Source organism: Zea mays, chromosome 2, assembly GCF_902167145.1.
Source record: "Zea mays cultivar B73 chromosome 2, Zm-B73-REFERENCE-NAM-5.0, whole genome shotgun sequence".
NCBI classification, from domain to species: Eukaryota; Viridiplantae; Streptophyta; class Magnoliopsida; order Poales; family Poaceae; genus Zea; species Zea mays.
In genome coordinates this window covers 66,001,105-66,073,193 of record NC_050097.1, presented here as the reverse complement: position 1 = coordinate 66,073,193, position 72,089 = coordinate 66,001,105, and the positions used below count along the sequence as shown (strand labels likewise).

General features: G+C 45.6%; 1 protein-coding gene across 1 annotated transcript; it reads right to left on the bottom strand.

Annotated features, from left to right (window-relative positions):
• Positions 1 to 40,251: 40,251 nt before the first annotated feature.
• LOC100502219 (uncharacterized) lies at positions 40,252 to 47,564 on the bottom strand. Its single transcript, NM_001363235.1, has 10 exons — positions 47,310 to 47,564; positions 46,184 to 46,789; positions 44,452 to 44,567; positions 44,248 to 44,370; positions 43,979 to 44,164; positions 43,379 to 43,594; positions 43,019 to 43,236; positions 42,552 to 42,627; positions 42,387 to 42,476; positions 40,252 to 41,786 (listed from the first exon to the last, which is right to left on the bottom strand). Exons 2-10 carry the CDS (start codon positions 46,743 to 46,745, stop codon positions 40,608 to 40,610), a joined length of 2,766 nt encoding a protein of 921 aa, NP_001350164.1. The 5' UTR covers positions 46,746 to 46,789; positions 47,310 to 47,564; the 3' UTR covers positions 40,252 to 40,607.
• Positions 47,565 to 72,089: the final 24,525 nt, after the last annotated feature.

Here is a 72,089-nt window from a genome sequence, read left to right as displayed (position 1 = left end):
CTTTCGTAATCCCACTCAAGTTCAATTAATTTGTGGAGATCCTATATATAAACAGATGTCTCCCGAGGAGGTAATTGGCAAGTTTGTGAGCTTTGAACTTATGATCAAAGACTCCAAACATATTGTCAACTTGGAGCAAGGCGCCACCTCCACACCCGAGGTGCAACCCATTGCATTCAAAGCAACGGAATAAAAGAAGGAAGAGCCTACACCAACAAGTAGACTCCCAATGGATGCCTCCAAGCTCGACAACGAGGAGATGGCTCTTATCATCAAGAGCTTTCGGTAAATCCTCAAACTAAGGAAGGGGAAGGACTACAAACCCCGCTCCAAGAGGGTTTTCTATAGGTGTGGTGAGTCCGGTCATTTTATCGCTAAACATCCATATACAAGTGATAGTGACAGGGACGACGACAAGAAAGGGAAGAAGAAGATGGAAACGAAAAGATATTACAACAAGAAGAAAGGTGGCAAGGCGCACATGGAGCAGGAATGGGACTCCGACGAGAGATCCACCGAGTTCTCCTCCAACGAGGACGCCGCCAACATCGCCGTCAACAAAGGCCTTCTCTTCTCCAACGTCGGTCACTGTAACGCCCTGAATTTGGGGGTAGATTTTTTTCTTCTTTTCTCTCACCAAATTCAGGCGTTACTCTTTCCTTTTTCCCTTTTCTTCTCGCTAAGCCTTGATCTTTTCTAAAAGTTATAGCGAGAATTAGCTCGACATCTTGTGTAACCAAAACCTAGAACTATTTTTGGTTGTTGCATCATGCCGGATTATGCACTCTTTTGTTTTTGGTTGAGTGAGTTGAAGAGTTAGGCATATAAGGAATTAGGGAAATTAGAAAAAGAAAAGCCTTTTCTTTTTCTTCCCCCCCTTTTTTCTCTCTTTTGGCCCAGCCGCCCCCTTCCCCTTCGCGCCGGCCCAGTTGGCGGCCCAGCCGCCTCCCCTTCCCCCTTCCCGTGTGGGCCCCGCGGCGGCCCAGCCGCCCCTCCCCCCCCCCCCCCCCGCCGTGGGCCGTTCCGGCCGGCCCACCCCGCACCCACCCCCTTTCCCCCCCTTTGGGCCCAGTCGGCCCAACCGCCCCCCCCTTTCTTTTTCTTTTTCCAAAATTCCCTCCCCGCGGGCCCCGCCCGTCATCCCCTCCCCCAACTCTCTCTCTCCCCTAACCCTAGCCGCCGCTGCCCCTTCCCCCGGCGCCGCCGCCGCCGCGCCGCCCCCTCCGGTGAGCCCCCCCTCTCCTCCCTCCCCCCCTCCCCCGCCCGCCGGCGCCGCTCCCCGGCGCGGCGTTCCCCGCCCGGCCGCGCCCGCCTCGCCCCTCCCCGCGCCGGCCTCGCCCGGCCGCTCCGGCGAGCCCCCGCCCCCGTCCCGCGCCCAGTCGCGCCCGACCGCGCTCCGGCCTCACCGCTTCGAGCTCGCCCGCCCATGGCGTCCGCCCTCCCCGCGCCGCCCTCCGGCGAGCCCGCCCGCGCCACGGCCGCCCCGCCTCAGCCGTCCCCGACCCCGGTGACCCGCCCCTTCCCCGCCCTCGCTCCGGCGAGCTCGCCCCGCCCCATCCAGCGCCCAGCCCCGCCGCTCGCCCCCGCCGCGCCCAGCCCCGCCGCTCGCCCCTGCCGCGCCCGGCCTCGTCCCGCGCCCGCCGGCCGCCCCAGCCTCGCCCCGGCCGCCCCCGGCTGCGCCCGGCAAGCCCGCCCCCTGCTCGGCCCCCCGCCGCGCCCGGTTCCGGCTCGGCCGTCCCCGGCGAGCCCCGCCCCGGCTCGGCCGCCCGCCCCATGCCCGACTCGGCCGCGCCGTCCCCGCCCCGGCATGGTGGTCGGCCGTGTCTTTGCCCTGACGTGCTTGCCCGCTCGCCCCGCCGTGCCTTGCCCGCGTCGTGACGGCCCCGGCGTGGCCTCGAGCTCGGCCCAGCGTGCCTATGGCGCGCGGCTTTGAGCTCGGCTAGCGCTCGGCCCCGACGTGCGCACGGCTAGTTCGTGGCATGTGCGTGCGGCCTCGCGCTCGTGCTCGCGTAGTGTGCAGTGCCTTGGCACGACCCGTCGTGTCCCCGTCTACCCCCCCCCTGTCCTATGCGCGCTAATCACGTGTTTATATTAATAAGATAGGAGTCTCAATTTGGAAATTGGTTACGTTAGTTAATTTGTATAACTAATCATCTATCTCATTCAATGTTAATCTACTAAAAGTGGTCACGTTTACATTAGTGCATGTAGCTAATTCTTTTGTTAGAACCAATTGGAACTAGAGCACGTAGCGTTTAGTTATTCGTTTACCCGTAGTGCGTCTCGGGCATAAGCTTTAACTCTCGCGAGACCTTTTCCCATTTCTTTCTAACCATGGTGAGTTCATTATCGTATGTGATATTCTATGCGTGTTCACTTTATTTGTTCCCTTGTATGGTGTACTGTTTGTTTCCTAATTTGAATGGATGAATGTATGTATACTTGCAATCGCATAGAGAACGATCCGGTTGAAGAGCCCGAGGAACTCGCAGGAGAAGCCCCTGAGCAGCAGTCGGTTGGTGGAGGCAAGTGTCCCTTGACCTATCTCTGTCCTATTCATTCTTTAATTCACCTCCCGCTTTACACATTTATGCCTAAGGATTGACTAGCTTTGTTATCCATGTCCTTGTTTACCTATTTGGGTTGGATTATTATTGTTTAGCTTTATGATATTGCTCAAACTCTAATCAATGAACATGATGAGATTATCTATGATACACTGTTTTCCCTTCTCTTATTATGATGTTGTACTTGTGGTCTTCAAGGGGGCTCGAGCGGTTTCTCGAGTGCCTCTCCGTAAGGACCTGTTCTATGGATGACCGCCCGGGAAAACAGTGCAACCATGAGGGTGGAATGGGATGCCCTTAGCTGAATAATTAGAGGATCCGGGGTGTAGATCACTTAGCCGTCGTGCCGTCAATGGGGCTCGGTGTATGCGGCTCGCTCTGCCAAGTTTGGGTTCGCCCCTTGGGGAGGAGTGCGGTGCATTTAGGAAACCTAACGGGTGGCTACAGCCTCGGGGAATCTTTGTAAAGGCTACGTAGTGATGCCCTGCTGGGTCACCTTGGTAGTGATCAATGGAGAGTCATGATCTCCGGGCAGAAAGGGAATCACGGCTTGTGGGTAAAGTGCACAACCTCTGCAGAGTGTTTGAAAACTGATATATCAGCCGTGCTCGCGGTTATGAGCGGCCAAGGGAGCTCCAGCGATTAGTGGTACTTGATCAGAGACATTATGGTACAGGTGGTTATGAGATCGATGGTTTTGGTTATGACTATGGTGCTGGTAAGTGGTATTCTTTCCGTTTGGAAAGGGTACATCGGGCTAATAACTTGGGTTAATGCTAAAACCTGGCTTTCTATTAGTAAATAATAATCTGACCAACTAAAAGCAATTGCTTGACTTATCCCCACATAAAGCTAGTCCACTACAGCCAAACAGGATACTTGCTGAGTATGTTGATGTGTACTCACCGTTGCTCTACACACCAAACCCCCCCATCCCCAGGTTGTCAGCATTGCAACCACTGCTTAGGAGAAGATGAAGCCGTGGAAGGAGACTTCCAGGAGTTCCAAGACTACGACGAGTTCTAGGCGTGGGTTAGCGGCAACCCCCAGTCGGCTGCCTATGAAGGCCGCGTTTATCTACGTTTCTTTTCCGCACTTTGATTTTTATTGTAAGGACTATGTGGACGTCTCAGACATATGATGTAATCGACTATTATTTCCCTTTTAATACTATTTTGAGCACTGTGTGATGATGTCCATGTTATGTAACTGCTGTGTACGTGAATAATTGATCCTGGCACGTACATGGTTCACATTCGGTTTACCTTCTAAAACCGGGTGTGACATAAGTGGTATCAAAGCCGTGCTGACTGTAGGACCGCTAACCTAGAGTAGAATGGTCGTTCTAAGGACTATTGTCACACCCGGGTTTCAGGGCACCAAGACCCGGGCGCGAACATAATCACCAGGTGTGCTGGGACCAAGTCTCACACATATGATGAATCATGGCACAGGATCGAATGTCACATCTTTACTATATAACAGGAGTTCTATACAAAATAAATAATTACATTATAGGAGACAACGGTTCAGCAACCCAAAGTTGATTGGGAGACGACGGCCTAGACCTCTCACGAACTCTTCACAGCATCCTCCATGCGCCTCATCTTGCGGTACCTGTTCTTGACCTGTGGGGGGTGTGAGACAGCAAGAGTGAGCTCACATACGTTCATAGCTCAACAAATTGTGGGGAATAATGTGCATGAACTCGCCAAAGGCGGGAGCTCACGTGAAGTGTAAGGCTTACCAAAGAGGATGGTTAGAGCTGAGCATTGCTTTTAAAGTTGGTCAAAATTTTATTAGCAGTTACTAAGTATAAGTAAATACCAACCCAATTAAATAGTAGAACAAAAGTAACAACATCACCTGTGATGCAATGCATATGACAAATTGAATTTAGTTCCATAAATTAATCATGTGAGGGTCCGAGCCGCTCATGACCGTGAGCACGGCTAGTATACCAGTTTTACACTCTGCAGAGGTTGCGCATCTTTACCCACAAGTCATGTTACCCATCTGCCAAGGGATCGCGACTTCCCATACACCTGTACCGAGGAGGCGAGGCAGGGTAACACTACGAGGCCTTTACAAAGTTCCACTAGCTTCAGAAAACCCGCTACAGTTTATAGGAAGCTCCAATGCAGGAATCCCTTGCAGGACCGCCATCGCAGCAAAATCCTCCCGAGGGCCTCCCTACACCGACCACTCCCCTACTGCCCTTGCCCCTTTCGGGTAAGGTAGTCCTCCACTAGCTTTCCTAATTAATCAGCCAAGGGCGTCCCATTAAACCCTTGTGGTAGCACTGTTTTCCCGGGTGGTCGCTCCATGTTCCAATTAACATAATGATCTTATCATGAACGATAAATAACAACGGATAACAAAAGTATAATCATGAGTAATGTATCTTCATACCCAAAACCACATAAAGCACTAGCAAGTACTACCCAAAAAGTTCAGTGGTAAACAAGGTATAAAGATAGACAAACTAGGGTAACCTATTGGGTCCCATCAAAATTAACCTATGCAGATCATTATGATTAATCAGAACATGAATAGGTAAAAAGAAGTGATCAAGGGCACAACTTGCCTGGGACTTGAGATTCTAGGTACCAGGATGATCTTCAGATGACACGTGTCCTCACTGCTAAACGTAGCAATACAGACATACATGGTATAGGCAAAATTAACATTACACCAAACATATATGCAAAATACATATTAATAATCTACATATTGAAATAAGATCACAGGAACAAAAATTATTAATTTTGGAGTTATAGATTTCAAGTTATGGGTTTCCAAAGATTCTATGTGCTTTGCACAAGATTAATTAAGATAACAATTTTAATGTGGCTTTTATGTCAAAACCGAGGCACAAAATTATAAACAATGATGTTACAAAGTTATAGGAGTTGGAATGGACTAATTTGGACTTAATATGAATTTTCTATGAATTATACAAGTTTCTAGTATTTTTTGTATTAAAAATCATTTTCCAAAATTTATTATCTAATTTCACTGCTCATTGGACTGGGCGCATTATTATTAGAAACTGTAAGGGCTAGCTCGCAAATCTCCCCAAGACTCAGGATTCTCCCCGCGTGGATGGCGGGTTTATTAGTTGATTTCCTAGGGGTTCTTACGCCAAATGCCCATAACGAAGGGGTATCCTTCGCTATCGACCGTCGGATTGAGAACATGCGACCCCAGATTAGATCCCAATATTAAAAGAATTGCCAAGCAACCAGAGCCATCCGATCTGATCAACGCACCAGATTTAATATGGTTAGATCGAATCTCACCCGTACGTTTCATATCGGACGACTGAGGACTAAATCTGAACCAGTACACCTTGCTTCTAATCTCATCCGTCCATCGCCGATCCGAAGGCCAGCCCTGCTTCTTCCTCCTACCGGTCAGACCCAGCAGCGCCAGAGCCCTCGGCTGGACGAGCGACCGCGTCGAAGCCTATGACCGTCGTCGTCGCTCCCATGCCCGAATTCCAGACGCCAGCACCATTGTCGAGTGACTACACATCCACCATGGCCGCCACCTGGGACTCCGCGGTGACCTTGTGCAGCTTCATGGCGTGGTCCAGGTGCCGTCGCGATCTCCGGAGCTCCCTCGGTGCGCATGAAATGGCAGGACTCCCCGTGGCTGCACTCACGTTCCCAAGCGCTGGAACAAGGTGGATGAGGAGAGATTGCATTATATAGCCATGAGGAGAGATCGATTCCTAACAGAAATCCCTAAATCACGCGAGCTTGTTATGGCGGCTGTTGAGGGTCCGACGCGCGCGGGATTTGCTCCGTTGACAGATCCTAACAAGTTTGCTTCGATCTGCGTCGATCTAGGAGCCTGGAGATGTCTGTGAAGGTTGGATGACCGGATGAACATGGGTGACATCCCAACGGCAAGAGCAATAAAGAAAGGGAAATAAAGAGAGGTTGTGCGGTTGGGCTAGTGGTTAGACGAATTGGCACAGGCAAACAACTAGGAGCCAGTCCGATGAGAGAAGATCAGGCCCACGAGCAGGTAAGGTCCTATCTTTTTTATATTTTTTTTATTCCAAACTAGATTCAAACCAAATTTCAGATTTAAATCTAGGTTCATGAATCAAATTTACATGTACAGTCATAACTCCAAGCATGAGTGCAAAGTTTTATTTACTTCTTACTTTAATTAATGGCTCTCAATATAATATTGATGAAGGGGTATTCACTCAAATAAATAGAAAATCCTCCAATTTATTTATTTTTTTGAGTTTAAAAAAATTAATTTTAAAAGTCCCGTCTAGATTTGAGTCATCTAAATTTAATACTATACTTATATATCAATACTACTTTAAATAAATGTTTATAGCGTATCATTTAATGAAATGACTAATCATTTAGTTGGATAGAAAACCTTTCTATTACTTCTTTTCTAAATCAATTCTTGGTTTCGAAATTAAATCCTCAAAATTCAAAGCTCAAGTATAATTTGAGATATCTAAATTTTTTAATTTATTTCTTTATTTCTTTATTCTAGTATTTTTCCCTTACACAAATTTTGGGCTTTACAAATCCTACCCCCTTAACAGAAATCTCGTCCTCGAGATTTGTAAGAAAAGAGATATAGAAAGCCAAATGTTTGGTTGCAGTTTAGCTTCGAGTTTTTTTTTCAAGTGGTTTTAAGCACAAATGTTTTCTATATATTTTTTTAAGTCATTAAATAAGGAAATGATTAGGAACACATGGGTATACTATGTTTAGTTATTAGGCAGAAGTAGAGAAGGTTGCGGTAATAAGGATTATGGTAAAGAAGATTCCCTTATCGATGGTGGATCTTGACTCATTTGGTGATCCAGCTCCTGCTCTTTGAAGACTTGAGTTGGTGCTTCTCCTTCCTTGACGAGGTTGGTCTTCTTTGGCCCTCATCCTTAGAGTTTCGATCTCTGCTAAGGTCTTATGGTTAAGATAGTTGTCGGTGCTTGTGATGGAAAGGCCCAACATGATTTACTTTGCTTTTGGGGCAGATGCATTTAGGTAACTTATCAGGTAGGTTAAGTAGTTTTGCATGACCGAGTTGATCTAAGTCACCAATTTAGGCTTAAGTGAGTTTGGAGTATGGCCTTATCCTTTGTACTAGCATTAAGTAACTTACTCTATATTAGATCATAATAGATTAGATAGAATCCAGATTAGGTTGGTATGACTAGATTAGACTAGATAAGATCTCATTAATTAGATTCTGGTTGTTACTTTAGGATGAGGTAAGTAGAGTGTTTGGGATAAGTATGCTTATTAGGACAAGGTGAGTCTCTAAGAATAAGATAGAATCTCTTGAGATTAATTAGATCTATTAGGATAGGATAAAATCTTTTCAAGATGAGATGAATCTATTAAGGTAAGAGAGTATCTTTTAAGACAAGATGGATCTATTAAGATAAGAGAGAGTCTTTTAAGATAAGAGGGATCTATATAAAATTGATACACTTTAATGGAAGATAATCTAAATTATTTAGTTATCTCATGAATTTTATTTATTTATATTTATGCATATACGTATATGTAGATGTAATTGTGGACGTTACTCCACAACCCATCACACTCAATCAAAGATCCAAATAAGAAAAGTATCATAAGAACAAGCATTCAAGTGTATAAATACCTAAAAAATAGTTTTTGTTTTTGTTCCTAAGATTAGGTCTCCTATTCCTAAAGGTCACTTTAGGCACAGGATTTCAAAGTGTGAAATCCACATTTGCCTTTAGAAGGAAAAGGTAAGAATAATCAGAGTAAAGCGGAATTAGATGAGAAAAGATTAAGAGAAGTTTTAGAAAAGAATCAGAGTAGCAAAGGTAAGTAAGTATGGGTTGTCCAATTCTATCTAGGTTTTGTCCTACAGTCAACATTCCTCTGATACCACTTCTATCACACCCGGGTTTCGGGGCACCAAGACCCGGGCGCAAACATAATCACCAGGTGTGCTGGGACCAAGTCTCACACATATGATGAATCATGGCACAGGATCGAATGTCACATCTTTACTATATAACAGGAGTTCTATACAAAATAAATAATTACATTATAAGGAGACAACGGTCCAGCAACCCAAAGTTGATTGAGAGACGACGGCCTAGACCTCTCACGAACTCTTCACAGCATCCTCCATGCGCCTCATCTTGCGGTACCTGTTCTTGACCTGTGGGGGGGTGTGAGACAGCAAGAATGAGCTCACATACGTTCATAGCTCAACAAGTTGTGGGGAATAATGTGCATGAACTCGCCAAAGGCGGGAGCTCACGTGAAGTGTAAGGCTTACCAAAGAGGATGGTTAGAGCTGAGCATTGCTTTTAAAGTTGGTCAAAATTTTATTAGCAGTTACTAAGTATAAGTAAATACCAACCCAATTAAATAGTAGAACAAAAGTAACAACATCACCTGCGATGCAATGCATATGACAAATTGAATTTAGTTCCATAAATTAATCATGTGAGGGTCCGAGCCGCTCATGACCGTGAGCACGGCTAGTATACCAGTTTTACACTCTGCAGAGGTTGCGCATCTTTACCCACAAGTCATGTTACCCATCTGCCAAGGGATCGCGACTTCCCATACACCTCTACCGAGGAGGCGAGGCAGGGTAACACTACGAGGCCTTTACAAAGTTCCACTAGCTTCAGAAAACCCGCTACAGTTTATAGGAAGCTCCAATGCAGGAATCCCTTGCAGGACCGCCATCGCAGCAAAATCCTCCCGAGGGCCTCCCTACACCGACCACTCCCCTACTGCCCTTGCCCCTTTCGGGTAAGGTAGTCCTCCACTAGCTTTCCTAATTAATCAGCCAAGGGCGTCCCATTAAACCCTTGTGGTAGCACTGTTTTCCCGGGTGGTCGCTCCATGTTCCAATTAACATAATGATCTTATCATGAACGATAAATAACAACGGATAACAAAAGTATAATCATGAGTAATGTATCTTCATACCCAAATCCACATAAAGCACTAGCAAGTACTACCCAAAAAGTTCAGTGGTAAACAAGGTATAAAGATAGACAAACTAGGGTAACCTATTGGGTCCCATCAAAATTAACCTATGCAGATCATTATGATTAATTAGAACATGAATAGGTAAAAAGAAGTGATCAAGGGCACAACTTGCCTGGGACTTGAGATTCCAGGTACCAGGATGATCTTCAGATGACACGTGTCCTCACTGCTAAACGTAGCAATACAGACATGCATGGTATAGGCAAAATTAACATTACACCAAACATATATGCAAAATACATATTAATAATCTACATATTGAAATAAGATCACAGGAACAAAAATTATTAATTTTGGAGTTATAGATTTCAAGTTATGGGTTTCCAAAGATTCTATGTGATTTGCACAAGATTAATTAAGATAACAATTTTAATGTGGCTTTTATGTCAAAACCGAGGCACAAAATTATAAACAATAATGTTACAAAGTTATAGGAGTTGGAATGGACTAATTTGGACTTAATATGAATTTTCTATGAATTATACAAGTTTCTAGTATTTTTTGTATTAAAAATCATTTTCCAAAATTTATTATCTAATTTCACTGCTCATTGGACTGGGTGCATTATTATTAGAAACTGCAAGGGCTAGCTCGCAAATCTCCCCAAGACTCAGGATTCTCCCCGCGTGGATGGCGGGTTTATTAGTTGATTTCCTAGGGGTTCTTACGCCAAATGCCCATAACGAAGGGGTATCCTTCGCTATCGACCGTCGGATTGAGAACATGCGACCCCAGATTAGATCCCAATATTAAAAGAATTGCCAAGCAACCAGAGCCATCCGATCTGATCAACGCACCAGATTTAATATGGTTAGATCGAATCTCACCCGTACGTTTCATATCGGACGACTGAGGACTAAATCCGAACCAGTACACCTTGCTTCTAATCTCATCCGTCCATCGCCGATCCGAAGGCCAGCCCTGCTTCTTCCTCCTACCGGTCAGACCCAGCAGCGCCAGAGCCCTCGGCTGGACGAGCGACCGCGTCGAAGCCTATGACCGCCGTCGTCGCTCCCATGCCCGAATTCCAGATGCCAGCACCATTGTCGAGTGACTACACATCCACCATGGCCGCCACCTGGGACTCCGCGGTGACCTTGTGCAGCTTCATGGCGTGGTCCAGGTGCCGTCGCGATCTCCGGAGCTCCCTCGGTGCGCATGAAATGGCAGGACTCCCCGTGGCTGCACTCACGTTCCCAAGCGCTGGAACAAGGTGGATGAGGAGAGATTGCATTATATAGCCATGAGGAGAGATCGATTCCTAACAGAAATCCCTAAATCACGCGAGCTTGTTATGGCGGCTGTTGAGGGTCCGACGCGTGCGGGATTTGCTCCGTTGACAGATCCTAACAAGTTTGCTTCGATCTGCGTCGATCTAGGAGCCTGGAGATGTCTGTGAAGGTTGGATGACCGGATGAACATGGGTGACATCCCAACGGCAAGAGCAATAAAGAAAGGGAAATAAAGAGAGGTTGTGCGGTTGGGCTAGTGGTTAGACGAATTGGCACAGGCGAACAACTAGGAGCCAGTCCGATGAGAGAAGATCAGGCCCACGAGCAGGTAAGGTCCTATCTTTTTTTATATTTTTTTTTATTCCAAACTAGATTCAAACCAAATTTCAGATTTAAATCTAGGTTCATGAATCAAATTTACATGTACAGTCATAACTCCAAGCATGAGTGCAAAGTTTTATTTACTTCTTACTTTAATTAATGGCTCTCAATATAATATTGATGAAGGGGTATTCACTCAAATAAATAGAAAATCCTCCAATTTATTTATTTTTTTGAGTTTAAAAAAAATTAATTTTAAAAGTCCCGTCTAGATTTGAGTCATCTAAATTTAATACTATACTTATATATCAATACTACTTTAAATAAATGTTTATAGCGTATCATTTAATGAAATGACTAATCATTTAGTTGGATAGAAAACCTTTCTATTACTTCTTTTCTAAATCAATTCTTGGTTTCGAAATTAAATCCTCAAAATTCAAAGCTCAAGTATAATTTGAGATATCTAAATTTTTTAATTTATTTCTTTATTTCTTTATTCTAGTATTTTTCCCTTACACAAATTTTGGGCTTTACAACTATAGACCTTTGTCTCTGCCTTGACTTTGATATCCCTTCAAAAGTTGGTCATACCGACCAAACCTATGTTCTACTATATATTATACCTTGCTGAAAATTGTGTTTTATTCTAATCCTTCATTTATTTATGGTTCATTATTTGCTGGTCATATTAATTATGTTCTCACCCTTTTGCTTGCGATGTCTTTTGTAGATGGCTCGACTTAGACACACTGCACGAAAGTCCGTCATCCCCTTCTTACCCTCCCGCCTTGCTGAGCGTCTGCTTCGCCGTCCCGTGGCCGGACAGTCCAGTCACTTAGAGAGACTGCACCACCGCCTGCATGAGGAGCAGGAACGTCGACGACAGGAGCAGCAGGGCTCTTCCTTCTCGCTCCAACAGGAGATAGAGTCCGTGAGGAGCTGCTCTCCTGTGCTTCCCCTGGAGGCGCCCCCTGCACCACCACTGGGCGCCCCAGCCTCTGGAGTAGCTGCTGGAGGAGACCCAGACGACGGAGGTGGCGACGACAGCTCGAGCCACGACATCGACTTCTCTGCTGACCAGGAGCCGGAAGGATGGGTTGCTCGACCCATCACTCGCGACGCTGCTCGCGGGTGTCACTTCCATGATGCGCTCGACACCCTGCTACGTCGGGCACTTAACCGGCGTACTTGGTCCATCGAGTATCGCTGTGTGGTCTACCAGCATAGTCGCGGGGTCTACCCAGACCGCTGGGAGGCGACCTGTTTGGTGCACCGTCCGGAGAACAGTCTCCAGGGTGCGGAGGCCTGCTCAGAGCACTATTCTATCTCTGAGCAGGACTCAGCTGAGGCAGCCATGCAAGATGCTGCACGGCGTGCGCTTTCGCACTACTGCTCGGTTCTCGGTGGGGTAGCTGACGGTCTCGACCTGAAGTATTACCCCCGCCGTCCATCTGGCAGCACAGGAGGCGTGATTGTCTCACCCGTCGGTGAGGGCAATCCTAGGTTGAGCAGCACAGTCAACCTAGCCATCGTACTAAACACGGAGCTAGACCATGCATTAGACGAGCTGAGTAGGGCTCGTGCTGAGATCGCCCTGCTGCGGGCTGAGCGCGCGGAACGTCGTCACCTGGACGATGGTTCCCCCGCTCCCGTCGGGACTCAACACCCGTACCGCTCACCTCGGCGTGGACACCAGCCTTATGGCAATCCTGACTGCAAGACCAAGATAAATCTAGAACCATAGATCGTTAGAGTTGGATCTTGTAATTAATACGAAATATATACGTATAAGCTACAGTCTTAGCGTTAGTCTTGCTTTTAGTTAGTCTTAGTTAGACAGGGTAGTTTGCTATATCCTGTGCATTTATGTTTGTCATGATGAACTATGTTTGGTTTGGATCTTTGTAATGACTGTCACCAGAATGTGGGTATCCCCTGCATTTTGGTTTACCTATTATGTTAATGGAGTTAGTTATCTAGTTGGGAAACCTTTTATTCCACTTTCCTCTTTATCTGAGAAGCTGTGTGGTCTGTGTTGGAGATCAGTGAAGATGCTCATCTGTTCAGTGCTGTTGAAGAATTCTATACTCTTTTCTTATGCTGCAAGATTTGCCAGATCAGTTCTGATGTGTGGTTGCATTCTACAGATGTTAGAGAACAGGCGTAGAGGAGGAAGGCGTGCTCAGCAGGAGCGAGCCGCTCAACAGGAGGAGGTGCCCCAGCAACAGCACCTGTCGCCCCCGCCCCCGATGTCCATCGAGCAGATGTTTCTGATGCAGACCCAGGCAGTTCAAGCCATTGGTCAGACTCTGGCCGCCATTCAGCAGCAGCAGCAGCAGGCCCCACCTCAGCCTCAGATGCCTCAGATGCCCAGAGACAAGCGTGTTGAGTTCATGAGAGGTCATCCACCAACGTTTGCTCACTCTTCTGACCCCATGGATGCTGAAGACTAGCTGCGCACTGTGGAGCGGGAGTTACATACCACTCAGTGCGATGATAGGGAGAAAGTCCTGTATGGTCCCCGTCTGTTGAGAGGAGCAGCTCAGTCATGGTGGGAGTCTTACCTCTCCACCCATGCCCACCCCGACACCATCACCTGGTAAGAGTTCAGAGGAAGCTTTCGTTAGTACCATGTTCCTGCAGGTCTGATGACAGTGAAGAAGGAGGAGTTCCTGGCCCTCAAGCAGGGGCCATTGTCTGTCAGTGAGTACCGGGACAGGTTTCTGCAGTTGTCTCGCTATGCTCCTGAAGATGTCAACACCGACGCCAAGCGGCAGTACCGTTTCCTGAGAGGCTTGGTTGACCCTCTACAGTACCAACTGATGAATCACACCTTCCCGACATTCCAGCACCTGGTTGACAGAGCAATCATGACGGAGAGGAAGCGTAAGGAGATGGAAGATCGTAAGCGCAAGATCAGTGGACCCCAGCCTGGAAGCAGCAATCGTCCTCGTTTCTCAGGCAATCAACCTCAGCAGTTCAGGCAGAACCAGCGTCCACCTCAGCAGCATCAGCAGTTCCAAAGGCAGTATCCTCAGCATCAGTACCAGAACCGTCAGAGCAATCAGTCAGGAGGTCAGTTTCAGAGGCAGAATCAGCAGGCACCTCGTCTTCCTGCCCCAGCAGCCCAGCAGAACAGTCAGGCAGCACCAGCTCAGGTTGGAAACAGAGCATGTTTTCACTGTGCAGAGCAAGGCCACTGGGTGATGCAATGTCCGAAGAAGGCAGCCCAACAGCAGTCAGGCCCCAATGCCCCAGCAAAGCAAAACGTGTCTCAGCCTGGAGCAGGCAACCGCTCTCAACCGTGTTATAATCATGGGAGACTGAACCACTTGGAGGCTGAAGCAGTTCAGGAGACCCCCGGCATGATAGTAGGTATGTTGCTAGTCGACTCCCATATTGTAGAAGTGTTATTTGATACTGGAGCAACACATTCTTTCATTACTGCATCATGGGTAGAAGCACATAATCTTCCAATTACTACCATGTCAACCCCCATTCAAATTGACTCAGCCGGTGGTAGAATTCGAGCCGATAGCATTTGTTTGAATGTATGTGTGGAAATAAGGGGGATAGCGTTTCCCGCCAACCTCATAGTAATGGGTACTCAGGGAATAGATGTCATCCTGGGGATGAATTGGCTAGATAAGTATCAGGCAGTTATCAGTTGTGATAAGAGGACAATCAAGTTGGTGTCTCCACTAGGAGAGGAAGTGGTGACCGAGTTAGTCCCGCCTGAGCCAAAGAAAGTAAGTTGTTATCAAATGGCCGTTGATAGCAGTGAAGCAGATCCAATTGAGAGGATCAAGGTTGTGTCTGAGTTCCCGGATGTGTTTCCAAAGGACTTACCAGGTATGCCACCAGAGCGAAAAGTTGAGTTTGCTATAGAGCTTCTTCCTGGAACCGCCCCTATCTTTAAGAGAGCTTACAGAATATCTGGGCCAGAGTTGGTTGAACTTAAGGAGCAGATTGATGAGCTGTCAGAGAAAGGTTACATCCGGCCAAGCACCTCGCCTTGGGCCGCCCCTGTCCTATTTGTGGAAAATAAAGATGGCACCAAAAGGATGTGTATCGTTATCGAGCTTTGAATGAGGTCACAATCAAGAACAAGTACCCTTTGCCCAGAATAGAAGATCTATTCGACCAGTTGAGAGGAGCCAGTGTGTTCTCCAAGATTGATCTGAGGTCAGGTTATCATCAGCTCAGGATCCGACCTTCGGACATTCCGAAGACGGCATTCATTTCCAAGTATGGGTTGTATGAGTTCACAGTGATGTCTTTTGGTTTGACCAATGCACCAGCCTTCTTCATGAATCTGATGAACAGTGTATTCATGGATTATCTTGACAAGTTTGTGGTGGTATTCATTGATGACATTCTGATTTATTCTCATAGCGAAGAAGAGCATGCAGATCATTTGAAGATGGTATTGCAGAGATTGCGAGAGCACCAGTTGTATGCAAAGTTGAGCAAGTGTGAATTCTGGATCAATGAAGTCCTGTTCTTGGGTCACATAATCAACAAAGAAGGATTGGTTGTGGATCCGAAGAAAGTGGCAGACATTCTGAACTGGAAAGCGCCAACAGATACTCGAGGAATCAAGAGTTTCATTGGAATGGCCGGATATTATCGGCGATTCATTGAAGGGTTTTCGAAGATTGCAAAACCAATGACAGCTTTGCTAGGCAACAAGGTTGAGTTCAAGTGGACCCAGAAATGCCAAGAGGCCTTTGAAGCGCTGAAAGAGAAGTTGACTACAGCACTTGTCCTAGTCTTGCCTGATGTGCATAAGCCCTTCTCGATGTATTGTGATGCTTGTTACACAGGTTTGGGATGTGTGTTGATGCAAGAGGGAAGAGTTGTGGCTTACTCGTCTCGACAGCTGAAGGTTCATGAGAAGAACTACCCAATCCATGATCTAGAGCTGGCAGCGGTGGTTCACGCACTGAAGACATGGAGGCACTATCTGTATGGACAGAAATGCGATGTTTACACAGACCACAAGAGTCTGAAGTACATATTCACTCAGTCAGAGTTGAATATGAGGCAACGAAGATGGTTAGAGTTGATCAAAGACTATGAGTTGGAGATTCATTACCATCCAGGCAAAGCAAACGTAGTGGCAGATGCTTTGAGCAGGAAGAGTCAAGTCAATCTGATGGTCGCTCGTCCGATGCCTTACGAGTTGGCCAAGGAGTTTGACAGGTTGAGTCTCGGATTTCTGAACAATTCACGAGGAGTCACAGTTGAGTTGGAACCTACCTTGGAGCGAGAAATCAAAGAAGCGCAGAAGAATGATGAGAAGATCAGTGAGATCCGGCGACTGATTCTAGATGGCAGAGGCAAAGATTTTCGAGAAGATGCAGAAGGTGTGATATGGTTTAAAGACCGCTTGTGTGTTCCCAATGTCCAATCCATTCGGGAGTTGATCCTCAAGGAAGCTCACGAGACAGCTTATTCGATTCACCCTGGTAGTGAGAAGATGTATCAGGATCTGAAGAAGAAATTCTGGTGGTACGGAATGAAGAGGGAAATCGCCGAGCATGTGGCTATGTGCGATAGTTGTCGAAGAATTAAGGCAGAGCACCAGAGACCAGCTGGATTGTTGCAACTGTTGCAGATACCTCAGTGGAAATGGGACGAAATCGATATGGATTTCATAGTCGGATTGCCTCGCACTCGAGCCGGCTACGATTCCATTTGGGTAGTAGTGGACCGCTTGACCAAGTCAGCCCACTTCATACCTGTCAAGACCAACTACAGCAGTGCAGTATTGGCATAATTGTATATGTCTCGGATCGTTTGTCTTCATGGTGTGCCAAAGAAGATAGTGTCAGACAGAGGAACGCAGTTCACCTCTCGTTTCTGGCAGCAGTTGCATGAAGCCTTGGGCACACATCTGAATTTCAGTTCAGCGTATCATCCGCAGACAGATGGCCAGACCGAAAGGACCAATCAAATTCTTGAAGACATGTTGAGAGCCTGTGTGTTGCAAGATCAGTCCGGATGGGACAAGAGATTGCCTTATGCAGAGTTTTCCTATAACAACAGCTACCAGGCCAGTTTGAAGATGTCACCATTTCAGGCGCTCTATGGAAGGAGTTGTAGAACTCCGTTGCAATGGGATCAGCCTGGAGAAAAGCAAGTGTTTGGGCCAGACATTTTGCTTGAGGCCGAAGAGAACATCAGGATGGTTCGAGAGAATCTGAAGATAGCGCAATCGAGGCAGCGAAGCTATGCAGACACAAGAAGAAGAGAGCTGAGTTTCGAAGTCGGAGATTTTGTCTATGTGAAAGTGTCACCGATCAGAGGAGTCAGAAGGTTCGGAGTCAAAGGCAAGCTAGCACCCCGCTACATTGGTCCGTACCAAATTCTCTCAAGGCATGGAGAAGTGGCCTATCAGCTCAGTCTGCCAGAGAATTTGTCCGCTGAGCATGATGTCTTTCATGTGTCTCAGTTGAAAATGTGCTTGCGTGTGCCAGAAGAGCAGTTGCTAGTGGAAGGTCTCGAAGTCCAGGAGGACTTGACCTACGTTGAGAAGCCAGTGCAGATCCTTGAGGTTGCAGACAGAGTCACCCGAAGGAACGCCATCCGAATGTGCAAAGTTAGATGGAATCACCATTCAGAGGAAGAAGCAACCTGGGAGCGTGAAGATGATCTGTTGGCTAAATACCCTGAGCTCTTTGCTAGCCAACCCTGAATCTCGAGGGCGAGATTCTTTTAAGGGGGATAGGTTTGTAATGCCCTGAATTTGGGGGTAGATTTTTTTCTTCTTTTCTCTCACCAAATTCAGGTGTTACTCTTTCCTTTTTCCCTTTTCTTCTCGCTAAGCCTTGATCTTTTCTAAAAGTTATAGCGAGAATTAGCTCGACATCTTGTGTAACCAAAACCTAGAACTATTTTTGGTTGTTGCATCATGCCGGATTATGCACTCTTTTGTTTTTGGTTGAGTGAATTGAAGAGTTAGGCATATAAGGAATTAGGGAAATTAGAAAAAGAAAAGCCTTTTCTTTTTCTTCCCCCCTTTTTTCTCTCTTTTGGCCCAGCCGCCCCCTTCCCCTTCGCGCCGGCCCAGTTGGCGGCCCAGCCGCCCCCCCTTCCCCCTTCCCGCGTGGGCCCCGCGGCGGCCCAGTCGCCCCTCCCCCCCCCCCCCCCCCCGCTGTGGGCTGTTCCGGCCGGCCCACCCCCTTTCCCCCCCTTTGGGCCCAGTCGGCCCAACCGCCCGCCCCCCCCCCCCCCCTTTCTTTTTCTTTTTCCAAAATTCCCTCCCCGCGGGCCCCGCTCGTCATCCCCTCCCCCAACTCTCTCTCTCCCCTAACCCTAGCCGCCGTCGCCCCTTCCCCCGGCGCCGCCGCCGCCGCGCCGCCCCCTCCGGTGAGCCCCCCCTCTCCTCCCTTCCCCCCCCCCCCCTCCCCCGCTCCCCGGCGCGGCGTTCCCCGTCCGGCCCCGGCGCGCCGCCCTCGCCCCGCCGTGCCCGGCCGCGCCCGCCTCGCCCCTCCCCGCGCCGGCCTCGCCCGGCCGCTCCGGCGAGCCCCCGCCCCCGTCCCGCGCCCGGCCGCGCTCCGGCCTCGCCGCCTCGAGCTCGCCCGCCCATGGCGTCCGCCCTCCGGCGAGCCCGCCCGCGCCCCGGCCGCCCCGCCTCGGTCGTCCCCGACCCCGGCGACCCGCCCCTTCCCCGCCCTCGCTCCGGCGAGCTCGCCCTGCCCCATCCCGCGCCCGGCCCCGCCGCGGTCGCGCCGGCCGCGCCCAGCCCCGCCGCTCGCCCCCGCCGCGCCCGGCCTCGTCCCGCGCCCGCCGGCCGCCCCGGCCACCCCCGGCTGCGCCCGGCAAGCCCGCCCCCCGCTCGGCCCCCCGCGGCGCCCGGTTCCGGCTCGGCCGTCCCCGGCGAGCCCCGCCCCGGCTCGGCCGCCCGCCCCGTGCCCGACTCGGCCGCGCCGTCCCCGCCCCGGCGTGGTGGTCGGTCGTGTCTTCGCCCTGACGTGCTTGCCCGCTCGCCCCGCCGTGCCTTGCCCGCGTCGTGACGGCCCCGGCGTGGCCTCGAGCTCGGCCTAGCGTGCCTATGGCGCGCGGCTTTGAGCTCGGCTAGCGCTCGGCCCCGACGTGCGCACGGCTAGTTCGTGGCATGTGCGTGCGGCCTCGCGCGCGTGCTCGCGTAGTGCGCAGTGCCTTGGCACGACCCGTCGTGTCCCCGTCTACCCCCCCTGTGTCCTATGCGCGCTAATCACGTGTTTATATTAATAAGATAGGAGTCTCAATTTGGAAATTGGTTACGTTAGTTAATTTGTATAACTAATCATCTATCTCATTCAATGTTAATCTACTAAAAGTGGTCACGTTTACATTAGTGCATGTAGCTAATTCTTTTGTTAGAACCAATTGGAACTAGAGCACGTAGCGTTTAGTTATTCGTTTACCCGTAGTGCGTCTCGGGCATAAGCTTTAACTCTCGCGAGACCTTTTCCCATTTCTTTCTAACCATGGTGAGTTCATTATCGTATGTGATATTCTATGTGTATTCACTTTATTTGTTCCCTTGTATGGTGTACTGTTTGTTTCCTAATTTGAATGGATGAATGTATGTATGCTTGCAATCGCATAGAGAACGATCCGGTTGAAGAGCCCGAGGAACTCGCAGGAGAAGCCCCTGAGCAGCAGTCGGTTGGTGGAGGCAAGTGTCCCTTGACCTATCTCTGTCCTATTCATTCTTTAATTCACCTCCCGCTTTACACATTTATGCCTAAGGAGTGACTAGCTTTGTTATCCATGTCCTTGTTTACCTATTTGGGTTGGATTATTATTGTTTAGCTTTATGCTATTCCTCAAACTCTAATCAATGAACATGATGAGATTATCTATGATACGCTGTTTTCCCTTCTCTTATTATGATGTCGTACTTGTGGTCTTCAAGGGGGCTCGAGCGGTTTCTCGAGTGCCTCTCCGTAAGGACCTGTTCTATGGATGACCGCCTGGGAAAACAGTGCAACCATGAGGGTGGAATGGGATGCCCTTAGCTGAATAATTAGAGGATCCGGGGTGTAGATCACTTAGCCGTCGTGCCGTCAATGGGGCTCGGTGTATGCGGCTCGCTCTGCCAAGTTTGGGTTCGCCCCTTGGGGAGGAGTGTGGTGCATTTAGGAAACCTAACGGGTGGCTACAGCCCCGGGGAATCTTTGTAAAGGCTACGTAGTGATGCCCTGCTGGGTCACCTTGGTAGTGATCAATGGAGAATCATGATCTCTGGGCAGAAAGGGAATCACGGCTTGTGGGTAAAGTGCACAACCTCTGCAGAGTGTTTGAAAACTGATATATCATCCGTGCTCGCGGTTATGAGTGGCCAAGGGAGCTCCAGTGATTAGTGGTACTTGATCAGAGACATTATGGTACAGGTGGTTATGAGATCGATGGTTTTGGTTATGACTATGGTGCTGGTAAGTGGTATTCTTTCCGTTTGGAAAGGGTACATCGGGCTAATAACTTGGGTTAATGCTAAAACCTGGCTTTCTATTAGTAAATAATAATCTGACCAACTAAAAGCAACTGCTTGACTTATCCCCACATAAAGCTAGTCCACTACAGCCAAACAGGATACTTGCTGAGTATGTTGATGTGTACTCACCCTTGCTCTACACACCAAACCCCCCCATCCCCAGGTTGTCAGCATTGCAACCACTGCTCAGGAGAAGATGAAGCCGTGGAAGGAGACTTCCAGGAGTTCCAAGACTACGACGAGTTCTAGGCGTGGGTTAGCGGCAACCCCCAGTCGGCTGCCTGTGAAGGCCGCGTTTATCTACGTTTCTTTTCCGCACTTTGATTTTTATTGTAAGGACTATGTGGACGTCTCAGACGTATGATGTAATCGACTATTATTTCCCTTTTAATACTATTTTGAGCACTGTGTGATGATGTCCATGTTATGTAACTGCTGTGTACATGAATAACTGATCCTGGCACGTACATGGTTCGCATTCGGTTTACCTTCTAAAACCGGGTGTGACAGTCACAAATGCCTCATGGCTAAGGATAGCAAAAAGAAGAAGGTATATTCTAGAGATACCCCAAAATACACTACTTCCGATGATGAGGGTAGCTCTAGTGATAATGATGATGATTTTACCTCTCTTTTTGCAAACCTTACCAGAGATTAAAAGAAAAAATTAATGAATTAGTAGAAACCATTAATGAGAAGGATGATATCTTAGAATGCCAAGAGGACTTGCTCGTTAAGGAAAATAAGAAATTTGTTAGGCTAAAAGATGCTTATGCTCTTAAAGTAGAGAAATGCCAAAACTTGACTAAAGAGCTAGATACATGCAATGATTGAATTTCTTGTCTTAAAACTGAAAATGCTAGTTTAATTGCTAAGATTGAAGAATTGAATGCTTGTAAAGTTTCTACATCTACTGTTGAGCATGTCACTATTTGCACTAGATGTAGAGATGTTAATATTGATGCTATGAATGATCACCTTACTATGATTAAAGAACAAAATGATCACATAGCTAAATTAAATGCTAAAATTGTCGAGCATGAACTAGAGAATGAAAAATTTAAATTTGCTTGTAGCATGCTTTATAATGGGAGACGCCCGGGCATTAAGGATGGCATTGGTTTCCAACAAGGAAGCAAAAGCAACATCAAACTTAATGCCCCTAAGAACAAGCTTTCTTACTTTGTTAAGGGCAAGGCTCCCATGGTTCAAGATAGGGAAGGTTACAATTTATATCTTGAGAACTATCCTGAGCACAAAATTAGAAGAATTCATGCTAGGAAATCTCATTCTGTTTATAGTAATGAGGCTTCTAGCTCTAGCCATACAACTCATATCAAAATGCCTAAAAATAAGATTGCTAATGCATCAAATGAACATAGCATTTCATTCAAGACTTTTAATGCTTATTTTATGCTTACTAACAAATCAGGCAAGGTAGTTGTCAAATATGTTGGGGGCAAACACTTGTGTTTGGGTACCCAAGGTGCTTGTTTCTAATGTGATAGGACCCAAGACCGTTTGGGTACCTAAGAACAAGGCCTAAAATTATTTTGTAGGTTTATGCATCCGGTGGGACAAGTTGGATAATCGATAGCGGGTGCACAAACTATATGACAGGGGAGAAAAGGATGTTCTCCTCGTATGAGAAAAATGATGATCCCCAAAGAACTATCACATTCGGGGATAGAAATCAAGGTTTGGTCAAAGGGTTGGGTAAAATTGTTATATCTCCTGACCATTCCATTTCTAATGTTTTTCTTGTATATTCTTCAGATTACATCTTGCTTTCTGTTTCTCAATTATGTAAAATGGGCTACAGCTGTCTATTTAATGATGTTGGTGTTACCGTCTTTAGAAGAAGTGATGATTCAATAGATTTTAAGGGAGTGTTAGATGGTCAGCTATACTTAGTTGATTTTAATGATAACAATGCTGAACTAGACACTTGCTTAATTGCTAAGACTAATATGGGCTGGCTCTGGCATCGCCGACTTGCTCATGTTGAGATGAAGAATCTTCACAAGCTACTAAAGGGGGAGCATATTTTAGGACTAACAAATGTTCATTTTGAGAAACATAAAATTTGTGGCGCATGTCAAGCAGGGAAGCTGGTTGGAGTTCATCATCCACACAAGAACATCATGACGACCGAGAGGTCGCTTGAGCTACTCCACATGGATCTATTCGGCCCAATTACTTACATAAGCATCGGCGGGAGTAAGTATTGTCTTGTGATTGTGGATGATTATTCTCGCTTCACCTAGGTGTTCTTTTTGCAGGAAAAATCTCAAACCCATGAGACCTTAAAGAGATTCGGATTGAGAATCAAAAAGATTAGAAGCGACAATGGAATAGAGTTCAAGAACTCTCAAATTGAAGGATTTCTTGAAGAGGAGGGCATCAAGCATGAGTTCTCTTCTCCCTACACACCTCAACAAAACAGTGTTGTGGAGAGAAAGAATAGAACTCTTTTGGATATGACAAGGACCATGCTTGATGAGTACAAGACACTGGATCGGTTTTGGGCAGAGGCGATTAACACCGCTTGCTACTCCATCAACTGACTCTACCTTCACCGAATCCTCAAGAAAACATCATATGAACTCCTCACCGGTAAAAAGCTCAATGTTTCTTATTTTAGAGTTTTTGGGAGCAAATGCTTTATTCTTACTAAGAGAGGTAGAAATTCAAAATTTTCTCCTAAAGCAGTAGAAGGTTTTTTACTTGGTTATGACTCAAACACAAGGGCATATAGAGTCTTCAACAAGTCCACTGGATTAGTTGTGCGCGACTGCTTTATCTGACATCTGACGACGCATTAAATGCACTATAGCCATTGATATAGCTGTTACTGCTGACCGTTGCGATTTCAGTCGTTGATGTGCAGGAGCGGGCCGTCTGGACCAGGGGCGCGGGTCGTCTGGACCAGGGGCGCGGACCGTCCACGGTCGGCAGAATTGGAGCAACGGCTAGGAAGTGGTTGGAGGATATAAATACAACCCCAACCACCTCCATTCACTTGATCAAAGCCTCTGATTCACTCTCATTCAATACAAGAGCATTCACTTCAACCAAAGACACATTCAAGCTTCCAAATCTCTCCAAATTCCATAATTGTGACTAGTGATCATTAGTGATTAGTGACTTGAGAGAGTGTGATTTTGTCTTTTCTTATTGCTCTTGTTGCTTGGCTTTTAATCGTGCTTCTCTCTCTAAACTTTCTAAGTGATTTGTAAAGCAAGCAAGAGACACCTAATTGTGTGGTGATCCTTGCGGGGTCTTAGTGACCCGTGAGATCAAGAAGAAGCACTCGACCGGTCTAAGTGACCGATTGAGAGAGCGAAAGGGTTGAAATAGACCCGGCATTTGTGGCCTCCTCAACGGGGAGTAGGTTCTTTGGAACCGAACTTCGGGAAACAAAGCATTATGTCCACTTGTGTTTATCTTCATCATTCGATTTTTTCTCCTCTCCTCTCCTCTCTCCTCTCTCTCTCTAAAGTTCTCTTGCTCACATTGTTTTGAGTTTGCTCCCAAGGTTATCTGCATTGATTGAGCAATTCATAGCAAGAAGAACTATCTTTCACACTCCGAATTCAATATTATTTATCTCTAACCCTAACCCCGGGCGAAGTGTGTGTTCAAAGTTTATAATTTTCAGGTTTCGTCTATTTACCCCCTCTAGGCGACTTTCACTAGCCCTTAAAAGAATTTCAATAATACCTAGATTACTGATGGCACTATTGAAAAGATTCATATAAAAAAGGTTACCCCTATTCTGCTCATGTCCTCAATGGAACGGTAAAAATTAAAATCTACAATAAAAATCTAGTTATCCGATGGGATAATGCATAGATAACTAGTTGATAAACTCGACACGCTCTGCACCATGACAAGGGCCATAAACTATAGAGTTTCTAACCTTTCGCAGATAAGCGTGACATGAATTCTTCCAGCCCAACAGGAAGTTGTTGATTTCACCCACTACACCATCAAAAACAGCATCCTTCAAGCCCAACAGGATTCCTCCAAAAGCACCTCTTGAAGGATTATAAACAAATTTGCTAAAACGCTTGGGACCCAACTTCTTGAAAAAATAAGGAGAAATGATCTCCATTTTGGTTTCCTGGATACAAAAGATTTCCCAATAGCTTTCCTCAATTTTCTGTCTAATAGCTCGGCATTTACCCTCATCATTGAGACCTCTGATATTCCAATTAAGATTATTCCAATTTCTAAGTTTGCTCACCATTAACACAAATATTCGCACATGTTTTCCTTCCCAAACTCATGAATCTCATATTCACGGGAAGTGAAATATTTTTTTAGATAATGGGAAAAAGGGTTCCCGGCCTACATCAAAGATGACAGTCGTCCAACAACCACAAGTACTGACATAAAAACGAAAGAAGCCACAAGCGGCAAACAAACCCAAGCGCAGTTGGGACCTGGAAAACTAGCTATTAGTTAGCCTGTTTCTAAAGCTCCAACCGTGCATTGCGAAGATTTGCATCGTGGTGGCTTCCAGCACCCTGCAAGCATCTTTAATCCTTATGGTGTCCTCCTCACGCTTTTGGAGTAGTCCCCAGAAACGACACCAGTAGGTTCCTCGAAAGAGTACCTGCAAGTAAGTTTGAATAGGATTCTTGTCAAAAACCACATCATTTCGACTAAGCCACAGTGCCCAACAGATAGCTATGGCTCCAACATATATCTTTGCCTTTGTGTCTTTATTGAACCCCTGCAACCAAGAAGACCCCATATCCTGCAAGCTAGTTGGTTCTCTAATACCAAAGGTAAAATAGATTGATCGCCAAAGAATTCTAGCATAGTGGCAGTCGAAAAAAAGATGTGGGATGGTTTCATCATGAGAACAGAACACACACTTTTTTGACCCATTCCATTTCCTTTTGATTAAGTTATCCTTTGTCAAAATCACCCCTCGTGTTAAGAACCAACAGAAGATCTTAATTTTCAATGGGATCCTAAGTTTCCAGATGAGAGTTTCCTGCCGAGGTATTTCCCTCCCTATCAATGCAGCATACATAGACTGGGAGGAAAACTTCCCGTTTTGATGCAAGCTCCATCTGAAAGTATATTTCGAAGGGTTTAAAGAAAGCCCCGCTACCCGATTTACTAGCGCATACCAACTCCCCAAGTTCTCCCCCTGAAGACCCCTGCGAAAGGAGACATTCAACGGGACAGACCCGAGCACCGTGGCAACTGTAGTATGTTTATACCGGACAATGTTATACAGACTTGGGTATTTGTGTTGAAGTGTAAAGTTCCCCAACCACTTATCTTCCCAAAATCTGGTTGCATGCCCGTTGTTAACTTTGAACATACCATTAGCTAGAAAAAGGTCTTTGACTTTCATCAATCCAGACCAAAAATGTGAATCTCCTGGTTTCCTAACTACCTGCCCAAAGGTTTTGTTACCTAAGTATTTCTTTCTCAAAATCTGTTGCCACATCCCATCCTCATTTAACAACCTAAACAACCATTTACTTAGTAAACACTTATTCTGAATATCGATGTTCTTAATCCCCAAACCTCCAAAATCCTTGGGTTGGCATAGAATATTCCACTTAGCCAATCTGTATTTTTTTCTTTTGTTGATCAGATTGCCAAAAAATCTAGACCTCGGATAATCCAATTTTTTTAAAACCTCCTTAGGTATTTCAAAGAAGGACAACATATACAATGGAAGACTCGTAAGGACCGAATTAATAAGGACCAGCCGTCCTCCATAAGACAAATGTTTGCCCTTCCAGCTACCCAATTTCTTTTCTATACGTTCGAGCAGGGTGGCCCAATCAGCATTACTAAGCTTCCTAACGTGCATAGGTATACCTAGGTATCTGAACGGGTAAGTCCCTGTCTTACATCTGAAAAGCTGGGAGTATAAATGTTCACTTTCTTTAGCCGCACCAAAGCAGAAGATTTCACTTTTATGGAAGTTAATTTTAAGGCCTGACAATTGCTCAAAAGCACATAAGATGAGCTTGAGATTACAGGCTTTCTCATAATCATGATCCATAAAAAGAATAGTATCATCTGCATACTGAAGGACAGAGAGGCCATCGTCCACCAGATGAGGCACGACACCACTAATCTGACCATCTCTCTTTGCCCTATTGATTAAAATAGCAAGCATATCCACTACTATATTAAATATGCAGTGGCAGCTCCAACGGTCGGCGGGGGGCACTGGACTGTCCGGTGCGCCAACGGGCCCGGAGCTGCAACGGTCGACTGTGCCCGATTTGGAAGGAAATCACGCATCGGACAAGCTACAGTGGTTGTCCGGTGGCGCACCGGACTGTCCGGTGCGCCACTCGACAGAAGGCAAGGATAGCCTTCCTTGTTGGCCTCCAACGGCTCCTAGCTGCCTTGGGGCTATAAAAGGGACCCCTAGGCGCATGGAGGAGTCACCCAAGCATTCACTAAGCATTCTAAGACTCCCACACTCCGTCTCCGCGCATTTGATCGATTGTGTTAGTGATTTGAGCTCCGTTCGAGTTGTGAACTCTCTGTGCTACGTTTCGAGCTCAAGTCTTGGCTTGTGTGCGTGTGTGTGCTGCGGATTTGTTTGTGTTGCTCTTCTAGCCTTACTCTTGTGCCTTCTGTGTGATCTTTATTGTAAGGGCGAGAGGCTCCAACTTGTGTAGATTCCTCGCAAACGGAGAAAGACTATAAGGAAGAAAGCTGTGGTATTCAAATTGATCATTGGATCACTTGAATGGTGTTGAGTGCAACCCTCGTCCATTGGGACGCCACAACGTGGAAGTAGGCAAGTATTACTTGGCCGAACCACGGGATAAAAATCGCGTGTCACTTGTTTTGCTTTCTCTGTGATTGTTGTGTTCACAAGAACTCGCTTCAAAGCTACTTAGCCGTACTAACACTTTAAACTAAGTTTTGTGGCCATTAGTGTTTGATTTTACAGGATCACCTATTCACCCCCTCCCCCCCCTCTAGGTGCTCTCAATTGGTATCAGAGTCGTACTCTTCATCTAAGGGACTAACTGCCCGAAGAGATGGATCCTAAGGGAAAGGGGATGGTGGTCAACGACAAGGAGAAGGAGTCCCTCTTCAACGAGCCAAGGGACGACAAGCCCACTGACTCAAGATCGAGTCACAAGAAGAGGGACGGGAAGAAGAAGAGGTGCATCAAGAAGATCATTTACTACGACAGCAATACCTCCTCTTCTTCACCAAGAGACGACGACTCTTCATCGAAAAAGAGAACGGTTAATCAAAACTACTCTTTTGACTATTCTCGCATGTCGTACAATTCAAATGCACATCTACTTTCAATTCCCCTTAGAAAACCTCCACACTTTAATGGAGAGGACTATTCATTTTGGAGTCATAAAATGTGTAGTCACTTATTCTCTCTCCATCCTAGCATTTGGGAAATTGTAGAGAATGGGATGCACTTCGATAGTACAGATAACCCTGTGATAATTAATGAACAGATTCATAAAAATGCCCAAGCTACTACTGTCTTGCTAGCTTCACTTTGCAGGGATGAATATAATAAGGTGAGCGGCTTGGACAACGCCAAGCAAATCTGGGACACCCTCAAGATATCTCATGAGGGAAACGATGCCACCATGATCACCAAAATGGAGCTGGTGGAAGGCGAGCTGGGGAGATTCGCGATGATCAGGGGAGAGGAGCCAACTCAGACTTACAATAGGCTCAAGACCCTGGTCAACAAGATCCGAAGCTAGGAAGTACAAGATGGACGGATCATGATGTTGTCTGACTCATGCTAAGGTCATTTACTATAATTGACCCCCATCTTGTCAACCTTATTCGTGAGAATCATAGGTACTCCAAGATGACGCCCGAGGAGATTCTTGGAAATTTTGTGAGCGGGCGCATGATGGTGAAGGAGGCTCGATACGTGGACGATGCTCTAAACGGTCCACTACCCATCTACGAGCCTCAACCTATTGCTCTTAAGGCAACCAGTAGCAGGGAGGCACTTCCAAGCAAGGTGGCACAAGTGGAAGCTGCTGGCCTCAACGAGGATGAGATGGCGCTTATCATCAAGCGCTTCAAGATCGTGCTTAAAGGATGCAAGGAGTACCCCAACAAGAACAAAACAAGGGGAAAGCGCTCCTGCTTTAAATGCGGTAAGACTGGTCACTTTATTGCAAATTGTCCCGATAATGATAGTGACCAGGGACAAGAAAAGAGCGGGAAGAAGGAGAAAAAGAAGAACTACCGGAAGGCAAAGGGCGAGGCGCACCTTGGAAAGGAATGGGACTCGGACTGCTCCTCTTCCGACTCCGACGACGAAGAACTCGCTGCCTCGGCCTTCAACAAATCCTCACTCTTCCCAAACGAACGCCATACATGTCTTATGGCCAAGGAGAAAAAGGTATGTGTTCGGGACACACCCAAGTACACTTCATCTAGTGATGAAGAATCCTTCGATGATGAAGTAGATTACTCTAGTTTATTTAAAGGTTTAGATAGAGCCAAAGTAGAGAAAATTAATGAATTGATTGATGCTCTAAATGAAAAGAATAGACTTTTAGAAAAGCAAGAGGACATTTTATATTAAGAACATGATAAATTTGTTAGTGTTCAAAAATCTCTTGCTCTAGAAATTAAAAGAAATGAAATGCTATCATCTGAGTTGTCTGCATGCCATGAATCTGTCTCTAGTTTAAATAATTTAAATGATGAATTAAATGCTAAGCTAGAGGAGGCAAATGCAACTAGATCATGTGTAGAACATGTAGTTATTTGCAATAGATGCAAGGACTTTGATGTTAATGTCGGTGATGAACATCTTATTGCTATTACTAAATTGAATGATGAGGTGGCAAGTCTTAATGCTCAACTTAAGACTTGCAAAAGTGATTTTGATAAATTAAAGTTTGCTAGGGATGCCTACACTATTGGTAGACACCCCTCAATTAAGGATGGACTTGGTTTTTGAAAGGAAACCAAGAACTTAACAAGCCAAAAGGCTTCCGTTCTCAACAAGGAGAAAGGGAAGGCCCCTATGGCTAGTAGTCCTCAAAGGAATCATGCTTTTATTTATGATAGGAAAATTGATAATCATAATAAGAGTTATGTTCATACTACCTACAATGATTCACATGCTATGTTTGCCTCTAGCTCTACTTTTGTGCATGGTAGAAATAGGCTTAGGAAAAATCATGTTGTGCATCATGTGCCTAAGAAAATGTGTAATAAACCTACTACTGTTTTCCATGCTTACAACACTTCGTTTGTACTTTCATGTAAGAATGAAAAAGTAGTTGGTAGGAAGTTGGGATCCAAATGCAAGGGAGACAAGACTTGTATTTGGGTTCCAAAAAGTATTGTGACTAACCTTGTAGGACCCAACAAGAGTTGAGTACCTAAAACCCAAGCTTAAATTTCTTACAGGTTTATGCATCCGGGGGCTCAAGCTGGATTATCGACAGCGGATGCACAAACCACATGACGGGGGAGAAGATGTTCACGTCCTACGTCAAGAACAAGGATTCCCAGGATATAATCATCTTTGGAGATGGGAACCAAGGCAAGGTCAAAGGCTTGGGCAAGATAGCCATCACCAACGAGCACTCCATATCGAATGTATTTCTAGTAGAGTCGCTTGGTTACAACCTTCTGTCTGTAAGTCAATTGTGTCACATGGGTTACAATTGTCTTTTTATAAACGTTGATGTATCTGTGTTTAGAAGGAGTGATGGTTCATTAGCTTTTAAGGGTGTATTAGACGGCAAACTCTACTTAGTTTATTTTTCAAAAGAGTAGGCCGATCTAGATGCATTCTTAATAGCTAAGACTAGTATGTGCTGGCTGTGGCATCGCCGTCTAGCACATGTTGGGATGAAGAACCTTCATAAACTTCTAAAGGGGGAACATGTGTTAGGACTAACCAATGTTTGTTTTGAAAAAGATAAGCCTTGTGCAGCATGTCAGGCAGGCAAACAAGTGGGAAGCACTCATCATAGCAAGAATGTGATGACAACATCAAGACCACTGGAGCTTCTTCACATGGACCTCTTCGGACCCGTTGCCTACCTTAGCATTGGGGGAAGTAAGTATGGTCTTGTAATTGTTGATGATTTTTCCCTCTTCACTTGGGTGTTCTTTTTGTAGGATAAATTAGAAACCCAAGGGACCCTAAAACGCTTTCTAAGGAGGGCTCAAAATGAATTTGAGCTAAAGGTGAAAAAGATAAGGAGCGACAACGGGTCCGAGTTCAAGAATCTGCAAGTTGAGGAGTATCTTGAGGAGGAAGGCGTCAAGCACGAGTTCTCCGCTCCCTACACACCACAGCAAAACGGTGTGGTAGAGAGGAAGAATAGGACGCTTATCGACATGGCGAGAACGATGCTTGGAGAGTTCAAGACGCCCGAGCGGTTTTGGTCGGAAGCTGTGAACACAGCTTGCCACACCATAAACCGGCTCTATCTGCATCGCCTTCTCAAGAAGACCTCCTACGAACTCCTTACCGGTAACAAACCCAATGTCTCCTACTTTCGTGTATTTGGGAGCAAATGTTACATTCTGGTGAAGAAAGGTAGACATTCTAAATTTGCTCCCAAGGCAGTAGAAGGGTTTTTACTAGGGTATGACTCAAATACAAAGGCGTATAGAGTCTTCAACAAATCATCGGGTTTGGTTGAAGTCTCTAGCGACGTTGTATTTGATGAGACTAATGGCTCTCCAAGAGAGCAAGTTGATCTTGATGACATAGATGAAGATGATGTTCCAACGACCGCAATGCGCACAATGGCGATTGGTGATGTGCGACCACAGGAACAACAGGAGCAAGATCAGCCATCTTCCTTCACAATGGTGCATCCTCCAACTCAAGATAGTGAACAGGTACCTCAAGAAGAGGGACAGGATCAAGGGGGAGCACAGGAAGAACAAGTGATGGAGGAAGAAGCACCACATGCCCCTCCAACTCAAGTCCGAGCAACGATCCAATGACATCACCCCGTTGACCAGATTCTGGGTGACATAAGCAAGGGAGTAACTACTCGCTCAAGATTAGCTAACTTTTGTGAGCATTACTCGTTTGTTTCTTCTATTGAGCCTTTCAGGGTAGAAGAGGCCTTGCAGGATCCGGATTGGGTGTTGGCCATGCAGGAAGAGCTCAACAACTTCAAGAGAAATGAAGTTTGGAGCCTGGTGCCACGTTCAAAGCAAAATGTTGTGGGAACCAAGTGGGTGTTCCGCAACAAGCAAGACGAGCACGGGGTGGTGACAAGAAACAAGGCTCGACTTGTGGCAAAAGGTTATGCCCAAGTCGCAGGTTTGGATTTCGAGGAGACTTTTGCTCCTGTGGCTAGGCTAGAGTCTATTCGAATTTTATTAGCCTATGCCTCTCACCACTCTTTCAGGCTATTTCAAATGGATGTGAAGAGCGCTTTCCTCAATGGGCCAATAAATGAGGAGGTATACGTGGAACAACCCCCTAGCTTTGAGGATGACAGGTACCCCGACCATATGTTCAAGCTCTCTAAGGCGCTCTATGGACTTAAGCAAGCCCCAAGAGCATGGTATGAATGCCTTAGAGATTTCTTAATTGCTATTGCCTTCAAGGTTGGGAAAGTCGATCCTACTCTTTTTACAAAGACTTGTGATGGTGATCTTTTTGTGTGCCAAATTTATGTCGATGATATAATATTTGGTTCTACTAATCAAAAGTCTTGTGAGGAGTTTAGTAGGGTGATGACACAAAAGTTCGAGATGTCGATGATGGGCGAGTTGACCTACTTCCTTGGGTTCCAAGTGAAGCAACTCAAGGATGGCACCTTCATCTCCCAAACGAAGTACACACATGATCTTCTCAAGCGGTTCGGGATGAAGGACGCCAAGCCCGTGAAGACACCGATGGGAACCGACGGGCATGTTGACCTCAACAAAGGAGGTAAGTCCGTTGATCAAAAGGCATATCGGGCCATGATAGGTTCATTGCTTTATTTATGTGCTAGTAGAACGGACATTATGCTAAGTGTATGCATGTGTGCTAGATATCAATCCGATCCCAAGGAATGTCACCTTGTGGCTGTTAAGCGAATTCTTAGATATTTAGTTTCTACGCCTTGCTTCGGGATCTGGTATCCAAAGGGGTCTACCTTTGACTTGATTGGATACTCAGACTCCGATTATGCCGGGTGCAAGGTTGATAAGAAGAGCACATCAGGGACGTGCCAATTTCTAGGAAGGTCTCAGGTGTCCTAGAGTTCAAAGAAACAAACATTTGTTGCCCTATCCACCGCTAAGGCCGAGTATGTTGCCGCAGGACAGTGTTGCGCGCAACTACTTTGGATGAGGCAAACCCTCCGGGGCTTTGGCTACAATCTGAGCAAAGTCCCACTCCTATGTGACAATGAGAGTGCTATCCGCATGGCAGATAATCCTGTTGAACACAACCGCACTAAGCACATAGACATCCGGCATCACTTCTTGAGAGACCACCAGCGAAAGGGAGATATCAAGGTGTACCATATTAGCACCGAGAACCAGCTAGCCGATATATTTACCAAACCGTTAGATGAGAAAACGTTTTGCAGGTTGCGTAGTGAGCTAAATGTCTTAGATTCGCATAACTTGTCTTATCAAGGTGTATTCTATGCCTTTGATCATGTTACTTTATGCATTTAAATCCATTATTGGGGTGCTCAAGTTGTACACGTGATCCCCGGACCACACAAGTCCATTTGCAAGTGATGCACATATTAAGGGGGAGATGTGCTACAACTTGACCTTTGAGACTAACCTTTGTGTTTGAGTATACTTGATGTAGTCTCAAAAGTGCATTGAAAGGGAAAGGTGAACTTGGACGATGCAAAGACTTCCACTGCACTCCGGTATTAGTGTACTCACTTTCAAGTTCATACATATGCTCTCATTGCCTTTTTGCTCTTAATTGACATTTTTGGTGAGGCAATGGGGTTACAGGGCCAATAATGATCCTGTTTTGGTGCTTAATGCCAAAGGGGGAGAAATTGAGGCCAAAGTAAATGGATCAGCTACCACTTGTGAATTTCAAAAATAATAGAGTTAGAATTTTTTGATTTGTCCAAAATGCTCTTATTGCAAAATTTGGTCTCTTGTGAGGAGAATTTTGATTATGGGAAAAAGGGGGAGTTTTTGACACTTGATCAATTTCACTCTTGTATTATCTCTCTTTGTGTCCAAACAAGCGTGTTTGACTTAGAGATAGGAGAATGAATTTGATTTGCAAAAACAAACCAAGTGGTGGCAAAGAGTGATCCAAATATGTCAAATCTTGTGCAAAAATGATTTGGTCCTCATTTGCATTGATGTTGCACTTATTTTGGTTGCTTTTTGATGTGTTGGCATAAATCACCAAAAAGGGGGAGATTGAAAGGGAAATGTGCCCTTGGGCAATTTCTATAATGTTTTGGTGATTAAGTACCCAACACGTTTAAATAAGTTCTTATGTGCCAAATAAAGTGAAAAGTTCAAATCAAGGCAAAAAGGTATGTTTCTAGACTTGGTGAATTGTTTTATGTACTAACATGGTTATCCAAGTGCTAGAAACAGTGACTAAAGAAGAAGAGAGGAAAAGGGAAAGACTTGGCTCTATGTAGCCAAACTTCAGCTCGGTCTGGCACACCGGACTGTCCGGTGCGCCAGGCTGGTCTCCGGTGAAAAGGCGGCTCTCGGGAGTTGACGACGGTGTACGGCTATAATTCACCGGACTGTCCGGTGAGTCATCCGCGGCGAACGCGTCGCTCTCGGGAAACAGAAAAGGCGACGTGGATATAATTCACCGGACTGTCCGGTGGTGCACCGGACTGTCCGGTGAGCCAACGGTCGCCAGCGCCAACGGTCGACCGTGAAGTCTGCGGGCGATGAGTGGCAGCTCCAACGGTCGGCGGGGGGGTACCAGACTATCCGGTGTGCACCGGACAGTGTCCGGTGCGCCAACGGGCCCGGAGCTGCAACGGTCGACTGTGCCCGATTTGGAAGGAAATCGCGCACCGGACAAGCTACAGTGGCTGTCAGGTGGCGCACCGCACTGTCCGGTGCGCCACTCGACAAAAGGCAAGGATAGCCTTCCTTGTTGGCCTCCAACGGCTCCTAGCTGCCTTGGGGCTATAAAAGGGACCCCTAGGCGCATGGAGTAGTCACCCAAGCATTCACTAAGCATTCTAAGACTCCCACACTCTGTCTCCGCGCATTTGATCGATTGTGTTAGTGATTTGAGCTCCGTTCGAGTTGTGAACTCTTTGTGCTATGTTTTGAGCTCAAGTCTTGGCTTGTGTGCGTGTGTGTGCTGCGGATTTGTGTGTGTTGCTCTTCTAGCCTTACTCTTGTGCCTTCTGTGTGATCTTTATTGTAAGGGCGAGAGGCTCCAACTTGTGGAGATTCCTCGCAAACGAAGAAAGACTATAAGGAAGAAAATCGTGGTATTCAAGTTGATCATTGGATCACTTGAAAGGGGTTGAGTGCAACCCTCGTCCATTGGGACGCCACAACGTGGAAGTAGGCAAGTATTACTTGGCCGAACCACGGGATAAAAATCGCGTGTCACTTGTGTTGCTTTCTCTGTGATTGTTGTGTTCACAAGAAGTCGCTTCAAAGCTACTTAGCCGTACTAACACTTTAAACTAAGTTTTGTGGCCATTAGTGTTTGATTTTACAGGATCACCTATTCACCCCCCCCCCCCCCTCTAGGTGCTCTCAGCATCTCCAAACACTAGAAGGATAGAACAATCCCCATAAAAGAATACCTCAGGAGATCTTGAAGAAGGGGAGTCAAAAGATACCATGTGGCCCCTTGTTCAGGCATTTATCCCAGCACTTCTGTTAGAGATGTTGCTTTGGTGATCTTCCTTTTCAAATCATTTCTTTTCTTCTTTCTAATCTTCTTTGATTTTTTTGCCACATTTATCTGGTAAACTTGAGTCACAACTTGCTTTAGCTTGAGTTTTTTTTGCACATTCCAGCTGACTCTATCAAAAACTGATTTATTGGTCTGAGAAGGATCATGCTCTACTTGAAGAGTCATAGCCATGTGATCATCAGAGGTATGTCCAGAATTTCTAGAATGACTTGGAACAAACAGAGTTAGCTCACACCCTTTAGAACTACCCACTTCCTCCAGCTCCATGATTAGCACTGAGTTGCTCTTGCTAAAACCCATCGAGTCAACAAGAGACAATGGTGCTTGAGCACACCACGAACTAGCCACCAGATGAAGGAATGTTGAGCATAGAATTCTTTTCAGACCGATGGATACAAAAGGTTGCACCCAATCTAGAGCATCCAGGAATTGAGTATCCAGTGAAAGGGGGAACACATGGGACATAGAAGATTCACCAACATGAAAGTAGAATTGACTCATCCACCCCTCCCCCCTCATAGGGAGAGAGGTAGCCGAAGAGGAACTTGAGGAGTTATCACCACCTTCATCACTTTCCACAGGAAGCAATCACATTTGATCATGTTGAGCAGGTTGGGGTAGAGCTGACTGAGCTAGGTTGAGTAGGCTATTGCAAGTTTTGTTAAGGCCAAAGAGGCCAACTGTTAGTTGCACTAAGATATGTTGAACTGCATTATCCCAGATTGGATCTCCCTAGGCCTCTAAGAGATTTTGGTCAACCATATTTTCCAGTTGTTCACCTTCAACTTGAAGAACATCCTCCTCTTCATGGAAGGGATGAGGATTGCCATTAGGAGGGACATCCTCTTCTGGATTGCCCACTACTCCTAAGGGGTTGCCTAGCTGCCAACCATCATCATGATTGAGAACATAAGTAGGAATGGTCCATGAACATCCTAAATCAGTGACCTCATCACCCTAAGAAAGGACAATACTTCTTGGCACATCAATGATAGAGCTATATAAGCATTTAACCAGGACATATGATTTGATGTGCAGACCATTATGCCATCTCATAAGCTTCCGAAAAGAAGAAACCACCTGGTTGATGCAAAAGCTATTCATAAAACTAGGAGCGAACCCTAGCATTAAGATCTAGCCTTTTTGTTGTATATGATCTATCTAAAGTTCAAAGCTCTATAATGTCTAGTAAAACGAATAAGAATGCCTTCAAATTGAAAATGTCACCACTCAGAAGTCTATCATGCTGGAAGAGACTGTCCAACTCAAATATATCGAGACGAAAAGGATGTCTAGAGCAACCGAGAACATGCAGTAATCCGATTTTCTCAAAAACCATACCAACATCAGTAGGGTCAACTGCTCCCTCAACATCTTCTGCAATAACGAAGTCATCTCTTTTGTCATCCCATGGTGCAGCCAGATGAACACGAGCACGAGGTCACCTCTGGATGCCACCATCCTCAGCATTCATCTTCGAAGGAAGAAAGTTTCTCGGATCAGCTAGGAAGTTAGCCATTGAAGAGGGGGCTTGAACAAAATATGGAGAGCAAGCCTGCGCAGATAGGCGATCGCCGGGTGGAGAGAGTTGGGGTTTTATCCACTAAGGTGACTGAATGGATGTCATTAACGTCAGAAGACAAAAAGGCACCTTTTATGGGAGATTGTGTGGGTTCATCTATGAGAGTGGAAACAGCCGACATGGGCCTCACAATAGGCTTCCAAACAGTATGCTCCGCCACATGCTTCCTGAAACATTTGATTTCAATATGACTTGGGAAAAAGCAATACCAGCATCTGATCTCAACATGGCATTCTCTGGCCAAATGGTATGGGGAGAAGCACCTAAAGCAAGATTTCCTAGGATTCTCCATAGATACATTACACCCATCCTGCATGCGCAAAAGTTCCACCGCATGAATGTCCTGAGAGTCGTTGAGTTCTAAGACTGACTCCAACAGAGCAGCCAAATGGCCAGGCAAAGCTAAAATAGCTACCCACGAGCTACTATAGCAGCACAAAACTCTTTCCAATAGGACAACCAAATGAGGTAAGCAAAAAGGATGGGAAGAGAGAGGAAAGGTAAACTAGCTTGCACTGTAGTCGACAACCATTTTCTTTATTTGTGTCTGACTACCTGACCCCACCATGTGCTTGATTTATTGGACTACCTTTTTGCTTGTGCTATTGGAAACATGTGTCATATCTATGGACAGGCAAACTAAATACCCTAGCCAAAAGTCCGGATGGCTGGCCGATTTGTGTGGCCCCTGTCGAGCCAGTCTAAGTGACGCTCCAACTCTTGGACCTTTCGTCAGATACATGATCATTAATGTGAGGATCTGGGGGTCCACAAGCAAAGGAGCCTGGAGGTTCATTAAAGGATTATTTTTTAAATTTTGTACCCACAAAAATAAAATCATTGTCTTAGGGTTGCCACAGCGAGGGCGAGTAAACAAGCGAGCCAAATTTAAATTTACCAAGACTATTCATCAAACCGGAATTTTGGCCTTGCTCTAGATATTTCAATGCAGGTTTGGATGCCAAATAAAATAACCCAGGATGGTGCTTAGAAGGAGGAGAGTCTAAGATCAATTTCCTAGCAAAAGAAACTAGCCTCTTTTTCCTTTTTTGATGGAGAAGAATTATGTTTTTCTTTCTGCTAATAATAATCCAATCAACCTCTTCTTCCTTTAACCATAGAGCATATTCTCGCCTCCAATTCGGGCCACCATTTCACCAAAGATAAAAATAGACATCAAAGTTGTGGGTAATGACTCTTTTGAGAGAAAGTATCATAAAACCCACATTTTTTGATGCTACTGAAAAACGGAAATGGCGCTAAGATTCTTCAACCACATGAAAGCCAACAGGGGAACCCCCAAGAATTGCATGGAGAGCCAAACCAGTTGAATACTTCGAGAGTTTAAATGTGAATCTTCTAAAAGCGGCAATCAAACGAAACGAGACATCGACATAAGTTGATGGATAATGAACTGACGAAGCAAATCAGCAAAGAACTTCATTTTGGAATCTCAAACCAGGAGAAGTGTCCAAATCCATGATGTTGAGCAGTGAATGATCCTCACCCACCATCATGGGAACAGGGAGAAGGAGAAGTAGGAGGAGAGGAGGGAGAAAGAAGAAAAGGGGGTGGCAGAGGAGATTAGAGAGCAAGAGGACAAATCAACATGCCCTTCCATCGTAGGAAATCCACAGGCGACGACGACAAGCAAATGGAAGGGAGAAGGAGCACTTGTTATTGCATTTTTCTTTTTTAGTTTGTTTCCAATGATTGTGTATGTTTTTTTTCTTTTTGTATGTGTGTTATTAGTAGTTGATATTGTGGTAGAGAATCAAGACCGGTTCGAAGATCCTCATGACTGTTGAGAAGAAGGCAAGTGGACTTCTCCCCTTGTGTTTTCTATTTGATCCCAAATAACACATGACAACTAAGTTTACATTTGTATTATCCACAATTTTGATGAGAATGCCTATTTAGATTCTACCCAGACACTACCAACCAAACCCCTTGACAAACCTAGGTTGCATTTACTTTAGTAGTTATACTATTGCTTAATTTTGCTTTGCATTGGTTCTCCTTTGATAATATAAATGTTCCAAGTTTATGCTATTGTTGTTGCCTTGTTAATTGTAACAAGATCATATATGTTAATTGGAACATGGAGTGACCATCAAGAAAAAAAAGTGCAACCACGACCCACGAGTGCTATTATGGCTCTGACTTTGCTAATTAGCTTTATATGCTTAATGTATATTAACCTTTCCTGAAAGATGGGTAAGAGGAGGGGCGGTAGATGGTGGCAGCTCATGTTAACATAGAGTGGTAGTCTTGATAAGTTACCTCGCCAAAGGGTCACCACACCAACTTAGAAACCTTAGCAAAATACTTTGTGTTAAGTGTATTCTATGAAAGACTCATAGTGGATCCCTAGCCATTCACCTAGAAAGAGAATATGAGATTTGCAAACCTAGGCTAGAAGGGATACACGACTTATAGGTAAAGTTGTGCCACCTCTATAGAGTGTAAAAATGATATATCAGTCGTGTTCACGGTTACGAGTAGCCTAGACCCTCACATAATAATTAAACTTAAAGATAAAAACTAAATTGTGTTCTTTTGGCTTGAGTAGTGTGCTTAAATGGTATACTTAAGTGGTTTCGAAATATGATGAATATTACCTATGCTTAATTGGTTTTGGTATTCACTTATACTTAGTAAATTGATGTTAATAAAACTTGACGAACTAAATTGCTAAGTACATAAACCCTAATCTATCCTTATTAGCTAATACATTTTTCACCTCACTTGCTGAGTATCCACCATACTTTTCACCCTACTTGTTGAGTACACTCATTCTTACTAATATTGTTGATCAGAAGGACGTGAAGATAACATCGATGGTTTCTAAATCTAACGATGCCCATCTTTCTGTGGTAGACTGCCCATGGTTTTGCTATGTTTGTTTAAGATAATGTTTATGACACTTATGTCTATTTGAGTTATAATAAAGTTACAATTATCTCTATCTATGATTTGAACATTATCTTGACATAATACAATATGTGAAAATACATTTTGGTTTTGCCCCTGTGACACTAGCCTAATTGAACTTCAGTTTCTCCAAATCCACTTCCACGTCTACCTAAAGCCAAGATGAACGAACACTGCAGTGCGCAGACAATAAAACAGCTGCGGCGCAACAAAGAGTCTACCTTTTTACTGAAAATCAAATGTATAACCTCCGTATCTTGTTGCTAGCAACGCCTAATAATACATTCGGAAGGTAAGTTACACTAAAGTACAACAGCAAACGGAGAGGCATCTGCACCTTGTTGCTAGCAAGGCCTAATAATACAAGTGCATCAAACTGAAAAACATTCATTTCGGCTAATGCCTCTCCGTCTATTCGTTTCCATAGTGACCCTACTGCCTCACTTCCAACAAAAAAAAATCAATGAAAGATAAAGCAACTAATGGAGCGGCCAAGTAATAACAGTCTACTTTACCATCACGAAGAGCCCAGCTGACTTGTAAAGAAGGCCATTTCGGCCCAAAGATTTTAACCTCGGTTAGGTACTGAGAGCAGGTTCCAGTGGCTCAGCAACACCGCTACCACCATTCAGGACTATTACCTTGCCATCTGAATCCACATCAACGATGGCAGAGTCACCTTCTTTCACCTCACCAGCCAGCATCTTCTCTGCCAGACTATCCTCCAGAAGCCTCATGATAGCACGCCGCAAAGGTCTGGCACCATAGCTCGGGTTATAACCTTCGTCAACAACTCTATCTCGGAACTTCTCCGTCACCTGGAGATTAATGTCCTTGGCCTTCAGCCTGTCAAACACTTCTTTCAGCATAATGTCTGCAATCTCTTTCACCTCCAATTTAGTCAGCTGCCGGAATACAATCATCTCATCCAATCTGTTCAAGAACTCTGGCCGGAAGTACTGCTTCAACTCCTCAGTCACAAGGCTCTTGATCCTGTTATAGCTTGTGTCTTTCTCATCATAATCAAGGTCGAACCCAATCTTGCGACCTCCCTTCTCAATGACACTGCTCCCGACATTAGATGTCATGATCAATAGTGTGTTCTTGAAATCAACAGTGCGCCCCTTGCTATCAGTTAACCGCCCATCTTCTAAGATCTGAAGCATCATGTTGAAAACATCTGGATGTGCCTTCTCAATCTCATCAAAGAGAACAACTGTGTACGGGCGGCGACGGACTGCTTCAGTTAGTTGGCCTCCCTCAGTGTACCCAACATAACCTGGAGGTGATCCAATGAGTTTGGAGACAGTATGCCGCTCCATGAACTCACTCATGTCAAGCCTGATCATAGCCTCCTCCGAGCCAAAGTAGTAGGCCGCCAGGGCCTTTGCAAGCTCTGATTTGCCAACTCCAGTCGGTCCAGAGAATATGAAGCTGGCAATTGGCCTATTTGGATTCTTGAGGCCAACACGAGCACGGCGGATAGCACGGCTAATAGCTTTGACAGCCTCATCCTGTCCAATGATACGTGTATGCAGCGTCTCTTCCATCTTTAGGAGGCGGTCAGACTCATCCGATGACACTTTCTCCACAGGAATTCCAGTCCAAGAGGAGACAATATGTTGAATGTCTGCCTCAGTAACAAGCGGACCGACTTCACCAGATTCAGTCTCTGCTTTAATCATTTCCTTGCTCTTGTCAATAATGGCTGTAATTTGAGCCTTAAGCTCCATTTCTCGGTCCCTTAATTCGCCAGCCTATCAAGAGACAAATATGATAACAGGTGTAACATTTAGAGGTAGTGCAGCAAGTTGAGGATTCAGGTAAAATTATGTTTGCACTAGAGCCTTTGTGCAGCATTCAGAGCCCTTTTCCCCATGGCCCATGCGTAGTCAAAATGATTAGTTCAACTCACTGAAACAATAATGGTAACATAGCATGAATATTTAGAGAAACTAGAATTGGTTCACAGACGACCAGGAGATCCAATGTATAATTTAGCAAGAATACTTTTGACCCAACATGTTGCAATGTTCCAGAATTTTTCATAAAAAACCAAGTGTGCTGTAAAAGTTAAATGGGCCTGTAAAAATTTCAAATTGAAATTGATCTGACAAATTAAGATTGAAAAATCACAAGACATACTGTTAGCTCATGGCAAGCAATGCCAGATTGACTGCTTGTCCATTTTGTTTATTGACATCTCCAGCGAATTTGAAATTAATATTTTTAGTGTAGTTATCTTTTTGTACAACACAATGTTTTTATGGATTTTTGTAACATTGCAACATGTCATGTTTGTTAATGGAGATGTTGGAACCCATAGACATAAAATCCATAGTCAAACAATAGTATACCTTCTCGAAATCTTGGCCACGTACAGCCTCATTTTTCTGCTTGGTTATCTGCCGCAGCTCTTTGTCCAGCTCTTTGGCTTCATCAGGGAGCTGTAACACCAAAGCTCAAAATCAGCAGGAACAATGCAGCAAATGTTTGCAGTCTGAAAAATCATCGCTTAATACCTGCGCATGCCTCAGCCTAACACGAGATCCAGCTTCATCAATCAAGTCAATGGCTTTGTCAGGCAGGAAACGATCGCTGAAAGAAATAAAAGCAATATAAATTCCCATTTATATCACAATCAAATGATTGGCCTGCTTGATAAAAAAACAAATGACATTTCTTTAGAAAGGAACAAAGGATACACTATTTTCTCATAAAACTAAACTACCCCCCATCCATCCCTCTTTGTTCAGCTATAATCAATTAATCATAATATTTGAGTGGCTCAAAAAATGTACATTGATCCTGAAGGTGGCAAATATAAGTTGCTCAAAATCCAAACTGATAATTCAAATTAGCATTTTGGTAACAATTTATCAATAAAAAATGTATAACAAAACCATTGCCAAGTTCATGTGACTTCTTAAAAAGGTAAAATTTAAGTAGAAATATAACATACTACTTAAAAACTTGGTGATTTGCAAACCTGATATACTGATAAGACAGCTGTGCAGCAGCAATTAAAGCATCATCTGTGTATCTCAGTTTGTGATGAAGTTCATATCTCTCACGAAGTCCTCTTAAGATCTGTATTGTTTCATCCACAGTAGGCTCTGGAACCTTAACTGGTTGAAACCTTCTTTCCAAGGCAGGATCTTTCTCTATATGCTTCCTATACTCATCCAGTGTTGTGGCACCAATGCACTACACAGATAAAATCACCAGCAATGTGGTTATTTTGGGAAAATTACAAAACTCTGGAGTCAGTCTACACGACCTTATCCTTCTCCAAAATAAACCTTACATATGAGCTAATAAGACATAATAAAGCACCAGAATTCTATACCTGAAGTTCACCTCTAGCAAGAGCTGGCTTCAAAATATTAGCAGCATCAATCGCACCTTCTGCTGCACCTGCTCCAATCAGTGTGTGCACTTCATCAATAAAGAGAATAATGTCTTCATTTTGCTTAATTTCCTCCATAAGTTTCTTTAGTCTCTCTTCAAACTCTCCTCGGTATTTAGTTCCAGCAACAAGGAGCCCCATGTCAAGAGTAATAACCTAACCAGAAAAAATAATAAATATTGATTAGTTCTTGAAACAACAAAAGAATGAACAAACATCTGATTGTAAGTTGCAAAAAAAGGTTTATTTTCTTTTTGCTAACATCTGATATCAGAAATCAATACATATCCAATCAATCCACTAATGGCAGGTAATCCAGAAAAGTAAATTCACAAAACAATCTGGGCATGTCACATATGTAGTAGCCAGCAAAGGGAACCTTTTTATACATTATTAACTACTTTTGTAAATTAATACTAAAACAAATCTACTACTCTGTAAATGAATACAATGGATTCAACCCCAAGGATACTACTGCTACTTATCTACGCAAAATAGACAAAAAGAACATTTGAAGCACCACAAATGGTCCAAACTAACCTTCTTTCCTTCAATTGTTTCAGGAACATCCCCATTGGCAATACGCTGAGCAAGCCCCTCAGCAATAGCAGTCTTTCCAACACCAGGCTCTCCAATTAGGCAGGGGTTGTTCTTTGTCCGCCTGCCCAAAATCTGAGTAACACGCTCAATCTGATCTTGTCTACCAACGACTGGGTCCAATTTGCCCTGCAGAAGAAGATAGTGATAATTGTTTATATTCACTAGTTACTTGTGCAAAAGAACAAGTAAACTGGGGAAAGTGGAAATACCTCTTCTGCTAATTTTGTCAAATTAGTACCGTATTCTTCAAGTGTGGGCATCTTCTGGCCACTGCTTCCTCCACCAACTCCAGCCCCAACAGCTTCTGTGCTTTCCCCAACCATTCTTATGACCTGAACATCATATCGAACATCAGTTCCTGCTCAATTCTGGTCAAAAAATGGATAACAAAAACATCAATAAAAGAGAATTGCCTGGGTGCGGATGTTGTTTGGATCAGCGCCAAGGCTTTCAAGCACACGAGCAGCAACACCTTCACCCTCACGAAGTAGCCCAAGGAGCAAGTGTTCAGATCCTACATAGTTATGCCCTGAGAAACCAAAAAAAACATAATGAGACACATATTTTTTACAGCAAACAATTAATCCCTCTCACGGGTTGAACTCAAAAATAGTAAATGGCTAACCTACTAGTAATGCTTGTTTAATCATTTAGCGTGTGTTTGGTTGAGGAACCAACTGGGATGGAGCGGCTCCATTCCAGTTTCTAAGAATTGAGCCATTTCATTCTGTGTTAGGCAAGCAGAACGGAATCGTTCCATTTTTTGTTTGGTTGAAGAGTAGAATAGAGCGGAGCCGCTCCGTTTATTGTTTGGTTGGAGAGTCATATGACTGTTGAGTGGAGAAGAGGGATGAGAGCGCTCATGTCCGCGAGAGCGCTCGCATCCGGTCGTTATGGTGGAGCGAGGGCATCCCAAATATTTGCTATTTATAGACTCCAGGAGCCGCTCCGCTCTCCTCCATGGTAACCAAACATCAAAAAAATAAGAATGGAGCCGTTCCATTCCCCTCCGCTCCTCAACCAAACACACCGTTAATGACAGTATGTATCAAAATTTACCAATGATTTGGTACGATAGTGCCTGGAACCAACTCAAACCCCACATGATTTAATGGTTCCCATACTAACTTGGCATCATTCTGAATCAATAATTAGTCACAGATTCAAGCATATCCGCACATGTTAGTGATCAATCTACAGTGTACCATTATCAAGTACCAACAAACAGCGAAGGGGCTCATGGTGCAGTGGCAAAGGCCACTGGCCGGAAGCGCTCCCGCCCAGGGTTCGAGCCCTGGGTGACGTACCATTTACCTGGGATTTTCCAGGTATAGAGTACACACACGCATGTACGTTCAATGGTATTATGTGTGCCCACGTACTAGAGGTCTAGACCTCTCAATCAATTTAGTGTGTAGTGTTGTGTGTGTGGCGTCCTTGTACCCTATCAAAAAAAAAGTACCAACAAACATAAACTGAGTGTCTTGCATGTCTAGTATGAGAAAGTCAGAACAGGATACCATACAGGGAAGAGAAAAACAAGAGTTTAATTTACACTGACCAAATTAAAAATTTAGGGGCAATAAAGACCACAGACAAATCAGTGTTTCTTAGGACAAACACCCTAGTCTCATAGACTCAGAAATGAACTATAGACAAGTAGCAAGTGTTGTTTAAGGACCACACAAGCCCATTTGATATCACTTGGTTTCAACTGAACTAAAACAAATATATATCAGCAGCATCCTCAAGAACAATACAATAATTAGCATCAGCTTCTTCGCAACTTATAGTGCAATGCTATATACAAGGACATCATGGTGTGTATTACAATAAGCTATTATGGTAGTGTTTTCTTTCTACTCAAATCACATAAAGCAGACACCCCTTTTCATTCATATTCCTTAATGAGCAATCACTAAACAAACATACACTGGCATTTTGCATGTCCAGTAAAAAATGGTGAAGAAGAACACAACGCCAACCAGGAATTAAAAATACTAGAATTTATACTGATTTGTTAAAATTAAGGTGTGCTAACAAAGCCCACAGAAAGTATTCAGATAAAACTATAGGTGAAGACATTAACCAAACAAACCTAATAACACAGAATGAACTAACTGTGCAGATAGGTGAAGATAATACCAAGTTGACGAGCTTCTTCAAGGGACAATTCCAATACACGTTTTGCACGAGGTGTGAATGGGATTTCAACAGCCACAAACCCACTGCCACGTCCAATTATCTTCTCGACTTCAACTCGGGCATCCTTAAGATTGATTCCCATAGACTTCAGAACCTTCGCCGCAATACCCGTGCCCTCACCAATAAGCCCCAGCAAAATCTGCTCTGTCCCAACAAAGTTATGTCCCAGGCGCCTTGCCTCCTCCTGTGCAAGCATAATCACCTTGATTGCTTTCTCAGTGAAGCGCTCAAACATGGCACGAACCACCCCTCTTGAGGCTGATCCACGCGGTCTTGCAATCTGACTTGCCACGATCGATCCAAAGTCACGCTTGATCACGGACCTCGTGTCTAAAAAGTTTGTCTGACGCAATCCTTGGAAACCACCAAGAGTAAGAGTCCTTGTTGGCATATTTCGCACCATTGTAGCATTGGTTCTGGCCCTTGCACGCACACGGAACCGACCTGAGCTGCTTCTGTAAACGGTTGGAACAACCGCAGACTGAACTAGAGTGCCCTCCATGCTGAACTAGGAAAAGGCAATCCCAGGTCTGTATCTACCAAGCCCTGCAAATTTGCAAAAGGAAAAGTAAAACTGTAAATATCACAAAAATGACAACCCCATACTGAAACGACTACATGTCTCGAACAGATCATATTTCGTCTAAACGACTCTACAGCCTCTGTGTGCCGACACAGGCGTACACGCTTACATGTCTCGAACAGATCATATTTCCTCTAAACAGAATCACACATCGACCCCCCCACCACACACACACACACCAAAAAAAAATAACCGCCGTTCAACGAAACAGAGACGAGAGATATGGTTGCTGGTTGAGGCCACAAGACGCGCTCTAAATCGTATCAGTGGACCATCCTCCAGTGGGCAACATCTAGCCTAAGCGACGCCACAGCAGCCATCCGCGCTACCCACTAGGAAAGCACCCGCGTTTTCGCCGCGCGGGTCAGCCAGGGAATGAGACGGTGGGACCAATTACATCCAACAAGCCCTCACTCCCAACCACGACGCGCCGACAGACACCCTTCACAAATTCGGACGGGGAAATGGGAACGGGGAGATTACGGCGCCGAGTTTCGTCTCCCAGAGAGGGGTCGTGGAACGCGCGGCAGCGGAAGCGTCCCGACCCTGCGCCGGCGTCCGGCGAGGAAGGCGCACCCTAGGCAGGGGAGGAGGTGGCAGGGGAGGAGGTGGCAGAGGAGACCAGAGGTAGGGCTAGCTGCCTGCCGCGTGGGAAATGGGAATGGAGGGGGGGGCAGAGGTCAGAGGAGGTCAGGAGGATAAGGAGAGGAGGAAGGCGGCGAGAGCTTGCGCTATTGCGCTGCATCGGTGGAGTGGGTCGCACGTTACCCCCTCCCAACATGGGCTTTTTCTCTTTCTTGTCTTTGCCCGCGTGTAACAGCCCACTTAGCCCAACGACGGCCCTAGTTTGTGCGAGACAATTGCCGTTATGAAACAACAGACAAGCGGTTTCGACAAATTGGAGGTGTTGCCGATGGCTTCTCTGTTTTGGAGACGCAGGCAACAGGCAAACTCCAAAATAGATACGAGACAGTCAATAGGAGCTGAGCAAACAGAGATTAGTCTCCTTTCGCCATTACCGTCGCCGTGCTCACACGCCGTCTGCGTCGTATTCTTCTCTCCGTCGCGGACAGCTTTTGCGCCGCGGACAACTCTTGCGCCGCTCCGCGGACAGCTCTTGCGTCTCCTCTGCGTCTGGCTGCCCCGTCGCCGGACATGGCAAGCATCAGACGGGGCGGCAGCTCCGTGACCGAGACAATCACCCAGGCATCGCAGCAGCATCAGTCGCGGCTGGACGACGACCAGCTGGCGGAGCTGCAGGAGATCTTCCGGTCCTTCGACCGCAACGCCGACGGCAGCCTGACGCAGCCGGAGCTGGGCTCCTTGCTCCGGTCCCTGGGCCTGACGCCCAGCGCCGACCAGCTCGACGCGCTCATCACCCGTGCCGACACCAACTCCAACGGCCTCATCGAGTTCTCCGAGTTTGTGGCGCTCGTGGCCCCCGACCTCCTCCAAGACCGGTCCCCTTACTCCGAGGACCAGCTCCGCAAGCTCTTCGACATCTTCGACCGCGACGGCAACGGGTTCATCGCCGCGAGATCGAGGTTGCGGCCCACCGTGTCCGACTCCACGAACACCTTGCACTGCCCGGGCTCCAGCCCGCCGAGCTCGAGCTCGGCGGAGTCCTGCTGCTGCTGGCTGCCGTCGCCCCCGAGCCACGGCGGCCGCTCCGACGACGCGGCCTTGGTCGGGCTGGTCTGGATGACGCCGGATCCCCCCGAGCCCTCCGAGGCGTTGGGCCCCTTCTCGGCGTTCCAGCACGTGGAGCTGTTGCCGGTCGCCGCTGGGGAGGTTGCGCCGCTGCGGTTCATCTGCTGCTCGGTTAGTATCGTGCGTCCGAAGAGCACTAGCCCCGCCGGCTCGGCGTCGGGCTTCTGCCTGTTGGCACCCGTGGATGGAGGAGCGCACGGGAAGTCGTCGTCGTCGCGCGCCGCCGCCGGCGCGCCTCCGATGGTCAGGTCCGTGCTGACTCTTGCCGGGATCGGGGTTTGCGACCGTGGCTATCCTCCTCCTCGTCCCCGCTCGTCGCGCAACCCGACTCGGGCTCGGGCGGGCGCCACAAGGCTGGTGACGCGACGGTGGCGGCGGCGGCGCCGGGGCAGGGCGCGCTCGCGCAGCCACCGAGGGGGTCACGGAAGCGGACGCGCGCGTCGCGGCGGGCGCCCACGACGGTGCTCACTACCGACACCTCCAACTTCCGCGCCATGGTGCAGGAGTTCACGGGCATCCCGTCCCCGCCCTTCGGCGCTGGCGTCAGGGTCGGGGGGCCCGCCGCGTCGCTCCGCACCCGCTTCGACCACATCTTCTCCCCGCCGTCCTCCCTGCGCTCCACCGCGGACGCCACGGCCTTGCTGCCGCCGTACCTCATGCGCCCTTTCCCACACAAGCTCCCGACGGAGAGAAGAATACGACGCAGACGGCGTGTGAGCATGGCGACGGTAATGGCGAAAGGAGACTAATCTCTGTTTGCTCAGCTCCTATTGACTGTTTCGTATCCATTTTGGAGTTTGCCTGTTGCCTGCGTCTTCAAAACATAGAAGCCATCGGCAACGCCTCCAATTTGTCGAAACCGCTTGTCTGTTGTTTCATAATGGCAATTGTCTCAGTTTGTGCAGGGTGCAAAAAATTATTTCAGTCTGGTTAGGCGAAAATTTGCGAAAGATATCATTTTAACCTCCGCAGCTATTCACAGAGTCGGATTTCTTCTTTTCGTTATCTTTGCTTCAAAACTACTAGCAAACATGCTCATGCCTTATAATAGAACCGTTGAACACCATCTGGACGGTCCGGCCCGCAGACGGTATGCCCATATGCGTGGATGGTCCGTGATTAAATTAGATCAGACGACTAAAACTCCTATCTTCATGTGTGTTTGTTCCTCTAATCCCACGGGAGCTATTAGAAAACGTCTAGGAACGGATCTAGACCTCTCATTTATATATTTGAAGGGATACGACCGATTGAAGAACCAACAATCGATCAAACAATAAATTTATCTTCCATTCTTTACTTTTTGCCCTAAGAGTAGACAGTAATATAGACTTCTTTCTCTAATCTTCACTTCTCTCCGGCTCTACGTCGTTTTGAGGCGTCTTGGGTGGCCTGTCGATACTAAGATAAACCCTAGGATATCTCCTCCCCGACGGAGTCCCTCTCGGGAGCGAGATCCAGGTGCTATTGGCGAACTCTGTCGCCTCTGCGTACGCGTGGATCGTCCGGCCTCTAGGCGCGGACCGTACGGCTCGTCGGGCAGAAACCCTAGCTTCTGCGCTAGGTCGCGGACCTTCCGGTCATTGGTCGCAGACCGTCCGCGCCTCCACAGAGAGCACCACCACCGCTAATCATCGCAGTGATTGGCGCCCAGGTCGGTGCCAACACACTTTTTGGCGACTCCGCTGGGGACATCGCGTAAAGATCTATCGAATCGGCCCTCAATGGTTGGTTCAAAAGATAGCTCTGACGTCTCTCCCAGCAACATCATTGAGCTGACTTGGGAAACCTGCCCATTGAAGAACAACAGAAGTTTGAGGAGCACAAGGAGCAGCTGATCAAGGAAGCACAAGCAAAGTTTCTCGCAAACTTCAAAGTGGACAGGAATAACAAGGTCGTTCTACAATGGGCGACTGATCTGGCTTCGCTCCAACCTGCTACGACTACCCCCAAGGTAAGGGAAACAAACGAAATCCGATCTCTTAGAGCTTACATCGATGAGCAGCGAGAACAAATGCAACAGATCATAGGGGGTATGCAAAATGACAAGAGGCTAGTGCATGCATTTGATAAATCTATTGTCGCAAATTTTCCCTCGCACGAGGTTGAATCAGGGGAAAAAACATGTGTTCATCGACTGTAGATTGGCATGGCCAATCACAACCCCTTTACGGGATGCCGATGGACACATACCCCGGACAACCACAACCTCCTACGCAAATCGGGGTAAATCCACCGATCTGCGCACAAATAGACCGCTCGCGCATTAGCGCGGACCGTCCGGGCCAACGGCGGTCGGTCCCATTTTTAGAACCAAATTACCGAGATCCTCACCCGAGCTGCCACATTCTGCGCAAACCCTAAACAAACAATTTGGACCGTCCACTCATAGTGTCGGACAGTCTGAATACATTACCGGACAGTCCACGCATGCAGCCGAACGGTCCACATACCTGACCAGACGGTCCAGCGCAAAATACATAGAACCCCATGAAGATGATTATTATCCAAATACACAGTCGTCCCAGCTAAACTTCATGTTACATCCTACAGTGTCCCAGCACCTTAATATAACATCCCAGGCACGTGGGGCGAGTACTTTCCGACCCCACCCAGAAAGCAGGAAAAAGGGATGACCAGTCATATGAGCCACATAGGGCAAGCATTAATGCCCCACAAAACCCAAGCCAGTGGATAGGGAGACAACATACTAATATCCAAACACCCACACCTATGCTGAGCTAGAAAGCCGGTGGGCACCCACCGGCCGCCATTGACATAGTAAGAGAGGAGATAGACGGGGCGTTCTGAGATAAGCTCGGAGTTAACATGATCCCTGGGACACAGTCATATCGGAGACCCTATGACAGCCGATTTGACTATCACTCGTACCGATAGGGAACTAGAATACCCGAATTCCTGAAATTTTCAGGTGACCAGGGTAAGAGCATGCACGAACACATATGCCAGTTTGTAGCACAATTAGGAGAATTGGCCGACACATAGGCGTTTCGTGTTCTTCTATTTTCATTATCTCTAACAGGAACTATATTCGCATGGTATGCCACGCTGCCTTCTAATTCTATTTTTTTGTGGGGAGATTTAGAACAAAAATTCCATGATCATTTTTCTCCGACGATTATGAGTTATATCTAGTAGATTTAGTGGCTCTACGACAAGGGAAAGATGAATCGATTAATGATTACATCCGGAGATTCCGGTACACAGGAACCCGATATTTCCAAATTCATCCGGCGGGAAAAACAGATAGCAGGATTAGCATTTAATGGAATGTGTTATTATTTAAAAGAAATATTAGAAGGCATTCAACTTTTTACTGCTAGCTCAGTTACACCAGAGAACTTTGGCTTGTGAAAGCCGAAGCAAAGATACTGCTAAAGCAGTTCGTCACAATGTCAATGTAGTAGAATGTGACCAAAGTAACTCAGACAACGAATCAAAAAAAGTATACATTGCTGAAATGATTTGGCTAAAACAAGCCAAGTCTTTGGGCAAGTGTAATAAAATATTCGATGAATTACTCAAGAATGATAACATTAAAATAAACTATACTATTCCATCTACCGACGATCTCAAATGTCATGCAAACTGCAAGTGGCACAACTCATTCTCTCACGCCACTAATGATTATAATATGTTTCAACGATAGATCCAATCGGCCATTAACGAGAGACGATTGAAATTTCAGGAAATGCAGGTGTACATGGAGCCCTTTCCAATAAATATGATCAACTTTAATGGTAAAAAAGTCCTGATTTGGCCTAGCATAGCCGACAAGGGAAAGGGCAAGGAGATCATCGTCAGTGATGTAGGAGAGGCCGATGAAAATGCTAAAAACCCATGTAGGAAAGTGGTGGCTAAAAAGACTCCTCATGGAGGGGAGACTCTTAATATTACCATCACTACCTCCAACGTTGGGGGCAGGCGCAGGCAGGTAGCCAGGCGTGGCTCCCTGTCCTGCGCACCACGGACGATCCAGCCATAGGCGTGGACGATCCAGGACACCGCTGGACAGTCCGAACCAAACAAACAAACGGTCTGGCAAAGCCCAGGAGCAACGATGACCATGTACCTTCAAATCTTGACGACCAGAAATAGGTACGTGGAAGACATACACATTCAAGGCACCTGGTTGACTGGTCAAATCTAGCCCGACCTTTGATCAATTCTTATATAAATATGTGAAAAAGAAGGCCGACCCAAGTGACCGGCCAACAAAGTGACCCCGGTCACCTACTCAGGAGCAACATCAATCAGAAAGGTCAATAGGTCATAATGTCCAATTAAGATCTAATGTACCTACATGGAGACCTCCACCCCATACCCACATGTGCCATATCAATATGCATACATACCACCGCCTTATGTCCCCAATAAAATATGGGACATGCCACCATATCCATATTGAATGCCACAATACCTCGCTTGGGGCACCCCAAACGTCTGTGTTTGACAGGTTGGCACCTCTAGTACAAGATCGATTAAGTGTGCCTCAATCTGGTCACCAGGCATAGGTCTAGCAAGATTGTCGGACTACTAGGACACAAAGGCCGACCAATCCGGCAGGGGGCATATGGGGAAATATCTATAGCCGTCAAGAGAACAACAAAAGGGGACATCACCAAAATAGACACAACAGATATTGCCATATAAAGAAATAATGAAGGGTCGATGATTTTTGGTAAATCGGTCAATACATGCAAGGAAGAAGACACGGCTGCTAGCAAAACAACCGACCCAAAATACTCCATGCTCAGATAGTGCCCATCGGGACTAACACGGTCTCAAAAGCGTAAATTGCAGCGCCTAGGAGCAAAGGAGAGCAATGAAAAAAAGCAGAAAAAATATTTAATGATACACGTGCACAATACTCACCACCGCAAAAGAGGTGGAAGCTAAAGGCCGTCGAAACAAATCAAACGGTCACAAAATCATAGAACAAGACAACAGTTGCATAGCTCTCTGTAGGTACGATGGACAGTCTGGCTTTAGAAGTCGAACCATCCACATCTATCGCGGATCGTCTGACTCCTGAGTCCAAACCGTCCGAGCCACGCCAAAATACCTCCGATGACGTGCCAACGTCTATGGAGGAAGATAAGACTGAGGAGGAGGACATGCTAGGAGAAGACTTGGTCGACTACGAAGCCACGCCAGAACACCCAGGTATGGATGTAAATGTTATTATGTTCTCAATTGATTGTACTATTATCGGTGATGATGAACCTGTCATTGCTCAATTCAATTTTGGTCATAAAGAGGTCGCCTTCACTAAGCCAAAAGAATCGGTCAACCATTTGAAGCCACTCTTTGTGTGTGATCATATCGATGGAATACTGATTACTAAAATGTTAGTCGATGGAGGGGCGGTCATGAATTTAATGCCTTACTCATTGCACAGAAAATTAGTGAAGCAGGATGATGAACTAGTCAAGACCAATATGACGCTTAGCAGTGTTGGGACCGACAGTTCGATCAAAACTAAGTGTTGGGGACTTGTTCTCAAATGCTATGAATTAAGAATAAGGCAACACAAAAAAGAGGTTAATGGTTACAACCCTTCGTCCTTCGAAGCATTATTTCCCTTAGGATATAACGATCTTCGGACGAAGGTCATGAAGGACATACCTTCATCATCACAGTATATGTTAATGAAAGAAGAAGCATATGAAACATGAGAAATAACATGAGTAAACATATGGTCTTTAATATATCTTTATCATATCATCACAAATGAATAAGAACATTATTGAATTGCATTAATACCTTCGGCTTGACAGAAGGTAAAAGTCCGAGCGTGACGCGTGAGCGAATACAAGCCAGTGTGAACAGTACAGGGGTACTGTTCACCTATTTATAGGCACGGGACGCAGCTCGGTCAAAATTATATTTATGTCCTCTACAACTAGTTACAATCATGGCACAAATTATTATGGGCTGATTGGTCTTTTCCTCTTTAAGTCGGTGCAGCCCTTCGTATCAAAGCATGTCGCTATACCGAAGCTCCCTGGAAGGTAGCTTTGGCGTGTACCTTCGTGCGATGTTTGCTTCTATGCTGATCTTCCGAAGGTGTTTCGTCTTAAAGGACCTTCGGCGACGAAGCAGACCCCCAACAGTAGCCCCTTCGCGGTGCTAGATCGTTTTTCGTAACGAGCTTGATCCATGAAAATATCTCCAAGGCTTCGGAATACCGAAGGTCCGAAAAACACCTTCCCTAAGCTCGTTGTCGAGAAACAATTAAAATATTCCGAGCGCGGGGTGGCCCACCATGCGGCGGGTACACGTGGTCTGGCGATTCTCCTCCAAGCACCGAGTGGTCCACCGTTCAGTGGATGCGGGTAACTGTTCAGCGAGTGCGAGCGACTTGACGGTTCACCTTCCCACCTGCAGCACTATATAAACAGACGGGTAGTTGTGAAGTTACCACAACATTCATTGCCATTGCACTATTGTGCTGTTGAAAAATTTAACCATAGCCGAAGCTTATTCACTGCATTCTCGAGCAAAGCATCATCTTGATTTAGCTTCGGCAAAAGAAAGAGCTTCGTCAAAACTGTAAAAGTCACCAGCTTCGTAAAAACCGTGAAAGGGAATTAGGCTTACACCTAGTTCCTATATAATTTTGGTGGTTGAATTGCCCAACACAAATCTTTGGACTAACTAGTTTACCCAAGTGTATAGATTATACAGGTGTAAAAGGCTCACACTCAGCCAATAAAAAGACCAAGTTTTGGATTCAATAAAGGAGCAAAGGGGCAACCGAGGGCACCCCTGGTCTGGCGCACCGGACTGTCCGGTGTGCCACCGGACAGTGAACAGTACCTGTCCGGTGCACCAGGGGACTTAGACTCCAACTCTTCACTCTCGGGAATTCTCGGAAGCCGGCGCGCTATAATTCACCGGACTGTCCGGTGTGCACCGGACATGTCCGGTGCTCCAAGGAAGCTCGGCCTCCTGAACTCGCCAGCCTCGGGTTCGCGCGGCAGCCGCTCCGCTATAATTCACCGGACTGTCCGGTGTGCACCGGACTGTCCGGTGTGCCAGCGGAGCAACGGCTCCCTGCGGCGCCAACGGCTCCCTGCGGTGCATTAAATGCGCGCGCAGCGCGCGCAGACGTCAGGGCTGCCCATACCGATGCACCGGACATCAAACAGTGCATGTCCGGTGTGCACCGGACACCCAGGCGGGCCCACAAGTCAGAAGCTCCAACGGCTAGAATCCAACGGCAGTGGTGACGTGGCAGGGGCACCGGACTGTCCGGTGTGCACCGGACTGTCCGGTGCGCCATCGAACAGAAGCCTCCAGCCAACGGTCAAGTTTGGTGGTTGGGGCTATAAATACCCCAACCACCCCACCATTCATTGCATCCAAGTTTTCCAACTTCTAACCACTTACAAGAGCTAGGCATTCAATTCTAGACACATACAAAGAGATCAAATCCTCTCCAATTCCACTCAAGCCTTTAGTGACTAGCGAGAGAGATTTGCCGTGTTCTTTTGAGCTCTTGCGCTTGGATCGCATTCTTTCTTTCTCTTTTGCTCTTGTGATCAACACTCAATTGTAACCGAGGCAAGAGGCACCGATTGTGTGGTGGCCCTTGCGGGGAAGTTTTGTTCCCGGTTGATTGAGAAGAAGGAAAGCTCACTCGGTCCGAGGGACCGTTTGAGAGAGGGAAGGGTTGAAAGAGACCCGGCCTTTGTGGCCTCCTCAACGGGGAGTAGGTTTGCAAGAACCGAACCTCGGTAAAACAAATCCACGTGTCACTCTCCTTATTTGCTTGTGATTTGTTTTGCGCCCTCTCTTGCGGACTCATTTATTATTACTAACGCTAACCCCGGCTTGTAGTTGTGATTATTTTTGTAAATTTCAGTTTCGCCCTATTCACCCCCCCCCCCTCTAGGCGACTATCAATTGGTATCAGAGCCCGGTGCTTCATTAGAGCCTAACCGCTCGAAGTGATGTCGGGAGATCACGCCAAGAAGGAGATGGAGACCGGCGACAAGCCCACTACAAGCCAAGGGAGCACCTCATCGGAAGAGTCCCGCACCAAGAAAAGGGAGAAGAAGAAGAACTCCTCCAAACGGAAGGAGAAAAGATCTTCCTCTTCTCACCACAAGGAGAAGAAGGAAAAATCTTCTTCTCACAAGCCGCATCGGAGTGGGGACAAGCACAAGAGGATGAGGAAGGTGGTCTACTACGAGACCGACACTTCATCGACATCTACCTTCGGCTCCGACGCGGCGTCCGTCACTTCTAAACGCCAAGAGCGTAAGAAGTATAGTAAGATTCCCCTACGCTATCCTCGTGTTCCTAAACATACACCTCTACTTTCCGTCCCATTAGGTAAACCACCAACTTTTAATGGTGAAGATTATGCTATGTGGAGTAATTTAATGCGATTTCATCTAACCTCTCTCCACAAGAGTATATGGGATGTTGTTGAGTATGGTGTACAGGTACCATCTATAGGGGATGAGGACTATGACACGGACGAAGTGGCCCAAATCGAGCACTTCAACTCCCAAGCCGCAACCATCCTCCTTGCCTCCCTAAGCAAGGAGGAATACAACAAAGTACAAGGATTGAAGAACGCCAAGGAGATTTGGGACCTACTCAAGACGGCGCACGAGGGTGATGAACTCACCAAGATCACCAAGCGGGAAACGATCGAGGGGGAGCTCGGTCGCTTCCGTCTTCGCCAAGGGGAGGAGCCACAAGACATGTACAACCGGCTCAAGACCTTGGTGAACCAAGTGCGCAACCTCGGGAGTACAAAGTGGGATGACCATGAAGTGGTTAAGGTTATTCTAAGAGCTCTTATTTTCCTTAACCCCACACAAGTTCAATTAATTCGTGGTAATCCAAGATATCCACTAATGACCCCCGAGGAAGTCATCGGGAATTTTGTTAGTTTTGAATGCATGATTAAGGGATCCAAGAAGATCAACGAGCTTGACGAGCCCTCCACATCCGAGGCGCAACCGGTGGCCTTTAAGGCAACGGAGGAGAAGAAGGAGGAGTCTACACCAAGTAGACAACCAATTGACGCCTCCAAGCTCGACAATGAGGAGATGGCCCTAATCATCAAAAGCTTTAGGCAAATCCTCAAGCAACGGAAGGGGAAGGACTACAAACCTCGTTCCAAGAAGGTTTGCTACAAGTGTGGTAAGCCCGGTCACTTTATTGCAAAATGTCCTATGTCTAGTGACAGTGACAGGGGCGACGACAAGAAGGGAAGAAGAAAGGAGAAGAAGAAGTATTACAAGAAGAAGGGCGGCGATGCCCATGTTTGTCGGGAGTGGGACTCCGACGAAAGCTCAAGCGACTCCTCCTCCGACGAGGACGCCGCCAACATCGCCGTCACCAAAGGCCTTCTCTTCCCCAACGTCGGCCACAAGTGTCTCATGGCCAAGGACGGCAAAAAGAAGGTAAAATCAAGGTCCTCCACTAAATATGAAACATCTAGTGATGAGGATGATGATAAAAATGAGGAGGATAACTTGCGCATTCTCTTTGCTAACCTTAACATGGAACAAAAGGAAAAATTAAATGAACTAATTAGTGCCATCCATGAAAAGGATGATCTCTTGGACTCCCAAGAGGACTTCCTAATCAAGGAGAATAAGAAACATGTTAAGGTTAAAAATGCTTACGCTCTACAAGTTGAAAAATGTGAAAAACTGTCTAGTGAGCTAAGCACTTGCCGTGAGATGATTGACAACCTTAGAAATGAAAATGCTACTTTAAATGCTAAGGTTGATTCACATGTTTGTAATGTTTCAATTACCAATCTTAGAGATGATAACGTTGACTTGCTTGCTAAGATTGATGAATTGAATGCATCTCTTGCTAGCCTTAGATTAGAGAATGAAAATTTAATTGCTAAGGCTAAAGATTTTAATGTTTGCAATGCTACTATTTCCGACCTTAGAACTAAGAATGAAATGTTGCATGCTAAGGTTGTAGAACTTAAATCTTGCAAACCCTCTACATCTAATGTTGAGCATGTTTCTATTTGCACTAGATGTAGAGATATTAATGTTGATGCTATCCATGATCACCTAGCCTTAATTAAAAAAACAAAATGATCATATAGCTAAACTAGATGCTAAAATTGCCGAGCACAACTTAGAAAATGAGAAATTTAAATTTGCTCGTAGCATGCTTTATAATGGGAGACGCCCTGGCATCAAGGATGGCATTGGCTTCCAAAGGGGAGACAATGTCAAACTTAATGCCCCTCCTAAGAACTTGTCTAACTTTGTTAAGGGCAAAGCTCCCATGCCTCAGGATAACGAGGGTTACATTTTATACCCTGCAGGCTATCCTGAGAGCAAAATTAGGAAGATTCATTCTAGGAAGTCTCACTCTGGCCCTAACCATGCTTTCATGTATAAGGGTGAGACATCTAGTTCTAGGCAACCAACCCGTGCCAAGTTGCCTAAGAAGAAAATTCCTAATGCATCAAATGATCATGCCATTTCATTTAAAACTTTTGATGCATCTTATGTGCTTACTAGCAAATCCGGCAAAGTAGTTGCCAAATTTGTTGGGGGCAAACACAAGCATTCCAAGACTTGTGTTTGGGTACCCAAAGTTCTTGTATCTAATGCCAAAGGACCCAAAACAGTTTGGGTACCTAAAGTCAAGAACTAAATTTGTTTTGTAGGTTTATGCATCCGGGGGCTCAAGTTGGATACTCGACAGCGGGTGCACAAACCACATGACCGGGGAGAAAAGGATGTTCTCCTCATATGAGAAAAACAAAGATCCCCAACGAGCTATCACATTTGGGGATGGAAATCAAGGGTTGGTCAAAGGTTTGGGTAAAATTGCTATTTCACCTGACCATTCCATTTCCAATGTTTTTCTTGTTGATTCATTAGATTACAACTTGCTTTCTGTTTCCCAATTATGTCAAATGGGCTACAACTGTCTTTTTACTGATATAGGTGTCACTGTCTTTAGAAGAAGTGATGATTCAATAGCATTTAAGGGTGTGTTAGAGGGTCAGCTATACTTAGTAGATTTTGATAGAGCTGAGCTCGACACATGTTTAATTGCTAAGACTAACATGGGTTGGCTCTGGCACCGCCGACTAGCCCATGTTGGGATGAAGAATCTTCATAAGCTTCTAAAGGGAGAGCACATTTTAGGACTAACCAATGTTCATTTTGAGAAAGACAGGATTTGTAGCGCATGCCAAGCAGGGAAGCAAGTTGGCACTCATCATCCACACAAGAACATAATGACGACTGACAGGCCACTGGAGCTCCTACACATGGATCTATTCGGCCCGATCGCTTACATAAGCATCGGCGGGAGTAAGTACTGTCTAGTTATTGTGGATGATTATTCTCGCTTCACTTGGGTATTCTTTTTACAGGAAAAATCTCAAACCCAAGAGACCTTAAAGGGATTCTTGAGACGAGCTCAAAATGAGTTTGGCTTAAGGATCAAGAAAATAAGAAGCGACAATGGGACGGAGTTCAAGAACTCTCAAATTGAAAGCTTCCTTGAGGAGGAGGGCATCAAGCATGAGTTCTCTTCTCCCTACACGCCACAACAAAACGGTGTAGTGGAGAGGAAGAATCGAACTCTATTGGACATGGCAAGAACCATGCTTGATGAGTACAAGACACCGGACCGGTTTTGGGCCGAAGCGGTCAACACCGCCTGTTACGCCATCAACCGGTTATATCTTCACCGAATCCTCAAGAAGACATCATATGAACTCCTAACCGGTAAAAAGCCCAACATTTCATATTTTAGAGTTTTTGGTAGCAAATGCTTCATTCTTATTAAAAGAGGTAGAAAATCAAAATTTGCTCCTAAAACTGTAGAAGGCTTTTTACTTGGTTATGATTCAAACACAAGGGCATATAGGGTCTTTAACAAGTCCACTGGACTAGTTGAAGTCTCTTGTGACGTTGTGTTTGATGAAACTAACGGCTCTCAAGTAGAGCAAGTTGATCTTGATGAGATAGGTGAAGAACAGGCTCCATGCATCGCGCTAAGGAACATGTCCATCGGGGATGTGTGTCCTAAGGAATCCGAAGAGCCTCCAAGTACACAAGATCAACCATCCTCCTCCATGCAAGCATCTCCACCAACTCAAAATGAGGATGAGGCTCAAAATGATGAAGAGCAAAATCAAGAAGACGAGCCACCTCAAGATGATAGCAATGATCAAGGGGGAGATACAAATGATCAAGAAAAGGAGGATGAGGAAGAACCAAGACCACCACACCCAAGAGTCCACCAAGCAATCCAACGAGATCACCCCGTCGACACCATCCTCGGCGACATTCATAAGGGGGTAACTACTCGATCTCGGGTTGCTCATTTTTGTGAACATTACTCTTTTGTTTCCTCTATTGAGCCACACAGGGTAGAGGAAGCTCTCCAAGATTCGGATTGGGTGGTGGCGATGCAAGAGGAGCTCAACAATTTCACGAGGAATGAGGTATGGCATTTAGTTCCACGTCCTAACCAAAATGTTGTAGGAACCAAATGGGTCTTCCGCAACAAGCAAGATGAGCATGGTGTGGTGACAAGGAACAAAGCTCGACTCGTGGCCAAAGGGTATTCACAAGTCGAAGGTTTGGATTTTGGTGAAACCTATGCACCCGTAGCTAGGCTTGAGTCAATTCGCATATTATTGGCCTATGCTACTTACCATGGCTTTAAGCTCTATCAAATGGACGTGAAAAGTGCTTTCCTCAACGGACCAATCAAGGAAGAGGTCTATGTTGAGCAACCTCCCGGCTTTGAAGACAGTAAGTATCCTAATCATGTCTATAGGCTCTCTAAGGCGCTTTATGGGCTCAAGCAAGCCCCAAGAGCATGGTATGAATGCCTTAGAGATTTCCTTATTGCTAATGGCTTCAAAGTCGGCAAGGCCGATCCTACACTCTTTACTAAAACTCTTGAAAATGACTTGTTTGTATGCCAAATTTATGTTGATGATATTATATTTGGGTCTACTAACGAGTCTACATGTGAAGAGTTTAGTAGGATCATGACACAGAAATTCGAGATGTCGATGATGGGGGAGTTGAAGTATTTTCTAGGATTCCAAGTCAAGCAACTCCAAGAGGGCACCTTCATTTGCCAAACAAAGTACACTCAAGACATTCTAACCAAGTTTGGGATGAAGGATGCCAAACCCATCAAGACACCCATGGGAACTAATGGGCATCTCGACCTCGACACGGGAGGTAAGTCCGTGGATCAAAAGGTATACCGGTCAATGATTGGTTCACTGCTTTATTTATGTGCATCTCGACCGGACATTATGCTTTCCGTTTGCATGTGTGCAAGATTCCAATCCGACCCTAAGGAATCCCACCTTACGGCCGTAAAACGAATCTTGAGATATTTGGCTTATACCCCTAAGTTTGGGCTTTGGTACCCTCGGGGATCCACTTTTGATTTGATTGGTTATTCTGATGCCGATTGGGCGGGGTGTAAGATCAATAGGAAGAGCACATCGGGGACTTGCCAGTTCTTGGGAAGATCCTTGGTGTCATGGGCTTCAAAGAAGCAAAATTCGGTCGCTCTTTCCACCGCCGAAGCTGAGTATATTGCCGCAGGTCACTGTTGCGCGCAATTGCTTTGGATGAGGCAAACCCTGCGGGACTACGGTTACAAATTAACCAAAGTCCCTTTGCTATGTGATAATGAAAGTGCAATCAAAATGGCCGACAATCCCGTCGAGCATAGCCGCACTAAGCACATAGCCATTCGGTATCATTTTCTTAGGGATCACCAACAAAAGGGGGATATCGAGATTTCTTACATTAATACTAAAGATCAATTAGCCGATATCTTTACCAAGCCACTTGATGAACAATCTTTTACCAGACTTAGGCATGAGCTCAATATTCTTGATTCTAGAAATTTCTATTGCTAAGCTTGCACACATAGCTCATTTGAATACCTTTGATCATATCTCTTCTATATGCTATGACTAATGTGTTTTCAAGTCTATTTCAACCCAAGTCATAGGTATATTGAAAGGGAATTGGAGTCTTCGGCGAAGAAAAAGGCTTCCACTCCGTAACTCATACTTCGCCATCACTCCGAGCAACTCTCTATTCCTTGGGGAGAAATGAGCATCAAAAAAACGGACTCTATTCTTGGGGGAGAGAGTAAAAGCTCAAAAGCAAAAGGACCGTACCTCGTCTTTGGTATAATCTTAACTCATTTACTTATGACCAAAGGGGAGGAACTTACTTCAAGGGCTCTAATGATTCCGTTTTTGGCGATTCATGCCAAAAAGGGGGAGAAATGAGCCCAAAGCAAAAGGACCGCACCACCACCACCAAATTCAAAAACTTAGTGCTTTCCAAAAGTCTTTATCATTTGGTATCCTATTGTGTTCAAAAGGGGGAGAAAGTAGTATTTCAAAAATGGTATATCAAAACCCTCTTGAACACTAAGAGGTGGATCTCTTTTAGGGGGAGTTTTGTCTAGTCAAAGGAAAAGCGTTTGAAACAGGGGGAGGAAATTTCAAATCTTGAAAATGCTTTTGCAAACTCTTAGTTATTTACCTTTGACTATTTGCAAAAGATCTATGAAATGGATTTACAAAAAGAATTTGCAAAAACAAAACATGTGGTACAAACGTGGTCCAAAATGTTAAATAAGAAAGAAACATTCCATGCATATCTTGTAAGTAGTTTTATTGGCTCAATTCCAAGCAACCTTTACACTTACATTATGCAAACTAGTTCAATTATGCACTTCGATATTTGCTTTGGTTTGTGTTGGCATCAATCACCAAAAAGGGGGAGATTGAAAGGGAATTAGGCTTACACCTAGTTCCTATATAATTTTGGTGGTTGAATTGCCCAACACAAATCTTTGGACTAACTAGTTTACCCAAGTGTATAGATTATACAGGTGTAAAAGGCTCACACTCAGCCAATAAAAAGACCAAGTTTTGGATTCAATAAAGGAGCAAAGGGGCAACCGAGGGCACCCCTGGTCTGGCGCACCGGACTGTCCGGTGTGCCACCGGACAGTGAACAGTACCTGTCCGGTGCACCAGGGGACTTAGACTCCAACTCTTCACTCTCGGGAATTCTCGGAAGCCGGCGCGCTATAATTCACCGGACTGTCCGGTGTGCACCGGACATGTCCGGTGCTCCAAGGAAGCTCGGCCTCCTGAACTCGCCAGCCTCGGGTTCGCGCGGCAGCCGCTCCGCTATAATTCACCGGACTGTCCGGTGTGCACCGGACTGTCCGGTGTGCCAGCGGAGCAACGGCTCCCTGCGGCGCCAACGGCTCCCTGCGGTGCATTAAATGCGCGCGCAGCACGCGCAGACGTCAGGGCTGCCCATACCGATGCACCGGACATCAAACAGTGCATGTCCGGTGTGCACCGGACACCCAGGTGGGCCCACAAGTCAGAAGCTCCAACGGCTAGAATCCAACGGCAGTGGTGACATGGCAGGGGCACCGGACTGTCCGGTGTGCACCGGACTGTCCGGTGCGCCATCGAACAGAAGCCTCCAGCCAACGGTCAAGTTTGGTGGTTGGGGCTATAAATACCCCAACCACCCCACCATTCATTGCATCCAAGTTTTCCAACTTCTAACCACTTACAAGAGCTAGGCATTCAATTCTAGACACATACAAAGAGATCAAATCCTCTCCAATTCCACTCAAGCCTTTAGTGACTAGCGAGAGAGATTTGCCGTGTTCTTTTGAGCTCTTGCGCTTGGATCGCATTCTTTCTTTCTCTTTTGCTCTTGTGATCAACACTCAATTGTAACCGAGGCAAGAGGCACCGATTGTGTGGTGGCCCTTGCGGGGAAGTTTTGTTCCCGGTTGATTGAGAAGAAGGAAAGCTCACTCGGTCCGAGGGACCGTTTGAGAGAGGGAAGGGTTGAAAGAGACCCGGCCTTTGTGGCCTCCTCAACGGGGAGTAGGTTTGCAAGAACCGAACCTCGGTAAAACAAATCCACGTGTCACTCTCCTTATTTGCTTGCGATTTGTTTTGCGCCCTCTCTTGCGGACTCATTTATTATTACTAACGCTAACCCCGGCTTGTAGTTGTGATTATTTTTGTAAATTTCAGTTTCGCCCTATTCACCCCCCCCTCTAGGCGACTATCAAACCGCAAAAAACTCGTCATCAGATGGCCAGGGTACGCTCAACTGCAAGGATGACCCACGAAGGAGAGGAAGTCGAAGCCACCGAGACAGCCTAGATTTCCGAAGTTATGAGGCAATCGGGATTAGTTGTGAGGGAGGAAGTTATTGACGAAGGTGCACCTGCTGCCGAAGCTGAACAAGCTGACATCGAAGAAGAAAATGCTAATGAAGAAGAGGAAGACTACAACACTCTGACCCCATCAAAACCTAGCCACATGGACTTTGAAAAATCTACTGTGTCTGAGGCTGATGTACCCATGATGATGAAGCTGGGTTACTTCGGAGAAGCTGAGAAGAAACTTATTCGTTTTGCCGGAGAAGAAACCACTCCAGAGCCCAAAAATGACGAAGTAGTAGTTTTTAAGAGCTTTTTTAGAGCGAGATTGTGGTTTCCCTTGAACGAGATGACTGGGGAAGTTTTGGATAATTTTGATATCTATCTTCATCAGCTGACACCTAACGCTATCGTTAGGCTCAACGTCTTCATCTGGGCCCTTCGAAACCAAGGAATGGACCCGAATGCTGAAGCTTTCTGCCGAGTGCATGAGCTACATTACCAGACGAAGGCCAGAGAAGACGGGTTACATGAAAATTTTGGCTATTACAACTTCACGTATCGCAAGGATACAAAGGCTCTGGTGCTCAACTATCGCACCAAGTGGCCAACCGGCTGGAAAAGTGAGTGGTTCTATGTCAAGGCCGATGAGAAGAAGAGAGAGAAGTTGAAGACGCCCACTGAGTTTGAGCTTCAGACTGACTAGGCCCTTGTGCCGCATGTTGTTGGGGTCACCATGCCAACAAGATGTGGCAGAATTCAGGGTGGTGGCTGAACAGATCGGCACTAGAGATCTAGTGCAAGAATACCTAGCCAACAAGGTATCTCCAACATTGAGTGAATGGAGTATGCCGAAGCTGAAGGGAACAAGGAAGAAGAATGAACTTTATCGATTGCCCTATCGCTTCAAGTTTGAGAAACAACTCAAAGAGCTCCGCCAAGAGTGGCTAGAAATGATTGAGACTATGTGCAACGAAATTTTGGGCAATTACACTAAAAAGAAGATCGGCTGATGACTGCAGCCTTCGGCACCCGACCAAAACGAAGGTTGAATCAGGTGATGGATGCTTTAAACTTTGAATACCCTGACTATGAACGACTAAACAAGGGTGTCGAAGGGCAAAAGAGAAAAAGGATTGTTAGTGTTCTGAGAAGATAGGCTGCTAGGATGGTGAAAGCGGATGAAGAAGCTTTGAAAAAGAGAAAAACCAGTCCTGAGCCGAAGATAGCTGCTTCGAAGAAGAGAAAGGTTGTGGCTCCAGAGCCAAAAGCAGCTGAGATAGAAGAGGAAACTCCTTCAACGCCTTCTGCTGCTGAAGTAGAAGAAATTCTAAAGGTAATGACCGAATCCTTACCTATCAAGCTGCTAAGTCCACTGGGACCGCAACTGACGAAGCTTTTACAGAAAAAGGACGAGCCTTCGACAGCGAAGAAGGTGGTTGGGCCAAAAAAGCGAAGGATTATTACTGTTATGCAAGCTATTGAGTAAACGCCACAGCCGACCTTAGCGTCAAAAATAACACCAGCTGCCGAAGTTGCTGCTTCTGCCGAAGCTGCTACTGCCGAAGCTACCAACCTGGAGTGTACATTATCTAAAATCGATAAAGTGCTCTTGGATTTGGCTGCGGAGGAGACTGCGACTTCTATAGAAGAAGTCCTGGCCACAATGCCTGAAAAAGGGAAGGAAGTTACCGAAGATATTTCAGAAGACAAAGGCTTCAATTTTCAAAATATAATTGGTCAAGAATTATCCAAGGCTGAGAAAGAGGAGCTGCAGGAGTATGCTATATCCTGTGGCTACCAGCCAGGAGTGATGCTCTTCGGCGGAATTAACGAAGAAGGCTTAGGATGTATTCGAGATCAGACTGGAGCAAAGATTATCAGCACTCTGTCGAAGTGTGTTGGTTTCCTGAAGCTTGAAGCTGACATCAGTCGCTACCAACGATAGCATATTGTCGACAGTTTGTTCTATTCTAATTTCAAGGTAAAATTTTCCCCTCAGCTTTTTATTGTTTTTACGATAAAGGTGATTTCTGATGAAGGTTAATTTGCCCAGAGTATGCTACTAAGTAAAGCCTTGAGGATGCAACAGGACCTCGAAGATAAGAAAAATGAGGTTATAATTGAAGGCTTGGAGAGTAAAATCAAAGATCATGAAGCTGCTCTTGAAAAGAAAGATTTTGTTCTTCAAGCAATGGAGGGTTCATTGGCAGAAGCCCAAGCCGAAATTGTCAGATTAAACAGTGAACTCCTCCTAAAATCAGAAAGCTTCGAGCAAGAAAAGAAGAATTTTGATGTGAAGCTTGAAGCCAAAGTCGAAAAGAGTTCGAATTTGCAAAAATCGTTGAAGGAGCTTCAGGACAAATGTCTAGACTTCGGCAACCGGTGCGTGCAACGGCTGAAACAGGTCTTCTACTCAGTGGGAGCCAGTTCTAAAAAATTTGAACCTTCGGTTGAAGACCTGCCAAGCACCTTCGAACATATTGAGGGCGAAGTTGAGGCGCTTGATGAAGTTATAGCTGGGCATGGTGACTTCTATGCCCTGCTAGCTTCTCGCGGCACAGTTGTTGCTTTCATGAAGGCTGGTTGCGCGCATGGGAAGATCATAAACAGGCCGAACTTCAGCCTATCACCAGCGGATTTAACTGATATCCCCAGCCTGGCCCGAAGCATTGGAAATAGATTCATAACTCAAATTTGGATGAAGGGTGGGCGGGACTTAGCTGGTGATGAAGCTCAAAATCATCTTAAGCCGGTATTAAACTTGTGTCTGTTGCTTACCTTCTCCCGAGATTTCTATTTACCTTACACTGTTTTGTTATGTACATAATGATGAAGCCGAAGGTCTTTGACGGATACTGATGAAGCTGCTGCAAAAAAGCTCTAGAGAAATTTGAATTATCTTTGTAAAAGATATTGTACTTTAGAAATGAAACGTTGCTCTGTAAATTTGTCCATACCTTGTAATATATTTTTACCTTTTTATCCGTGTATGAATTGCTTTGATGTGAACGAAACTTGTATTTTCTGAGTCGAAGGCGAAAAACACCTTCCCTTCTCTTCGTACACAACGAAGCATAACTTTGCTTCTTTTATATTCATCGAAGCCTTGTCATCAGAGCCGAAACATCTGTTTGTATTCTATGTTATGATGATGATGATCCTATGAATGTCTAAATGATTGTATATGAATGCAATGAAAGATGTGATGTAACATGCAAATGAATGTCCAAACACACGCATACGAAACCACACCCAGACTCTGCATCCCCTTAGGAACGTCTTTTGAGTCTTAAGCTCTGCATCCCCTTGGGAACGTCTTTTGAGCTTCTTCACCTTCTATTTCGGTGGTATAAGTTCTGCATCCCCTTAGGAACGACTTTTGAACTTCTTCACCTTATATTTCGGCGGTATTTGGCTCTGCATTCCCTTAGGAACGACTTTTGAGCAGAAAACTTACGCTGTGCTCCCTTAGGAACGACTTTTTATAGCTTCGTCGTGCTCTGCATCCCCTTGGGGACGACTTTTGAGCTTCTCCCTGCTTTTTTTCTTTTTCTGCATTTGATGGTGCATGCTCAGATTTTACATTTTACATTCTTTTTGGGGGATTTGGCCCTTGTGGAGCTAAATAAGAAAGGAAAAATTACAAGCTATGGCCCCATTAACAACCTTTCTCCCCCTTTGGAAAGGAAAAGGGTGTCATAGAAAAAATGAAAAAAGATTACATCAAATTACACATAATATCTCCGAAGCTCATCCGCATTCCAAGATCTAGGTATGTCGTTGCCGTCCATATCCTTCAATCTATAAGAACCGGGCCTTGATGAAGATACCACCATAAAAGGTCCTTTCCACTTCAGCTGCAATTTACCTACTGTGTCCGGATTATCCACTCTCCGAAGCACCAAATGCCCTGGCTTAATATTTTTCAACCGAACTTTTCTGTCACGCCATTTTATTGTTTCAGCTTGGTATTTATTGATGTTCTCCATAGCCTAAAGTCTGGTCCCTTCTATAGTGTCTTTTGCTATGTGGTAATCAGCTTCGTCTTCTGTCGAAGCTGTTGTTCTTATTGACCCCGCTTTAGCCTCTTCTGGAGTTATAGCTTCGTCACCAAATAATAATTTAAAAGGTGTAAAACCTGTTGATCTTGATATGGTTGTATTGTGGCTCCACACCACTTTAATCAACTCATCTGGCCACTTTCCTTTGGGCTGATTGAAGATTAACTTCATTATTCCCGTCATTATAATGTCATTTGCTCTTTCTACCAGCCCGTTTGACTCCGAATGCCTAACTGATGCAAAATGAATATTCGTGCCAATTTGGTTACAGAAATCCTTGAATGTTTCGGCATCAAACTGTGTTCCATTGTCTACAGTTATAGCCTTCGGCACGCCGAAGCGACAAACAATATTTTGCCAGAAGAATTTCTGGACTGTAACCGAAGTTATTGTAGCCAAAGGCTTCGCTTCAATCCATTTGGAGAAGTATTCTATAGCCACCACAACATATTTTAAATTACCTTGCACTGGTGGAAGTGAGCCTAACAAATCCAGGCCCCATCTTTGCAATGGCCAAGTAGGCTGTATTAGTTGAGTGAGAGACGAATGTTGTTTCTGGTCTCTTGCACATTTTTGACAATTTTCACATTTTTGAACCAGCTCTGCTGCATCCGAAGCTGCCTTTGGCCAGTAAAATTCTTGTCTAAATACTTTTCCCAGCAAGGGCCTAGACCCAATATGAGATCCACACAGACCTGCATGTATCTCCTTCATTAATTCAATACCTTCAGCTCTTGATAAACACTTGAGGAGTGGAGAACAGACTCCATGTTTATGTAATTCCCCTTCTATTATCACATACGATCTTGTCCTTGCTTCCATTCTCTTATTATAAGCTTCGTCATTCGAAAGACAATTACCTTGGAGGAAAGATATAATTTCAGTCCTCCAATCTTCACTATGTACTGGGGAAATTGCAAGCACTGCTAGCAGAACTACCGAAGGTGCCCTTATTGTTTCAAAAAAATACTTCCGAAGGTAAAGGAAGCCCCTGTGCTGCTGACTTGGCTAGCAGATCTGCATGCTCATTTTCTCCTCTTGGAATATTCTTGACAGAAAAACCTTCGAAAGAAGCCTCCAACCTTCGAACTGTATCCAGATATTTTTCAAGCTTCGGGTCTCTTGCCTTGCTACTTTTGTCTATATGGCTAGAAATGACTTGAGAATCAGTTTTCAGGATGGCCCTTCTTATTCCCATTGCCCTTAACTTCCGAAGCCCCAACAAAATTGTTTCATATTCAACAATATTGTTTGTGCAACTGAAGTCAAGCTTTGCTGCATAACATGTTTTGACTTTTGAAGGCACAACTAGGACAGCAGCCGCTCCTACACTGAAGGTTCCCCAAGAGCCATCGCAGAACACCGTCCAAGCTTCGGCGTCTTTGTTTATTTCTTCTTCCTGAGCCCCTGGCGTCCAATCAGCGATGAAGTCTGCTAACGCCTGGGACTGAATTGAGGATCTATGCATATAGTCAATGGTGAATTCGTTAAGTTCTGCAGCCCATTTTCCAATCCTTCCAGTAGCTTCTCTGTTCCTCATTATGTTCTTTAGAGGCTGTGATGAAGGAACAATAATGCGATATGCTTGAAAATAATGTCGAAGCTTCCTGGAGGCCATTAACACAGCATACAACACCTTCTCCAATTCTGTATAATTTTTCTTTGATAAACTTAAAAATTCGGAGACGAAGTACACTAGAGCTTGCTTTTTGACTTGGTCATCTAGCTTCTCCTGTACAAGCGCTGCACTCACTGCAGAGTGCGAAGCCGCCACATATAAGAGCAATGGAGCCCCTGATGCAATTGGAGTTAATGTTGTTAAATCAATCAAGTATTGCTTCAGCTCTTCGAAGGCTTTTTGTTGAGCCGAACCCCATTGAAAAATTTCAGCTGACTTCAGTATTTCAAAGAATGGTAGATTTCTTTCTGCTGACCTAGATATGAATCTATTTAATGATGCTAGTCTTCCTGCTAGGCGTTGGGCCCCCTTCTTTGTGCTTGGCGGCTCCATCCGAAGGATAGCTTCAATCTTGCTTGGGTTGGCTTCAATTCCCTTCGTTGATACCAAACAACCAAGGAACTTGTCCTTCTTCACCCCAAAAACACACTTTTCTGGATTTAATTTCAGGCCAGCTTGCCTAAAATTGGCAAATGTCTCTTGCAAATCAGCAATGTGATTTTCTTGCTTCGTGCTTTTCACTATGATATCATCAACATAGGTCAGTACATTCCTGCCAATTTGAGAATGAAGGACCTTAGCTGTCATTCTGCTGAAGTTTCCTCCAGCATTTTTTAGCCCCTCAGGCATCCGAAGATAGCAATAGGTGCCACTGGGAGTTATGAAGCTAGTCTTCGGCTCATCTTCCTTCTTCATCCATATTTGATGATAGCCTGAGTAACAATCCAGTAGACTCATGAGCTCTGAAGAAGCTGCGGCATCTACTAGAGAGTCTATTCTTGGTAATGGGAACTCATCCTTTGGACAAGCCTTATTATGATCTGTAAAATCAATGCACATTCTCCATTTACCGTTGGCCTTCTTCACCATAACAGTGTTGGCTAGCCATTCTGGGTATTTCACCTCTCTGATAACACCAGCACTAAGGAGTCTCTTCACTTCGTTCCTAGCACCTTCAGCTTTGTCTTCAAACATTTTCCGAAGCCTTTGTTTTCTTGGCCTGAAGGATGGATCCACATTGAGTGAATGTTCAATGACATCTCTGTTGACACCACAGAGATCATTGGCTGACCAAGCAAAGACATCTTTGTTGTTGAATAAGAATATTAGCAAAGTCTTTTCTTGCTCTTCAGATAGCTGAGACCCCAGCAATACCCTTTGTTCTGCTATGTCTTCACATAGGAGCATAGGCTTTGGCTGATTCGCCGAAGCAACCTTCTCTCTTTTGTATGTATACTGCTCATAGGCTTCGGCTCCATCTATATTATGTATTGCCTTTGAATCTGTCCAGTTTCCTTCAGCTCTTCTGACAGCTTCTTGACTCCCATGAACAGCAATGGGCCCTTGTTCCGAAGGTATCTTCATGCATAAATATGCTAGATGAAGTATTGCTTCGAAAGCATTAAGTGTCCCTCGACCAATGATTGCATTATAGGGGTATTCCATGTCAACAATGTCAAAGACAACCTGTTCAGTCCTTGTGTTATGAACGAAGCCAAAGGTCACTGGCATCATGATCTTACCGAGTGCTACAATTTGCCTTCCTCCGAAGCCACAAAGAGGGTGTGTAGC

Coding starts and splice junctions, on each gene's coding strand:
- LOC100502219 (NM_001363235.1), bottom strand. CDS start 46,745: ATGGAGGGCACTCTAGTTCAGTCTGCGGTTGTTCCAACCGTTTACAGA. Junction 44,165..44,247: donor TGACAAAATTAGCAGAAGAG/GTATTTCCACTT, acceptor CTTCTTCTGCAG/GGCAAATTGGACCCAGTCGT. Junction 41,787..42,386: donor GTGGCCAAGATTTCGAGAAG/GTATACTATTGT, acceptor GTCTCTTGATAG/GCTGGCGAATTAAGGGACCG.